The sequence below is a fragment of the Erigeron canadensis genome, chromosome 4 (genome assembly GCF_010389155.1).
Source record: "Erigeron canadensis isolate Cc75 chromosome 4, C_canadensis_v1, whole genome shotgun sequence".
NCBI classification, from domain to species: domain Eukaryota; kingdom Viridiplantae; phylum Streptophyta; class Magnoliopsida; order Asterales; family Asteraceae; genus Erigeron; species Erigeron canadensis.
Genome location: NC_057764.1, coordinates 32,776,034 through 32,837,534, shown reverse-complemented (window position 1 = coordinate 32,837,534; position 61,501 = coordinate 32,776,034). Strand labels below are relative to the sequence as shown.

At 33.9% G+C, this 61,501-nt stretch overlaps 6 protein-coding genes and 1 pseudogene across 8 annotated transcripts; 2 read left to right on the top strand and 5 right to left on the bottom strand.

The window, feature by feature from the left end:
• The first annotated feature begins 5,387 nt into the window (after positions 1–5,387).
• Positions 5,388–20,130, top strand: LOC122596627. 2 transcript variants are annotated; one of them, XM_043769237.1, is made up of 11 exons: positions 5,388–5,449; positions 8,947–10,768; positions 11,050–11,197; positions 11,562–11,996; positions 13,060–13,185; positions 17,168–17,350; positions 17,452–17,566; positions 17,646–17,744; positions 18,595–18,768; positions 19,633–19,686; positions 19,802–20,130. In XM_043769237.1, the coding sequence occupies exons 2-11, from the start codon at positions 9,187–9,189 to the stop codon at positions 19,817–19,819; spliced, it is 2,934 nt and encodes a 977-aa protein (XP_043625172.1). In that variant the 5' UTR covers positions 5,388–5,449; positions 8,947–9,186; the 3' UTR covers positions 19,820–20,130. The 2 variants fall into 2 exon arrangements, with proteins under 2 accessions (XP_043625172.1, XP_043625173.1); XM_043769238.1 differs by lacking the exons at positions 19,633–19,686; positions 19,802–20,130 and having other exon boundaries at positions 17,646–17,721; positions 18,595–18,713.
• A 920-nt stretch (positions 20,131–21,050) lies between these two features.
• On the bottom strand, positions 21,051–26,009 carry LOC122595825 (probable disease resistance protein At4g27220). 2 transcript variants are annotated; one of them, XM_043768275.1, is made up of 3 exons: positions 25,922–26,009; positions 21,816–24,793; positions 21,051–21,309 (listed from the first exon to the last, which is right to left on the bottom strand). In XM_043768275.1, the coding sequence occupies exons 2-3, from the start codon at positions 24,776–24,778 to the stop codon at positions 21,297–21,299; spliced, it is 2,976 nt and encodes a 991-aa protein (XP_043624210.1). In that variant the 5' UTR covers positions 24,779–24,793; positions 25,922–26,009; the 3' UTR covers positions 21,051–21,296. The 2 variants fall into 2 exon arrangements, with proteins under 2 accessions (XP_043624210.1, XP_043624211.1); XM_043768276.1 differs by lacking the exon at positions 21,051–21,309 and having other exon boundaries at positions 21,812–24,793.
• A 977-nt stretch (positions 26,010–26,986) lies between these two features.
• LOC122597438 lies at positions 26,987–29,232 on the bottom strand (annotated as a pseudogene).
• Positions 29,233–37,476: 8,244 nt separating this feature from the next.
• On the bottom strand, positions 37,477–40,807 carry LOC122595827. The gene is made up of 2 exons (XM_043768278.1): positions 40,723–40,807; positions 37,477–39,065 (listed from the first exon to the last, which is right to left on the bottom strand). The coding sequence occupies exon 2, from the start codon at positions 38,862–38,864 to the stop codon at positions 37,677–37,679; it is 1,188 nt and encodes a 395-aa protein (XP_043624213.1). The 5' UTR covers positions 38,865–39,065; positions 40,723–40,807; the 3' UTR covers positions 37,477–37,676.
• Positions 40,808–42,420: 1,613 nt separating this feature from the next.
• On the top strand, positions 42,421–45,936 carry LOC122596438 (ras-related protein RABD1-like). Its single transcript, XM_043769015.1, has 8 exons — positions 42,421–42,531; positions 42,666–42,738; positions 42,879–42,926; positions 43,231–43,278; positions 43,470–43,541; positions 45,220–45,375; positions 45,521–45,624; positions 45,722–45,936. The coding sequence occupies exons 1-8, from the start codon at positions 42,518–42,520 to the stop codon at positions 45,807–45,809; spliced, it is 603 nt and encodes a 200-aa protein (XP_043624950.1). The 5' UTR covers positions 42,421–42,517; the 3' UTR covers positions 45,810–45,936.
• A 178-nt stretch (positions 45,937–46,114) lies between these two features.
• On the bottom strand, positions 46,115–50,163 carry LOC122596437 (ras-related protein RABA2a). The gene is made up of 2 exons (XM_043769014.1): positions 49,884–50,163; positions 46,115–46,730 (listed from the first exon to the last, which is right to left on the bottom strand). Exons 1-2 carry the CDS (start codon positions 50,046–50,048, stop codon positions 46,248–46,250), a joined length of 648 nt encoding a protein of 215 aa, XP_043624949.1. The 5' UTR covers positions 50,049–50,163; the 3' UTR covers positions 46,115–46,247.
• Positions 50,164–53,525: 3,362 nt separating this feature from the next.
• On the bottom strand, positions 53,526–58,394 carry LOC122595488 (C-type lectin receptor-like tyrosine-protein kinase At1g52310). Its single transcript, XM_043767855.1, has 6 exons — positions 58,178–58,394; positions 57,156–57,224; positions 57,010–57,064; positions 56,143–56,589; positions 54,932–55,502; positions 53,526–54,282 (listed from the first exon to the last, which is right to left on the bottom strand). The coding sequence occupies exons 2-6, from the start codon at positions 57,219–57,221 to the stop codon at positions 53,757–53,759; spliced, it is 1,665 nt and encodes a 554-aa protein (XP_043623790.1). The 5' UTR covers positions 57,222–57,224; positions 58,178–58,394; the 3' UTR covers positions 53,526–53,756.
• Between the last annotated feature and the right edge of the window lie 3,107 nt (positions 58,395–61,501).

Below are 61,501 nucleotides of genomic sequence, written 5' to 3'. Positions count from 1 at the left end.
TCACGAGATCGTGATCCGTTCCAAGTGGGGGAGAGTTGTAACATCCTAAATTTATTAAGCCAATGAAAATTAACCTATATTATAGTTTTGACATTAAAATAGTTTCCTAGTATTTTATTTTTGAATATGAGATTGTTTTAGTTGGAACCTTAGCGGGTAAAATACCCACAAAAACTCGTTTGGGTCGTGGCACTTAGAAAAGTTGCCAGACACTTCTTTTTTTGTTGAATCACAATTCCACCACCAACCCTTTTCATTATTCATCTTTTCTTCATTCCATCTTTACCTTAATTCTAATTCTCCAAGTAATTCAAGAAATTCTTCAAAGCTTGATCATAATAATAATCTTCCTTCATCTAAGAAATTAAAAAGTGGGGTTTATGCCTAGTGGTGGTGGCTGAAATTTTGAGGAAGAAGGAGGAGAAACTAGGGCTTGAATTCATGATTTTTGTTCTTGAAACATTAAGGTAATTTTCTTATTAATCATAGTTTTAATTATTGTAGAAATTAGGGTTCTTATTATTAAATTGAATTGGGGAAATTGGGGGTTTTCTTTATATTGAGTAAATTGATATAATATGAATTAGGGTTCTTGTAAGTTAATCAAATTAGGGTTTTAATTGAGTTGCATGATAGATTTTGATGAATGGAAGTAAGAAGAAATCTGGACAGATTCTGCCCCTGAGTTTGAAACGAGTTAAACACCTTCATGACAGCATTTTCACTTGTTGAGTCCTAAAAAGAAAATGTAGGTTATTGTGTTATCAAAATTTTCCCACTGGAATGAGTTCAAAATTCAAAGTAAAACTCTAGTTATGAATTTTTGAATCCAGTGGCGCAATGCTGATCTTTCAGCAAAAATGATTCTGATGTCTGTTGTTAAAACGGGTAAAACACATTCTTGCAAGTTAACTCATGTTTTGGTCACTGAATATAAAATGTACTAAAATGTGTTAAGAAGAAGTGTCCACTAGAATGAGGTCAAAATATGGTGTAGAACTCAAGTTATGGTCATTTGAAGGCAGTAGGGTCAAAGCTGTTTAACAGCAGCAGTTTTGATTTTTAAAACGACCAGAAGTCACCTTTGAAGGACAATTCACATATTGGTCACTAAAGATAAAAGGTAGGTATATGTGTCACCTAAATTTGGCCACTGGAATCAAGTAAAAAGAGTAAGTAGAACTTGAGTTATGCTTGTTTGAAGTCTGCTTGGTCAAATATGAAAATGACGAATTGGGTATGAAAGTAAGTTTTGGTCAAATGAGCATAATATAAGAGATACATGTTTGATGAACCAACCCAAGATTAATATAAGATTGTAAATGAGGGGTTGGGTGTTGAAATGCTAGTGATTATGGCTAGATGGCCTAGTATGTGATTGATGATCCTTTATGCGTTATGATTTGTTGCTAGGTTGAAGCATACATGTTTTGTGTTCATGCGGTCTTCTTGATTTATGATTTTGGTTTTCGCGGAGGAGGTGAGTACTCTTGCATACCTTTATGTTTACGTTGGGTCAATTACCATGAGATGTGAATGTTCCAAGCATGGTAATTGATTTGGCGTGAAGCCCATGTGGGGCATTGTTTATGAGGCCTAAGAACCTCCGGGGCCTAAGAATCCCGATAGTTGATGCGAAATGAGGCCTAAGAACCTCCGGGGCCTAAGAATCCCGATAGATATGATTTGTTATGATTGTTTAGCTTATATGGATCCATATATGTGTTGATAGTGTGCAAGGTGAGCATGTAAATGTGGCATGACGGTGTCATAGGTTACATGTGAAAGTCCTTGCACTTTGCCCTCCTTCGTAGGTATAAACGTATGCAAGATTATTCACTAAGCTTTGCTTACTTTTTAGTTGTTTACCCTTTTTATAGGTTGTCCCAATTGCGGAAACAAAGCTAAATAACATAAAGATTGAAGTTGAATTTGTAAAGCTTGAAGCATACCATAAATGCGTATAATGGTAACGTTGATAGGACCCGTAGAGACCCCTTTGAACTATGGCTCATGATACATTGATTGTTTGGTATAATTATTCATTTTTGTCAAATGTAAGAAATAAGAAGTTTCGGTTACTTCTAAAGAGTCATTTTGTATTAGAAATGTGTTGGTTTGTATAAATGGATGGTATGGAGACTTTTGGAAATGTTGTGTTGGTTGATTTATGTCAAAACTAAGTTTCTAATCAGTCGTCGGAAGCTCGGTTTTGAGAAAAAGGGTCGAAAGTTGTTCAAAGTGTCAAAAGTACGAAACCTGAAGAGGACGGCCTTTGTGCAAAGGACGGCTCTTGTGAACGGCCTCTGCAGGACACAAGAACCGTGCTCCTCTGTAATTTTTTTACATTTTTTTACCGAGGCTTCGTTTGACCTTTCCGGGACCTGAAACTCATACAATAGACTTATATTAACATTCTAAGAAGGTTCAATTTGTCATTTTTCAAATTTGAGAACTTTGAGTTTTTTTGGCGAAAATTGGCTTAAATTTTCTAAGTATAAAATTGTCTAGCTTGTTTAACATGAGTTTTCAAATGATTGTATGCCTTTCGAGTTAATATGGTTTGGGGCGTTTCATTAATCCTCTCAAGCATAAGGAAGAGTTATTAGTAATAATCATCACTATCATATAATCTTCTTTCAAAGATTCAAGAGTTAGAGTTTGTGGGTTTATGGTGGTGACCGAAATTCAAGAGAAAAAGGGAAGAAATTGTGAAATTAAAACCCTAACCTATTGTCTTCCTTTGTTGAGGTAATGATTTTCCCCAATTTAGTTTTTATCTTTCTTTTGAAATTAAGGTTCATAGATGAACCAAATTGGGGGTTTTGCTAGAAAATGAATTATGGTTAATTTTTCCCAATTCCTTAGTTAACCTAGTTGTCATTGAGTTATATGATGCGTTTGATTATGAAATTGATAAGTTCAATGTGATAATTTGAGTTTGTAAGAAAAGATGAAGTTTTGCTAGTTATTGAAATGTGGATGAAAAATGGTAGGATGAACTACCTAATGTTATTGTTAAAGATGAAAGTAACTCAATGACAAAGGGTTAGGTTTTGGGTTTAGAAAAGGCTAGTGATTGAGGATGGCTAGGTTGAGCTAGTCAAGTTGTGAATGTAAGCTTATGCATTTTTACGATATGATCATAGGTTGAAGCTTGTTGTGCATTACCGTTTAGCTTTATTTTTCCAAGTTGCGGAGGAGGTAAGTATATTAATTTGCATACCTTTATGTATAGGTTGGATCAATTGACCACATCATGTTGAAGCCTTTTGTCCATGTATGGTGTTGACCACATCATGTTGAAGCCTTTTGTCCATGTATGGTGTTGACCACATAATGTTGAAGTTTATTTATCCATGTGTGGTAATTGATGCGGCATAAGCCCATGTGGGGCATAGTGTTTATGAGGCCTAAGAACCTCCGGGACCTAAGAACCCCGATAGTTGATCTATTGAGGCCTAAGAACCTCCGGGGCCTAAGAACCCCGATAGATGATCATGATTATGTTGTTTAGCTTATATGGATCCATATATGTGTTGTTAGTGTGCAAGGTGAACATGTAAATGTGACATGACGGTGTCATAGGTTAATGTAAAAGTCCTTGTACTTTGCCCATCTTCGTATTCGTAAATGTATGCAAGTATATTCACTAAGCCTTTGCTTATATTTTAGTTGTTTACCATTTTTATAAGTAGTTCCGGAAGAAGGAACTAGTGTGATTGAATTGAAAGGGTTGATTAGAGCTTGAAGTTGGTTTTGCAAGACTTGAAGGTATTAGGTCATTCTTGGATGAATGACTAACTTTTGGTTTAGAGGCTTAGAAATCCCTCTCCTCATGGCTCTTGGTACATTTTGATTTGATGGTCATACTTTTGTTAAAATTGCGTAAATGATCAGGTGTAAAGTTTTTAGTAAATTGTGAAGTTGCATTTTGGACGAAAATAGCGTCAAAATGGGTAAATGACCCAATGATGGTGTTCATGGGTTTTGAAACTAGTTGATGTTGTAATTATGTTAAAATGTGTCTATGTTGTTGTTGTCAATCTCTGGAATGTGTTTTAAGATGTTTGTTTTGAAATTTGAAGGTTATAAGTTTGATCATGTGTTGAAATGGTTTTAGGGTTGCTGAACTGATGCTCACTGTGGTGCAGTGGGGGTGGTTTTGCCCACTTTGAAGCAGTGGCAACCCACAGCCAGAATTGTTTTTCTTCCCACTGTGGCGCAGTGGGAGTGTGTCCAACCCACTGCGGCGCAGTGGGGCTTTTCAAATCTCGAGTCCGAGGTTTCCCACTGCGACGCAGTGGGGGTAAAAAAATAAAAATAAAAAATGTGTCGTGTTTTCAGTTATCGAGTCCGGGTCCTTTCACTTTTATCTCACCCTTTTGAAGAAATAAGGAACTGTTGTTTCTATTAAGGAAGTGATATCTAACTTGTGTATTACAAACAAATGATAAATCTACCATACATAAACATTATTATTTTGTATTGTATGCTGTAAAATTTATATATTATAATAAGGTAATTAAAAATAGTGATACCATTATCAATTTCCTTTCTAATAAAAGAGAATGAAAAGGTTTGAATGGTTATATGAGTTTTCAAACATAAACTTTTGACCTGTATTTCAAAAAGATGATGTAATTATCTAATAATTAGTTAACAATATTTTTAATCTAGAATTTAAAATGATACATATTTATTGATTCTAAAATCTACAACTATTACTGATCCAACATACAATATAATCATAGAATATAGAAGATTGAGATCTATTACTTTTCATGTTTAATATTTGATCAGCAGTCATGTTAAGTTTTGTAAATGTTTGTATTGATTTTAAATTTCAAAAGCATATATTACATGTTTTTTTTTTTTTTTTTTTCCTTTTTATTTTTATCAATGCAATATGTCTCATATGTTTTTGATTTTTATTATCCATTTGAATGGCTATAAATTATCCTATTAATCATAGTTAAAGTTGCTTTTAACAAGGTCTAATTTTTATTTTTGTCCTTTTTATTTGATTATTTTTCATTTTTATAAACATGATAATATTTTGCGGTTCAAAAGTTCCTAATTATTTTCATTCATAAGTGTAATGTGTAACTTTAAAATAAAACATATTTAAGTATGAAAAATTTAAATATCTTGTTAAGTTTGTCTAAATGTATATATTAATGTTTATTATTTTCATATTTAAAACTTAACTATTTTTAAATTCTTAATGCATAGATTTTTTGTTTTGATCATTATATATTACGTTGTCATAATATAGCAACACATTAATACAAGTGGAAAGCACCAGGAAACATACAATACATTAATACAAGTCAAGTCGCCTTTAAAAAACAAAAAGAGAAAAGAAAAAAAAAAAAAAATACCAACAACACATACAAGTCAAGTCCGCTCTTTACCTTCTCTTTTCAGACTGACTCAATATTTCAAGGTATATACATTAATTTGTTCATCATTAATAACTAAATTTTATGATATATATTTTATTTTGATGATCATGCTTCAGTACATAACATATCAATGTTAACATAATTTTATGCCTTAGTGTGTATCTTTTATGACCGCTTGTATATTTGTAAAGTATAAATGTATTATTATTATTATTATTATTATTATTATTATCTATACTATATTATAAAAGAAATAACCCTTTTATTTATGGAGTGTTAGAAAATATGTAATATTTTCAGTTAGGACCCTTTAAAATATTTCAGCATACACTACCCCATAACATTTACACTACCAATCATTTATTCTTTAATATATTTTCATTTAACCATTTACATCAATTATGCACACCACTCGACGCCGTCTCCACCACCAACACTCGCCCCTCACTATAACGGCATTGTCACGACCACCGCCGCATTGCGCGGGTAACGTGTAGTTATTATTATTATTATTATTATTATTATTATTATTTATATTGTTAATAATTTAGTGGATATGGTCATTATTTTGGAGTATCGAGTGTGCATGTGTATTCATTAAGTCATTGACATCTGGGATCCAAGTGGCTAGGGTCAAGGGGGTCTAGCCAGGGGTAGTGCCCTCGGTCCGATGAGGGAGTAAGGCATCACTGACTATGAAATCAGTGAGTTTAGGTGCTGGCTCACATACGTGAGTGTTCAGCTGATCAAAATTTGATTCATCAGTGACTTGGTTGATTAATTAGAGATTATAGACTTAAACTGATCGACTACAAGCTTAACTAACAGTTACCATATCACTGATAGTTATATGTGATTTTGCATATCACTTAATGGACAATTTTAAACGTGGTTTACATGACCCATGATGACTTAGTCTATAATCTCTTCAAGTTATGGAGGAAATTTATGGGGAGTTTGCGTTTAGTTGTGAACATTTTTATTTTCCATATTAGTAAACATGTTCTAATCTACTTGGTGGAGTGTATGTGAGTTATTTGTGTGTGGGGAGAGTTAAGGGTGCGTTAAGTGGGGGTCAACACTCTTTGTTTTCCATTTTTGTTTTCCAATAAAGCGTGGAAAACTGAAAACACGTTCAAATAATATTTTTCTAAAAATGCTTTCCATTAAAACAGAAAACACTGTTTTCCGCTATTCTGTTTAGTTGGGGAAAACACTCTTTGTTTTTCATTTTTGTTTTCCAATAAAACATGAAAAACAGAAAAAACGTTCAATTCACAGTTTTCCAAAAATGTTTTCCATGAAAACAGAAAACACTTTTTCCACTTTTCTATGGAAAATTAGAATCACTTTTTTTTTTAAATATTGTCTTTCACTTTTCATTTTCCATTTTTCAAATTTTGAAAGCCTCAAGTTGTTTTTCATTTTCTGGTTTTGAACACCTTTACAAAATTTTCATTTGTTTTCAAGAGATTAGAAAACTCTTTTCATTTTCTTGGAAAATTGAAAATGAAAAACTAGGAAACGTTTTTCACAATTAAACACGCCCTACTCTACTTTTAGGTTTCTAAAATTTGATAAGTGGGTAAAACTGTTTTGAGTGTTTTTGGATATTTTTTTTTGGAAAACTATAGTTTGATCTCGTTATTTGTTCCTATTTTTTCTTGGAAAACAAAAGTGGAGATAAGGGGTGTTTTCTTCAATTAAACGATCTTTCACCATTGTTGGTTTGTCTCTAGAAAAGAAAACAGAATATTTTAGATTGTAATATTTTAGATTGTATCTGTTTTCTTTTCTTAGAATCATGGTATCACTTTCCGAAAACAATAATTCAAACTCTATATGTATGGGTTTCACGATAAATTTTGGGAGAATAATCGTAAGAATCATAAATTTTTTATTTTGGCAGAAATCAAACTGCTTTCACTAAAGAGTATTTCGTGTTTGTGTACTAAAGAGTATTTCGTGTTTGTAGTACACAAACACGAAATACTCTTTAGTGAAAGCAGTTTGATTTCTGCCAAAATTAAAAATTTATGATTCTTATGATTATTCTCCCAAAATTTATCGTGAAACCCATACATATAGAGTTTGAATTATTGTTTTCGGAAAGTGATACCATGATTCTAAGAGATATCTGGTCAATTGAAGTCTATATCTCGTACTCGAGAACCATCACAATATATCTGTGCTATAAATACATGATTGGTTTAGTAAATATGATTAAATCAGTTTATACAGAGAATTTCATGTGGAGTTTAATGCTTAGCTATTAATTGTTCTTCAAGCAATTTTAGTATAAATTTGATCCACAAATGAAGGATGTCAAATTTCTCAAAAGGAGTAGATCAGCGAGGACACCCTTGACCCCGGGCGCCTTCTTGGCACCAACCATTGTCCACCTCACAAGGAATAGCTCCACACAACTCCCCCAGGGGCATGCTGGAGGCAGGGCTTGAACCCAAGACCTCCTTCTCTCACCCTCCAGTTGGCCTATGTGTTTTGCGGATGCAGGTACCAATTGAGCTTTGCTCAATTGCTTGGTTTAGTTTGATCATATAACAATTTCTGCTGTATTCGAGTAGTTTAAGAAGATCCGAGATGTAACAATGGTTTAGTTAGATCATTCAACAGTTTCTGCCAGATCTCAGTTTCATACTGTTGGACCTTCAGCCGTTTATGATCAGTTTTATGGCTTCATTTTTATATCTATAACTTCGAGAATCTTCTTCTTTTTTTTTTTTTTTTTAATATATTTTAGGTGTGTTTAAGTGTTTGTCAATTAAAATGTTAGGTTATAAAACTTAGACATAAATTGAAGGGTTGGAGGTAAAAATAGAATCAGTGTTATGTTCACTGCTATGCTGATGTGATAATGTAAAACTGAGATATGGGATAAAACTGGGTTTTGGGTTGGAGATGGTCTTCAACGTGTGCAGGATATTGGACACGGAAGGTAATTGATTGCCAGTCGAAAGAACTTCTTAGTTGGAAATTTCATTAGTTAATCACTGCTCTGAATCTAGAGGTGATTTGCACTCAAGCTATTCATAACCAACCTACTTGTGCATTGTTGGTTTTTGATATTTCAACTGGATATCCAGCAAATTGGTGTTTGATTCTCTTATAAAAAAATTCTTATCAAGTTAGAACTTTTCATTATAGGAAATGAAAGTGATTCATTTACATGAAAAATGAAATGGTGAGATATATTCTATATTATTGGTGTGTTTGTATGAATCAGTGTTTGATATTTACAAAACTACAAATCATTTCCCTAGTGGGAGCTATGAAATATTATTGTGATTTTTCGTTATATTATAATCAGTCCGTGTACAGTTTCCGTATGACATTACCCATCTGACCCCCTGCTAATAATATCCCTTCATACTGACATCCGCACAACCTTTGTTTGCAAAACATGGATAATATATATGTTGAGAACTCTTAAACAGGTGCAATGTCATATGTAGCATGTATTTGACAACCATGACACAAGAACCACCAACTGATGGTGTATCTGTTTTTCTATGTGCAGGAACTATTTAGGAAAAATCCCGATTTCCCAAACATATAATATACGTTAATAATGCAAGAGGGTATTACTTGATGATGCTTCATTGATGTACATTGGGCACACAGATGACTCAACAATAATAGATTTCTTGTTGATGTAGATTTCATAGAAGAAGAGGTTGGGGTTAGTGAGTATATACCCGATGATTAAATGAGAAATATTGTGTTTGCGTGAAGCCTGGCCCTAAGTTTACTAGGATCAATGGAGCGTTTAGCCAGGAATGGTTTGGATGGAGACGAGATGAACTTAAACAATTGCAATATCACTAGTTTGAGCTCAGAACTTTCTTTTTCCCCATATTTAGCAAAATTGTTCTTACAGGAGAACAATAGTTTGACAATGATACCTCCCTATTTCTTTCAGCATATACCAGTCCTTCAAGTACTAGATTTATCCCGTACAAGCATACAGTCTTTGCCTCCATCCATTTCGAGGTTATATTTACTTGAAAAACTTATCTTACAAGATTGTACTCTCTTAATGGAAGTACCGCCTGAAGTTGGAGCACTTAAGCGTTTGAAGCTGTTTGATCTCGAAGGAACTGAGCTTATGTATCTTCCTGAACAAGTTGGAAATTTAGAGACTTTGGAGTATTTGCGGGTATCTTTGTCAGCATGCGCAGATGACCAGAAAGATAGATATGGCATACAGTACATAATTCCTCGAATGATGATCTCCAAGCTCAGCAAGCTGAAGGAGTTAAGTATAAGTGTGGATCCAGAAGCTGAATGGTGGGAGGTTGAACTATTGGAAGCTATCATGGGAGATCTTCCTTTCTTACCAGAAATTAAAATTCTAAAGCTGTACTTTCCAACTGCTAAAGCATTGCAACAGTTCTTAAGGCTTGAAAGGTTTCGAGTGCCTATATTTTCAAGTTTATGGAATTATAGATTTATGATTGGTCACTGTGAACAGCTTCCATTTTCCGTGCAACTTGATATGGAAGAGAGTTTTCTGAAATTGGAGAAATGTGTGAAATACATGAATGGTGAAGGTTACACTAATGAAACTGCAGAGTTAATTAGAGATGCTGAAGCTTTGTACTTACGCCGTCATTGGAATGCTGAGAAGCTCTTGGTGTTTGACACAAGGAGGCTGAAATATTGTTTGTTAATGGAGTGCAATGAGTTGCAAACCCTGGTTGACCATGGGGATTTATATATACATGAAAATAGCTCAACAAGTCACAGTGAAGATGAAATACTTGGATCGCTGGAATTCTTGAGCATTCACTTCATGAAAAAGCTACAAAGGATTTCAAAGGGTCGAATTGGCAGAAATAGTCTATCATGTCTAAGGATCCTAGCCCTGCATACATGTCCCAAGTTGACTAGCATTTTTACAGGATGTTTGCTGGGTAATATGCAAAGCTTGACTGAACTTATCGTTGAAGACTGTCCTGAAGTTAAATGCCTTGTAGATTTGGGGGAGGTTAACCCTTGGAGTAATGGTCCATTTCTTGTAAGTTTGAGGAAGGTGTCACTTATAGACTTACCTGAGCTAGTAAGTATTTCTGACGGTGTTAGCATTGCACCACAACTGGATACTTTACTCATTTTTAATTGTATGAAGCTCAACTATTTATCTGACATGGAAATATCTAGTGGTACAAAGGTGATAAAAGGAGAGATTGAGTGGTGGGATGCATTAAAGCATGGTAAATTATCATGGCAGAATGTCTTTGTACCACTCAAAAGAGATGGAGGTTTGATGGATCAATTAGCAGAAGATACAAACTCGCTCAAACATTTCCTCGACCTTGAAATGATCCCATCGCATCATGGTAAATTTCATTTTGGTGAGGGTTTAATATGATATCTTTAAAGCTCTGTTTACTTTGATCGGGCATTTTTTTTTATTTATAAAACATGAAATTAAGTTGACATCTACACGTCCAACTTGTTTTATCAAGAGTCTTGAGTGTTCATTTGATTCAGTTCAAGTTCTATAATTCAGGTGTCCATACTTTCTTGATTTTTATGGTTAGAGGTGTTCAATATCTGTTTCCAGTGCTAATCTTAAAGTAACACGTAGATCAAAACTCATTAACGTATCATTACCTAGGGTGCAACTATGAGTCTATCAAGGAAGATCTGGAACATGTTGATCCAGTTCATACTGATAGTTTGCCATCTTCTAATGAAATCCAAAAAACTGAAGATACAGACTATGATAAGAAGGCTGTCAATCACCACCTTGATTCTGCTGTGAAGTAAGTCATATGTGTGTGCATTATGTTTGTTGTTACATGGTTGATCTAAATGCAGGTAAAATTGTTCATGGTTAATCTAAAAGAAGGCAAGGTAAAATGTATATATATGTACTTTGGTGATTATTTGAAAAAAGCATAGAAGTATTAATCATAATGGGAATTGTTATTTTGTTTTACTTGTTTAAGTTTATCTAAATGTTTCACTTTCACCAACTTGAAACCAAGGCGAATGTGACATGCCAATTTGTGACCCTTCTTACGACACCAAGAGGTTTTAAATTAGTTATGGTTTGACCTGACATATGATATGTGTGTAATCTGAAGATTAAAGGCAGGAACTAAAATACTACTCTTTAACCTGCAGAAGCTATTACAGATGCACAGGTTGCGAAGCAGAGAAACAAATCGAAAGATCTGATGATGACCCATCCACCTGGGAAAACTACGGAATTCATACTTGTCTCAGCCTTTCACTAGCCAGTGATTACACACGTGCAACCGAATCAGCATTAAGCATCCCCAGTTTTTCACCAGCCAGTGATTACAAAAGTGCGACCAAATTAGCATTAAGTATCCCCAATCTTTCGCTAGCCAGTGATTACACAGGTGCAACCAAATCAGCATCAAGCATCCCCTATCTTTCGCTAGCCAGTGATTACACAGGTGCAACCGAGTCAGCATTAACTATCTCCAAAAACAGTGGTCACTTATATATGACAAGAATCAGTGTTTCCTCAACTCCAGCAGAATCATCTTCTACCATCACTGATAATTCTTTTGGAGTGCACTTAACCAAGAAGTAAGTAATGACTTGTGTATCTATCAATTCTTTCAGTGGTTATAATGATCAGTTGCATTAGGTAGTTCAGTATAAAACTAAATTTTTTAATGGTTTTATTTTTTTCAAACCATAATACTCCTCTGGTTTCCTGCTTCCCATTTTTCCATCTCCCACTTTCTCACACAATACCACACCATCTCCCCTCTGGGCACACCACCATTAGACAAATACCACCATTCGCTTCTAGTGGATGTATGAAGATGACCTACCGATGCTTGAGATCCCATGCCGGTGTCGGGATTAAAGAGTAGGCGGGGGCGGAATCTCAGAGGAAACGGAGGCGGATGGGGAGGAGAGTGGCGGCGGAGTCATCGTTAGAATTGCCGGCGAAGTCTTCGTGAATGTAATTTCAGATTAGTGATTATTAATCGTCTCCAGATAAATTTTTCTTTATTGCAGTAACTTTGACTCCATGATTTTTTGTTTAAACATGATTCGGATTAGTGAAAAGTGATGTTGCCCAATAGAAACTTTGAATCAAGATGATTTTCTAATAGTCAACTGCTAGTCAATTTTATATCGTATGTGAAACCAGTGGTTTTTTTTTTGGAGAATTGGAGGATGCTTAAGATTATGTGGATTTCGAGGTTTACAAGGTCTCATTTAATGTTATGTTGATCTCTATTTCTATTCTGTCCCCTGTTCCAATTAAGATGTCTCTCTAAGCTGAGTTTAGTAGTAAACTTGCTTTTGGTTTGTCGGGACTATAAGTATTGTGATGTTTTTTTCCCGAGATATTGTGTTTGTTCCCAATTAATATTTTTTTCATAATGTACTCAAGGTGATGAATATCTTGTAACGATATGAATTATATAGAAACAAAAATAATGAAGATGATGAATGAAGTCTATTATAGTACAACTTTGCTCATCTTTGCATCCTCCAAAACGAAAACCTTTGTTCACATGTATACCTCGAAACCTTTTTATAGCTAAAGTTATTTATATGTGGTCATGTGGTTTCAGGTGCAATTTGGTGTTTTCAGGTGTACTAATTGCTGTAATGTGGTTTTATTGATCAGAAAACATAGAATCAAGTGGTCAATTAGAGTACCTGCGATTAGTAACAAGCTTGAGGATATACCTCCAGATGAATATTCCTGGAGGAAATATGGTCAGAAGCTTATTAAGGGTTCTCCACATCCCAGGTACTTTAGTTTGCTTTAAGTACTTTAAAATTTATAAGCATTTCAAATAATGGAATCCCAATTGTAAACTGGCCAAGCTTACAAATTGGTTATAACTTATTAACTCTTAGTAAAAATTTTTCTACTGAAAAATATCATAATTTATAATTTATCATATGCTTTACAAACATATACGTGACAACTAAACATATTGAGGGTTTGCCTCATAACCGGATCCTTTCATGTTAGTAGATTGCTAGGATGTCAGGGTAGACCTAGGTTTTATGTTGTGTTAGTGTTTTAACTATGTCAATGTAGTGCACCTTTTGATACCTTTTACCGTCATAAGTATTGGATACACATAATATAGGAAATTGCCATTAATATGTAAATGTGTTCAAGGCTGGAGGGCCTTCAGGGAAGACAGTTTCTTGTTCGGTTGCTGGCTCTCTTGGTATAACATCCATCTCCATATCATCATCCATCTCCATATCATCAGTTTCAGCACCAACATTAACGCTATCATCCATTTGTTCATCAATATTCAGCTCTTCAGTTTTGTCACTGCCATAATCTTCAGAACCTGGATCGTCCCGTCTAATAGTTAACACTGCCGGGAAGGACTATTCAAGATTTCTTATTATTTTCTGTTGAGCTTCACGTTGTTGCTGAGCAATTTCCCTTTCTTAATCAGCTTGCATCTTCATCTCACGCAGTTCTGTCTCTTGTTCTTCGAATGTGAGTCGTGCTTGAAGAGTGGCCAATAATGCTTTGTAGCAAAGTGGCATTGAGGAGATTTTGTAGTTCGTCCATGCTCGTGTTGCTTTCAGGTGAAATTGGTGGTGGTGATGTTGGTTGTGAAACATTGGGAGAGGTTGGTGGTGTTATTGGAAATGAAATGATGGGTGTTATTGTTCTTGGAGGTGGTGGTGTTGTTCTTGTGTACAGTCGGATGTGAGTGGGTGAAGTAGGTGGAGGTGTGGTACGAGTTGGACGATTCAGGAAGAGAGCCTTTTTAGAATCAGGAATGATTGGTCTTTGTTTATGTTTGGGAATCTTTGGAGATGGATCAATTGTTTTTCCCCCTTAATGACTCTAATTTCATCAGCAGTAAGATTGGAAGTATTAAGCAAAACAGGACCCGACTGAGAAGTCGTTGACACAACAGCTGGTTCAAGTGATTCAACAGTGTGACCAGAAGGAATCACAACTTCCCCTGGATCCGACGGTTGATTATGGGGCTTTACAATCTTCATCCTGCTCCAAGGAAAACTCCCGAAGGTCACCTCCCTGAAGACTTTCAGTGTCAAGGGAATCCACATCGGGGTAACTTAGATTGCCCGTTAACCCAATAGACGAAGTCTGAATGCCTGCGTTCAAAGTTGACATGATGTTCAATGGCAGGATTTCTAAGCAATCCTCGAGACAAGAGTAAATCTTGAATCTCTATGCTAGTTCCGGCTCCCCCACTCAGATGAGCAGCTTGAAGTGCCCTTTAATGGGTTCTAGACTCTGGTGCATGTGACAAAAAAAGGAATTTGGGACATGTACTTCCACAAAAAGTCACCCCTAATTTCCAAAGAAATCAGTGGTGAAGGACATGGCTTTGTCCCATAGATAAATGCAACTAATTCTTCTTGAGAAGAATCAGTGCGACAATCGATATTCGGTGCATGCGAGAGATGGGAGATCTCATTTTCTAACCTAGAGGTGTCAGCCCGGTGTTTTAAAGTGGTTTCATCCTTCGAAGGGCCGACCAACACTTTCTTTATGCCCCGTACCTAGCCCATACCACTTAGCCTCTTTGGTATTTTTGACTCCTCCCTCAATTCGACCTTATTCCTTTGGTATTTCAAATATATCATCAAAGAAGGATGCAGAAGAGTGAGTATTTGATTCAGACTCTGGCTCATGTTGAGTTTTTCTTTGTTTAGATGAGTAGCCTGTCTTGCGAGCCATGGATTTCATTCTGCCTTAAAATATCTTGGCAGACGGTGAAGAAGAATGTTCTGACTGAGAATTAAGGTGAGGTTGTACAGGAGATGAGATATTTTTGGGAGTGGCAATTCATTAAGTGGTGGTAAAGAAATTGATGAATCTTGGATATTCGGGTGAGGTGGTGTTTGTGGTTTTTGTTGATGTTGTTCTTTCGAAGTTCATTTATCACATTGCAGAATTTGGTGTAGATCTCGGCTAATGGCTCATCTTCCTTCTGTTTGGAAGGCATTTTTGGTTCTTGTTTGGATGGCATCTTCGAACCTTCCATATGTTCAGTGACTTCATCCCAAATGGCCTTACCAGTTTTATACAAGTCGACGTTGTTAAAGATGTCATCTACAATGGCTTGCATGAGATAAGACTTTGCAAGTTTGTCAACATTGGCCCTGTTCTTTTGGGTAACAATGTAACATTATATTGTGAGGGGGTAAGGACAGTTTCAGTGCCAAGCTGAGTAAAGACAGCTGGGCCTTCTTTGAAGGATTTCAAGATGAGTTCACCCAAGTCTTGTCGATTTATGAAATCTGTGAACCTTTGTTCCCATTGGTAAAATGATCCACGAAAGAAAACTGGTGGTCGAGCATCTGAACCCAAAGAAAGAGCATCTCTGGTAGTAGACATGATGAGATAAGCAATAATAATTCACAAGTTTGAAAACTGAGTTTGAGAGAAACTCGGATTTAGAACTTGGAATAAATTGTAACTGTTGAAGAAGAAATTTAGTTTGGTGAAACTCGGATTGAGTACTTAGAAAATTTAAAGGTTCCTCTTAATGAAAGAGAAAAAGGTAACTGATCTGAGTTTGTGAGAAATTCAGTTTTGAAACTAAACAACCACACAGAAACCAACCAGTACAAAGTACAAAATCTAACTGAGAATGTAAATCCGAGTATGTAGAAACTCGAATTTGGGACTTAACCACCACACACTCAAGCCAACTTAGAATAAAATTAATATAATATTCTATCCGAGAATGTAAGAAACTCGGATTAAACACTTGGAATTTAGAAGCATAAGAAAGACAAAAGATAACAAGGACAAAGAAATTTAAATGTGAGACACGATCTGAGTTTCAGGTGAGTAACGGTTGGTGATGTCGGAAAATATTCCTTCTGGCAGGTACGATGTACTTTTTGTCCCCTTTTACTATTTGTCTTCTAGTAAAACCGAGTTTGTAAAGACAAACTCATTTTTTGAAATGCGATCCGAGTATCACAAATTTGATGAAAAAACTTAGATCTAAGCTATGGATTCGATGTTTTTGTCAAGGAAAGTGAAGATTAAGCTATAGAAAGATGATCTAAACATATCTAAATAAGATCAACTACAAAAGAAAGTAAGAAGCAAAAAATAATGAGATTTAAGAGAGGAAGGTACGAAAAATCGAGAACAAACTCAGTTTTGAGAAAATGATTAAAACGAGATCAAATCATGAATTTCCAACGAGATGAAACAAAATCACCCATAGATGAGCTAATGGATCGCTGATACACTGATTTTGCTCTGATACCGCATGTAAAACATAGAAGTTCATGATTACATGTATATATGTAAATCGTATGTGTATATGTGTGTGTTGAGAGAGAAATATGAGTGAAAGGATGTTTGGTATCAAAGAGTGTGAAAGGTTTCACAAAATAGGGGATGAGGGGCTATTTATACATACCTACCTAGACATTTACATCTAGCCCCCTCATCAAACAAAAGTATTTAATTACATCAAAACATTACAAATCAAATACTATAAATAATATCTAATAGTGACGTTCCGTGTCCCCCCACCCATGTTGTATAATCAGTTTCTAATATAAAATAGGGATTATTATTGGGCTGAGATGAGACGAGGGCATCACAAGTTTGGGCTGAGGGCATTATAAGAACATATGGGCTTTTACAAAAAATTTAACACTAGTAGTTTTTTTTGCTGCATCAAGGGCATTACCCCCACCCACCCACCAACATTACATTACATTCTCCCGTGTAACTTAGTTGGATTTGTCATCAGGGTTTATTACAGGTGTATCAGCATTAGAGGTTGCCCAGCAAAAAAATACGTCGAAAGGAGCTTGGAAGATTTGACAATGCTCATAGTCACATATTCAAATGAACACAACCACAGTAAGGCTTACTCCGAAATGCATACTTCTACGATCACTGATAATTCTTTTGGACTGGACTCTACAAAGAAGTAAGTAATAACTTGTGTATCTATCTATGCTTTCAAAGAAATAATGTATCAACTTAAGCATGCAAATCTAACTAAACAATATGAATGTTACTTTTATGAAGAATGAGTGGCAGTGCTAGTATCCCAAGGTGGAAGCAACAAGCGGATATGATTAGATCCAGAATTTTTCCATCTATACAGATTCCACCTTCATCTAGCATCCCTTCCAAGCCAAATGTAATTATTTCAAAATTTTATTTTCCGTCTTTCCAGCCATTTCTCTCCTTTCTAAATCTTTTGTTTTCAATATAAACAGATTATAATATCAGAGGTTGCGGAAAATAGCAGCACGGATCTCCCATCACCTAAGAAGACAGCCCAAAATGTAAAAGGTAGTCTTTTGTCATTTTCTAAGGTATGATGTTATATCTAACCTCTCTTCTCTTTTCGTATGTGTATTGACATGACTACCTCATGTGATATTCATGTAATAATATAAGTCAGTTGAAGATTTCTTTTAACAAATCCGATGATCTCATTCTTAGCAAATTGAATTTGCAACGTAAGGTCTGGAACTAGACACGTTTAGTAATACTGAATTTGGAAATAGCAATTCTTGTCCCTTCTGCCAATTTACTGGTGGATATGCATTTGAAATTATCTCGCAAGTGGATTGATGGATAAGATTACAAGAATTAGTTTCCGGGCTTTCTTCATTAGGTCCTTTAGTTGGCCTTAATGAGTTGCATTTCTCAGTTCCTTTACCCGGTTTTCTAACATATTCTTTGAGTTTCTGACTCATATGATACATTCATCATCTTTCTAGTTAATTGTTCTCTATTGAAAAGAGAAATATGGGTATCGTTGTTATTGCAAAGGCTTGCTATTCATGTAGACCATATAATTCTACCGTACAAATAAGTTTTTTTAGAAGAAGGAATTTACTTGGATCTTCTTTAACCTAGTTCTCGTGAAATGAAAAAAGAAATGTGTGCAATAGAGAACATTTATGGACTGAAAACAGCAGAAGTGAAGTTTACTAAGCACTGTTTCTGGAGGGATTGTTTGAGTGACAGAACAATACTTGTATTTAGACACTCAACGGTCTGCCCAATTACAGATTTAGTATTTCTGCTTGTTTGTCAACTATTTCATGCAATTATTGCTTACAAAACTAACAGGTGGTTACATGCTTTTAATTTTGCGTAACTCCTTGTGTGATATTAACTTTCAAGGACAATTTTTATTGTGTTTTCACTTTTCAGAAAAGAAACACGGGCTTGACGGACAAAATAACTGAGCTGCATCACGTAGTTTCACCTTTTGTAAAGATGACCAATGTGCAAGATATAGATGATTCCGAAGCTTCGGATATGTCCAACTCTGATCATGAGGTGGATGATTCTGAAGCTCTGGTTATCTCCGACTCTGATCATGAGGTACATCCTCAACTTTTTTAGAAACTTACGAGAAAGTAGTTGGGATCTTGCCTCCAATCTTCAAAACAACCACAAAGCTAAATTGTACAAATTGAGATTGGAACATCAACAAATTGCACTGGAAAATATTTCAAAAGCAGAACAAGATGCTCTTCATAAAGTCCATGCATTTGTTGATGGAATTCATGCAAATCTAGGTTCTAAAGATAGTGAAAATCAAACTATTGAGGGTTAAAAAACTTCAATTGATCATTGGAAGAAACTTTATGAAGCAAATTACTCTTCAGGGCTCCAATTACATTATCAAAAACTTGATGCTCTTGAAAAAGTAAAAGTTGCTGATTCTTTCAAAGATGCATTAGAAAATAAATGCAAACTCTTGGAAGAAAAAGTTTTAAATTTGCAATCAAAATTGACTCTCTTAGAACATGATGGTTTTCTGTATAAAAAAATATGAGACTCTTCTCAATGGACGTAATTATATCATAAAAAAATTTCTAAACTTTTATGATAAAATTATAAATCGGAAGATGATTTATAAAAAAGAGGTCAAATGATCCTACCATTTTTCTAAATTAACATAGCGTTCAAGTATTATAACCCAAGAGAGGGAATTGGGAATTGGTTATTGGGTATGATAATCCTCAATATTTTGATCAAGCTACTCGTTGATGCCCAGAATTGTATGATAAAAAAAAAAAAGGATTACGGAGTTAGTCAGTTAGTCAATAAGTAAAATTCCTTGTATATAAGCCCAAACCTTTTGTATATAAGATATCAAGCACTTGCTTGTGTGCATGTGTCTTTCTGAATGTTTATCTATGAAACTTATGGATCTTGTTTGCTTTTTTGTTATACTAACAGGTTCTCGTACCCCCACACAAAATGCAAGGGGGCCCAGTAGAGCTACAGCAGCAGGTAGAAGTAGACACTTAAATTCTTGAATTTACATTTTCCCTTGTATTTCAATTTCGTATGAAGATGTTTGATCATGAAATATACAACATAATCAAAATCAATGGTATCTGTGCAGGCTTTGGAGCAGGACTAAGAAGTAAAGAGCTACGTTTGGTACTTGATGCTATATGGGCCAAACTTATCGAAAGACAAAGATAGTTCAAACAATTTACATAGACAGAGGTAGTTAATTATTTGTTTGGTAATGTTTTTTTTATAAAAAAGATTAATCTGGTAATGTGTAACTTCATCAGATGTTTTAAAGACTACAATATTGTGCATGCATTATTTCTTTTACAGTATAATAGAACATCTTGTACCATGTCATATGGCTCCACACCAGTTGATACGGTTAATATGACATCAACTAGCATTTTATGTGTCCGTATACATGTTTGTTGTGTATCATATCAGTTTGCAATGTTTCATGCAGTTCTTTTTATCAATTACATTATTGTTTTCAAGCACATCATGCATATATCACCAGTTCACTCGATTTTCTTATCATTTGTTAACAATAATAATCATATTGATGCACCATTTTAGTTTTCAAGTTACAAAAGTCCACGTTAGTTTTTTTTTTCGATATTAACAATCTTTTCCGTATAAATAATCAAACCGCACTCTGCCAACACATGGAAGGGCCATGGCAAATATGTGGCTGAGATATTGGCATGACCCATATCTTAATCCTTTCACATCCACAATTTCATGTGATCCTCGCCGGTCGGTTTCTCCTGTGTGATCGATTAAGTAGCTTTCAACTTATCAGGTAGGGGACCAATCGTATGCAAGATATGGGATATCATAGCTCAGTGCATCTAACCTGGAAGGGGAGTCCAAGGATTTGACAACTATTCATGACATTTCTAAAATTTTGAGTTTTTGTCAATCATGGTGGCCAAGCTAGCCAGAATTATTCTGATATTAAGGGTCGCTAATTGTTTAATTAGGAGAGGCCAAATGGAAAAAGACATGTAAGTTTAACCTTTGGGCTAAAAACTAACCTAAGAAGTTGTGTTGGTAAGAGGGGCTAAGCACCTTCTAGGTCGGCCTCTGCTCTCACCTTCGATTTCCATCAACTTCTTTGACACATCTATCAATCTTTTTAACTGTTCAAAGTTTTAATATCTTAATAAAGACGAGTTGAGGTTATATATTACCTTTAGGTGGAGAAAATTTTGACTATATAAAATAGCGATGCCAACAAAAACACCCCCAACTGATTGTTTAAAGATGAGCCACATTCAAGTTTCAACTTATATTTCATGTATATTGACTTTAAGCCAGTAAGAGACTAACAGTTCGTACAATTACTAACTAAATGCATTAGAACTGGTTCCAAACAGAGCCATCAACTATATAAATTTGCCGAATAAAAGAGATGCATACAAGATGTCCCAACCAAGATTATACAAGTAGTAAACTGTTGACACACACTTTTTGCTATTTATTTTATACAGTACAACAATGTAACTACAAACAAGTAAAGAGAAATGATTTTAACTCCATATAGCAGCAATCAGTTTTAAAATAGATACTAATTACATCTGCCCGGCCTTGAGAGATTGCTATGCTTGTTGTCTGAAATTGGTAATGCAAACAAACAATAGCAGGTTAGCACATTAATGATATATGGAACATTCGAAACACCTTCATATCAACTTATTGTAAAGGCTAATGGTACAGTGACGGACTGATTAAGTCCTGATCAAGTAAAGCAATAAAATATAGATTTAATCCATCTGAGACAGCTATTGGGTCAAAGCTGTATAGCAGCAACATAGGATCATAGTAAAAAGATAAAACGATTGTTTATTAAGCAAACATGATATGAATTCATAAAAATGCAATTTTCCTAACAGGAAAGCAAAACATATATAGTAGAAAACAACAACATAAATAAATTAATTAACATGAGTAATTCAAGTAAAAGAATAGTTCTTTTTGGATGATTCAAATAAATTAACGACTAGCCTAGATGTGCCAAGGATCCAGTTTAGGACTGACGGATATGAAACATAGAGTAGTACGTGATATACTTTTAAAGCTAAACAAGAATATGCTTAGATCGCCAAAAAGAAATCTACCTGAAGAAACAGCGTCTGCTAAGTTGTTCTTTGACATAAGAGTCTGGCCATTTTAATGTCTCCCACCACTCTTCCTCTACTTCAACGCTCTGAAGCTGCATTATGTTGTTGCTATCAAAAGGCAACTCTTTCAATGAAGGACAATTATGTATCCTTAAGATCTCTAAGGAAGTGCACGAACATATCTTTTGCAAACTTAGCATGTTACAAAGAATTAACGTATTTAGTTTTGGGAAAGCACATGGGCCAATATCTTTAGAGCACATAACAATCTCTTCAACCTTCCAACAATCTTCTACTTCTAGATATTGGAGCTCTAGTAGATGTTGAGCTACAACATTGCAAAATACAACGGTCATCATTGGGCATTTGGATAGAACTAGAGTCTTGAGTTTAGAGAGGCTTCCAAGTTGTACATGGCCCATTAAAAAAGTTTCCAGTTTCGGCATGTATTTTGCATCCAACCTTTCCATGTTAGGCCATAATGATAGGTCATATGTATGACTCCAGTTAACAATTGTCTTCATTTGGTTGCAACTTTGAATTAGACATCCTTGGACATTTTCCATGCTTTTAATGACATTTCTTGATAGGTAATTAATGTCATTGTGGTTGGTCAACTCAAATGCATGTACTTTGGTAAGTACTTCATTAATCACATCATCTTGGCCCATTCCATTGTGATATTTTACATACCTATCATAACGGTAAAATTCAGGAATTTCAGGGCCATGAGCCATGAAGTAACCAATGTAAACTTGAAATGAACGTGTCTCAAGATCTTTCCTTCGCTCAAGAAAGCTTCTAAGATGGTGTTCTTTGGGCACGTAGATCTTCATAGTGTCGTCTACAACTTGTATGATATCTATAACTCTGTTGTGAAAACGAAATTGGAAAGAAATCAACATTGGCAAGGTACTAACCTTTTCAACTACATCTTCAATTAAGTCATTACACCAGTCTTCCATTTCTGAATCTACGTCAATGATTAGGTCTTCAAGTCCTTGCAACTTAAAAATCACATCATTGTTATCTTTAGTTGACATGGTGAAGGATACTAGCAAACGTCTCATTTGAGTTAACCCTTCAATCTCATAAGGTAATTTAGCAACTCCAGTGCCACGAATATCAAGCACTTCAAGAGACTTCAGTTGTCCTATGAAACCAGGAAGCTCCTTTAACACGGTACAACCATTAAGATAGAGAACTTTAAGATTTGACAAATGGTTTATTGATGATGGAAGTGCAACTATCTCTGTCATGTAAAGATCTAAAACCAGAAGGCTACACATGTGTTGAAAGAATGAATCGGGAATCTTCTTATGCTTCGAATATTTTTGAACAAAAAGTGTGGAAAGTTGGGAGGAATGGGGGGCATCAGGAAATCTATCAAGTGAATTGTTAGCCAAAGAGATCCATTCCTTATCTGTCCATAAATCCACACATGCGCGCTTTGGTGCAACAACATTAACTTTCTGTGTTGCATCACTAGTCTTCACCAAACACCTATCCTTCATTTCTTCGGACAAAATATTTAATGCTGTCGCTCTGATCAATTTATGCATCCTTACGTGTTGTCCTGACTCGCCTTCCTCAAGTAAAATTACATTTTTGAGGTGACGTAGTATATTCCGCCCACCAACTTTTGTACCATAACCACTTTTAAGAAAATTTTCAGCTGCCCAACAATCCAATAGTCTCTCAGTGGAAATTTCTGTGTCCTCTGGATACAAGGCACTATAAAGAAAACACGGCTTTTGTTCAACATTTAAGTGATCACAACAAAACTTCAGCAAGTCTTTCATTGGATCATTGTTTCCCTTCTCCGGCCACCTTCTTAACATTTGTAATCCATCACTCCAACTTATCTCATTGATTTCACTCTTTTCTATTGCTTTGAAGATACGTGCTGCCATCTTTATCATCAATGGATGCCCCCCACATAAAGAGACAGCTTTGAAAGTCGTGCGTTGAAGTTGTGCCTTATTTTTGATATCATTGGGGAGAGCCAATAGCCTATCAAACATGTTCCATGATTCACTTTGAGATAACTTCTTCACTTCAATGTTGGAACATGATGGAAGCCGAACATGCCGATATTTTGTTGTCATGACTATCTTGCTACCTTTTGCACCACTAGGAATACCAATCATATCTAAATCTAGTTCTGCCTTGACATCATCCAAAAGTAGCAAATACTTTACGGCTTCTAGTTCCTCCTTTATTCTCATAGCAATTTTAGAAACATCTTTGATGCCTTCTGTTTCCACCATCAGTCTTTCTGCAATCACATGTTGCAGCATCTCTGTACTTAAATTCTCCTTGTTATTCTCCTCACCCGAAACTGTCACCCAGATTACTCTTTCATACATACTGGCAACTTTTTCATGGTTATTCAAATTTTGTAGTATCGTTGTTTTTCCTGCCCCTAACATTCCTAGCACTCTGATTGCTTTAAGATCTTCATTTGGCAGATCTTGAAGTATTTTATCCAATACGCCTTGAAGGGTAGGGATATAAGAGATATCTGGGGTAGTCATCTTTACTACTCGCTCAACAACTTTGCGAACCAAAGTATCCGCCAATTGATTACCCTCCATCCCAAGTTCACATATATCTAAGCAAATGCTTGCCAACTCTTTGCTCAACTTTGACCTGGGAATGACATGAATCCATGTTGAGCTTTCTTGTTTCTCTGTGAACCTCCTTTCAAGTTTTCGTGCAACCGTTTCCACAGCCCTCACCCTATGAAACCAGTTGTCCATGGTCCGCTTCTTTGTTGACATATATCTGGAGGTTCTATCTTTCAAGTCATCCCTCAATGCACAAAGGGTCTTCATTTTCGCCTGAAAGCATGAATAGTTCTCATTCATACTTATCGAAGCTTCCGTCATTCGTTGAATAGAATCCCATACTGTCTCACCAGTCTTTGGCAGCACAGCTGAAACTACCTCCTCGGCCATCAAACCGCTAAGAACCTATAATTTAATCAGTAAGTTGGGCTTCTGAAATATAAAAACTTATGTTCATTTTTTGGTTTACAAATGCACACCAAAAATCAACCCGCAAACCCAAAATTTCATGTGAATGACTACAAGTTACCCAAATCATCTATGTAACGCATGTTATAAATGGCATGTCCCCAAAACATGGCTCCAAATTAGACTACGATCTTCGTACTATTACTTTTATAGAAAATAGTAGGTCTTCCGTCCCAAATTAATGTCACAATATACTTTTAGATTATGCAAAAGTTTATACCAAAATATATCTTAGTTCATTGAACAGTCAGGTTAATTATCGCTTCAGAGTTCAGACCAGAGGAAATAACATACAGAGTATGAGCTAACATAGTAACATCTACAGGTCACAGACCCTACATATTGCATGACTCCAGATTTGATCCTTAATCATATATACTTACAAAATAACCTTCTATACTTTTTGGAGGTTTTTTTTTTCTTTTAAAATTCCTATGTTCTATCCGTTCTCTGCCATCATACGTTTTTAATTCCTCTTTAGGTCATTGTAAGTTGTCAATTTGCCCTATTTGCATCATTATATTACTGAACCCTTTTTTGTTTTGTGTCTTCCAGGATGATGTAAATGAAACAATTTGCCAACTTATAATTTCACCTAAACGAAATAAGAAAAATAGGATAGTCTCGAATGGACAAAACAAAAAGTACAGATGGAGTTGACAAAAAAGCTCTGCAACCCGTTTAAATTTCATAAGCTTAGAAAAAAAAAATGGTCCATGTGTCTAAATTAACTTAAGTACATAACTTCATATAATCATATACGCCTAACAAATAAGATTAGAACAAACATTTTGCTATCTTTGTTCTATAGAATAATAAACGATGAACTTGAGCTATTGAAAGACCGAAAATTAACAAGATGCTTTTAAGTCGAGTTCAAATAGTCACTCCTTAATCAAGAATTTAAGATCAACTTACTTATTTAGTGCATACTAAAATTCTTATAAAAACAAATAACAGAAGATAAACGTAATATTTTCATACAGACAGACTATAAATACTAAGGAAAATAATGAAAACTCAAATCATAATTTATCGAAATGTTTGAGTTCAAGCTGTGGATACCTGACTAAATAGGCATGCCAAAATCCATGTTTCAATCCATCTGATGAAATGTTTTTGAGGGACTTTTATTCACAAAATGCTTTTAGGTTGGTGCAAATGAAATTAGTAAAGACTATCCGACGACCAAGACTTAGCATATGAGTTGACTGACTTTTTCATCACTAGAAAGCGACACCATATATGTAGGAACCATTTATCCTTTTCATCTCTAATTGTTATTTTCTTTTTCTCTTTAACATTTCATCTTTAAATTTAGAGTAGATTACTTTTTCAATGAATGTATTCATCTAAAGTATCATTACACATAAATTCATAAATTACTTAAAATATTTTAATGTCAACTTTTCTTTGTCGTTTTGGTGGGTTGATTTTTTTTTATGTTTTCTCCCGAAGTTGTTTTTTGTTGTTTCCAAATCGCATGTTTGACTCCACAATATCATAACTATGTAACTCATATGTTTGCAGCGATTTCTTTTTAACATTCTGATGTAACTTTTAATACATTCGTACTCTAATCATAAATACACCTCTTATCACTAGACTAATGAGTAATGAGAAACTTGTGTTATTATTTTACATATTTAATGCGAGTACATATTTATCCCATTCTGTTTTAATAATTACTTATTTAACAAGAGTCTGTTTTTTCTTTTGGGTCCAGACTATCATGACCACCATCCTTTATGCATCCAGAGGTGCGGTAACAAGAGAAAATCCTAGAGGGGACAAAATTAAAAAATTCATAGACAAAATGTTAAAAACCTATAATAAAATTTCAAAAATACATGACAAAATTTAAATTTTGATAGAGGCATTGGACCCCCGTGACACCTTTTAGTACTGCCTCTATATGCATCACCATCATATTAATAACATATTCTTCCGCAACATGTTTAAAGTGGTTGTATTACGCACATACAATATATAATAAACCTCTAAGGTACCGATGAAAATGTGAAGAAAATAATGTAAAATTGTACGATACACGTAAACAACTCAAATTGGGTAATTCATGTAAAAGAATATAGTTCTTATTAGAAGATCCAAATAGAATAACTAGCCTAGATGTCTCAAGGATCCAATTCGGGTTATACCGGATATAAAATATATAAGTAGTACGTGATATAAATTTAAAGTGAAACAAGAATAGAGTAATTTAGATTGCCAAAAGGTAATCTACATGAAGAAACAACGCCTACGAATCTGTTCTTTGACATTAGAGTCTGACCATCTTAATGCCTCCAACCACTCCGTCTCCACTTCAATGCTCTGAAGCTCCATTATGTTATTGCTATCAAGAGACAACTAAGACAATTATGAATCCTTAAAAACTCTAAGGAAGTGCATTCCAACCTCGAACATACCTTTTCCAAACTTTGGCATGTTACTAAGAATTAGCGTACTTAGTTTTGGGAAAGCAGATGAAACAATAACTTGAGAACACATAACAAACTCTTCAACCCTACAACAATCTTTAACTTCTTGATGTTGGAGCTCTAGTAGATTTTGAGGTATACAATTGCAAAATACAATAGTCATCATTGGACATTTTGATAGAACCAGAGTCTTGAGTTTAGAGAGGCTTCCCAGTTGTACATGGTCCATGGAATTTTTTCCCAATTTCGGCATGTATTTTGCATCCAGCCTTTCCAAGTCAGGCCAAAACAATAGGTCACTTGTATTAGTTTAAAATTGTCTTCATCTGATTGCAACTTTGAATTAGACACCCTTTGACATTGTGCATGCTTTCAATGACATTGCTTGGCCCTTTCCATTGTGATATTTTACATACCTATCATAACGGTAAAATTCAGCAATTTTAGGGCCATTAGACATGAAGCAACCAATGTATACTTGAAATTAACATTTGTCAAGATCTTTCCTTTGCTCAAAAAAGCTTATAAGATGGTGTTCATTGGGCAAATAGATCTTCACTATGTCGTCTACAACTTGTATAATATCTATAACCCTGTTGTGAAGATGAAATTGGAAAGAAATCATCATCGACAGTGTACTAACCTTTTCAACTACATCTTCAATCAAGTCATTGCACCAGTCTTCCAATTCTGAATCTACATCAATTATTAAGTCTTCAAGTACTTGCAACTTGAAAATAATATCATTGTTATCTCTAGTTGACATGCAAGAGTACACTAACAAACGTCTCAAACGAATTAAGCGTTCCATCTACTGAGATCATTTATCAACTCCGCCGCCACAGATATCAAGCACTTCAAGAGACTTCAGTCGTCTTATAAAACTAGAATGCTCTTTTAACACCGTACAACCATTTAGATAGAGAACTTTAAGAATTGACAGATTGTATATCGACAACGGAAGTGAAATTATCTCTGTCATGTAAAGATCTAAAACCGACAAGGTTATGCATGTATTGAAAGAATGAATTGGGAATATTTTTATTCTTTAAATATTTTTGAACAAAAAGTGTGGAAAATTAAAAGAATGGGGAACATAAGGAAAGCTATCGAGTGAATTGTTAGCCAAGGAGATCCATTTCTTATCTATCCATAAATCCACACATGTGCACTTTAGTGCAACACCATCAACTTTCCATGGGGCATCACTTGTCTCCACCAAACACGTATCCTTCATTTCTTCTGGCGATATATTTAATGTTGTCCCCCTAATAAATTTGTGCATCCTTACGTGTTGTCCTGTCACGCCTTCCTCAAGTAAAATTATGCTTTTGAGGTGATGCACTATATTCCGTCCACCAACTTTTGAACCGTAACCACTTTTAAGAAAATTTTCAGCTAAAAAAAAAACATGACTTTTGTCCGACTTCAAGTGATCACAACAAAACTTGAGCAAGTCTTTCATTGGCTCATTATATACCTTTTCCAGCCACCTTCTTAAGGTTTGTAATCCATCACTCCAACTTATCTCATTGAGGCCACTCTTTTCTATTGCTTTGAAGATATGTGCTACCATATTTATCATTAACGGATGCCCCCCACATAAAGAGACGACTTTGTAAGCTGTGTGTTCACTTCAAACTATGCCCTATCTTTATTACGAGTATCATTGAGGAGAGCCACTAGCCTATGCAGTATGTTTCATGATTTACTTTAAGATAACTTCTTCACTTCAATGTTGGAACACGAGGGAAGCCGAACATCTAAAAGTTGTATAGATATCAGAAAAGTTGTAGACGACACTGTGAAGATCTAAATGCCCAATAACACCATCTTAGAAGCTTTCTTGAGCAAAGGAAAGATCTTGACAAATGTTAATTTCAAGTATACATTGGTTGCTTCATGTCTCATGGCCCTCAAGTTTCCAAATGTCATCATTATGATAGCTTTGTAAAATATCACAATGGAAGGGGCCAAGATAATATGATTAATGAATTAATTACCAAAGTACATGCATTTGAGTTGATCAACCACAATGATGTTAAACACCTATCAAGCAATGTCATTAGTTTCCAATTTCGGCATGTACTTTCCAATATAAGTCTAGATCCGAGAATTTTCTCTTTAGATTTGAGATCAAGACAAAGCCATCCAAAAATAAGGTTAACCTATATATATCCTATATATATATATACACACATGATGCTACTCGCATACCACATAATAACAATAAGCCTTAACTTATAACCATTGTAATAAAAGTTCGAACCCTCTACCTGTTTTTGTTTCGTGTACCGTATCGTACCGTGATCCATGTGACTATAGAATTGAATACTTGATGAAAATTAAATGGTAACGCAATGCACTTTGTTAAGCTTAAATAGAGGTTTTATTGATTAATTTAAACTAGAAAACTAAATGCAAACATAAACTAAAGCAAGGAAAATAGACACACAATCAATAATCAACAAAAGTATTTGGCTAGGCGAACTCTTCCGACATTGTGATGACCATGGTCAACTAGAACAAAACAATGCAAACCGGTTGACTATTTATGACTTGAAACCATTAACTTTTACTTGAGAAAATTGTGTGACTTAATTAACCAACTCAAAACAATGGAAATGAGTATTAGGGTCACAAATATTCCCCATTTTCACCATTTGACATGAAAAACGACTCAAAAGGCTTGGATCCAAATACAAGTTGATGTCCTTTTACGCATCTAACCTAAGCTAACAAGTTATATGACATTTAGGCGGTCATTTTCCCATGCAATGATAACTTATTAATTATACCAAACTAATATGGTTTTACGGTCATAAACGTCATGGTAAATAATCACCAACATATACAAGTCCATTCAATCGGTCAATCGCAATGCACCCATATATATTATGTTATCCTAATTCATTAACTAGTCAAAATTTGTCTTTTAAAGTCAATAATCTCAAAAATCACAAATAAGTAACCTTCAACCATTAATTAAAGAATGTCATCACAAAGTGGGTTTCATTTTAATGCCTAGCCAAACACCTTATTACACTACTCACAAATCGTAACAAAGAAACAAACACAAATAGCCATATTATCATATAAAATATTCATGTTGTTTAAAAATAAAATGAAATAAAGTAGAAAAATACAACTCTCAAATGCAAAATCAAAATAATAGATGAAATAGATGACAATCTTCATCTTCTTCGACCCTTATAATGTTCCAAGATCCAAAATCCCAAAAAGTGATGAATCTCAACTTTATAGATAAAAATGGTTGGTGGGTTTTGTAGAGGGGTGATAGAGATAAGGATGGTGGATGATGTTTAGATGGTGATGTGTGGATTGTGAAATGGACAATGATTTGATGATGAAAATGAGGGTTTTGTGTTGATGGTATTGTGTGTGATGGATAATTGGATAGGATGAGAGGAAAGTGTGTGAAATAAATGTGGTATCCTTCACTTCCTTTTTTCTGCCTTTCTCGATATATATATATATATATTATATATGTATGACGGATCTTCATTGGGGCAAGGAGGGGCTGTAGCCCCCTCAAGAGCTTTTCTTGTCAGGGTATGTCTACTATATTTTTGGAAAAATTCACATCTTTTTAGCTAGTATTTTTGGTTTTAAAAGGAAGTTAAAAGTATAAGGTGGAGTCAAAGCCTATTACAAGCATTTTATTTTTAATTCTCTCATAAGTCATATCATTGGGAGCATAACTTATCATATTTTCTTTCTATCATTTTTGATTACTCGTTATATTTAAGGAATATTATAAATTTTATTTTCTTCTTCTGCATTATTTTTTAATATTTTAACAGTTTTTTATATATAAACATTAGTCAACTGTATTTTTTTTATTAACTCTATTAATTTTAATTTATAAATTCACATAAACCATATATGTTATTCGACCTTTTCTTTTCTAACATTTTAACATTCAGATAAATTATATATATAGCAATATGTGTCCTTAGATGTTTTGGTAACAATCAATCAAAAATCATTAGACAGTTAATATTGACTATATAATTTTTGGCATTATGTGTACTTTATATATTAGATAATCATTTATAATTTAGCTTTCGCCCCCCTAAAGGAATTGCTCAAGTTCCGTCACTAAAGGGGGGTATGTGTGGCCCTCCTCCAGCCGCAAGAAACAATAGAGAAAGTACTCTGTATGAAATTGTTGATGTAATGTGTGGTGTTGCCCGTGTGATCTCAGCATTGAAAATGATAAATCCTTCTAATCAATCCTCTCAAAAAATTTCTTAATATATCCCCTTGTCAACACATGTAATCCACTAATTTTATTTCCTAATCTCACGATTTTTCACATGTTATAATCCTATTAATTAGGAGGATTTATAGGCTAATAACTTATCATTACCCTCTCATCATGTCAAAAATATTAAGTTTAAACTTTAAAGGGGAGGTGGGTGCGTGCCATTGGGTGGTCCATATAATTTTGACTTCACAAAAAACACAAATGTGAGCCGCTGCCGTTTTCTTTTCCTTGTTCTGGAGTAATGGTCTACGGCCCAACTAAAAGAACTAATCAAGACTGAAATGGGTTTGCCTTGGAATATTACTACGGCCCAAAAAGTGATGAGCTTAGTTGGTTGCTCTCCCTCTCCCTCTCCCGCACAGCTACTTTCTTCTTTATATATCCCCAAAAAAAGTCAACAGAGTGATTGGACAGTCAACAGAGTCAAACAACACCAAAGTCCATGATACGACTATACGAGTAGTGTGTTGCTGCAGCTTTTCCAGGAAGAAAGCAAAGAAGGAAAAAAAAAACATAGCCAACTTCTCGTCACCGCTTCACTTGATTACCATTTTAAGTCATCATTTATCCGTTTAGCTCCAAAGGCATACAATTATGTGATTAACCTACGAAAACTCTTATGTGAATATCTATATCTATAAATCTATAAATCCTTATAAAACATATTGAAATTCTATTTAAGGTAATTTAAGCACTTTTTTCAATATCTCCATATTGCCCCTAATTCACACATTACTTCTAATTATATATCTCTAAACACAATCAAACAAACACCCTACCATAATCTAACACACAGTATCTTCTTTCTCTCCTTCCTATTTACACACACGCATATCAATTCTTCCCCACTGTTTTGTATTATCATCACCGTGTAACCGCCACAACGCGCGGGCACCAACCCTCGTTAATGTAAACATATTCATTCACATATGAACCATCAAGTTATACTTATTATTACCTATAGATGTTAAACCACTTGCACCTACATTTGTGTTTTGCCATTGGTATGGTTTTAAAAATACTTTACACTCCAATATAAATCAATTTCTAGCCAAGACACATAATTACTTGACCTTAGGTTTGTCTATTAATAGTTACTAAGCTTAAATGAAAACCCCTTTATTAGCTCAAGTTTATTGAGAACTATATTGAACCTCAATCCTATGTTATTTAACTGAAAGTAATTAAAGACTTTTTGATGCTAAAATTGAGAATTTAATTCCACCTTTTGAGTCACATAAGCAAATTTTGAAGTGTTTAAAGATCTCATAACGCATTTGATATAAAGATACAGATATAATGTACGAAGTTGAAAATCAAAACCGCTCATCGTGACAACCTTGAGATTAACCATATGTAATAATGTAGGGCTGCCACAAGGTCCTCTAATTCGATACTGCCATCATTTAAGTAGCATACACGTAACTTTGGATATCTTTCTCAACTATTTTCACTAATAAGAGTATACATTTAAAAATTTTGCATTTGAAGATTAATAACTATGGATAATCAAACCTGTGGGACGTTTCTTATGTTCCATGGGTCATGCATTCTACGGAGTGAAAGCCACAAATCATAAAATATGGGCTTTCAAAGTCGATTATCACCTACGATGACGTTTAACATCTAATATAGGACAATTGACGACACTTGACCCAAATAACTTAATTGAAGATGTAGTTGAAAAGGTTAGTACCTTGCCAATGTTGATTTCGTTCCAATTTTGTTTTCACAACAGAGGTATAGATATCATACAAGTTCTAGACAAAACTGTGAAGATCTATGTGCCCAATGAGCACCATCTTAGAAGCTTTTTTGAGCAAAGGAAAGATCTTGACAAATGTTCATTACAAGTGTACATTGGTTTCTTCATGTCTCATGGCCCTGAAATTTCTGAATTTTACCGTTATGATAATTATGTAAACTATCACAATGGAAGGGGCCAAAATAATATGATTAGTGATATACTTGCAAAGTACATGCATTTGAGTTGATCAACCACAATATGATGCTAAACACTTATCAAGCAATCACCATGTAAAAAATAAATAATGGTTAACCTTTATTTAAAAAGTTCGAAAGAGTTCTTGTAACTTTGATGTTCTTAATCTAACTTTCACTGGTTTTAAAAACAGATCGAAATATTTGAATTCAAGATGTGGATATCTGACTAGATAGGCATGCCAAAATCCATGTTTTTTAATCCATCTGATGAGATTTTTTAATAAGATTTAATTAACAAAATGTTTTCAGGTTGATTGGTGCAAATGAAATGAGTAAACACTATCCGATGACCAAGACTTAGCATATGAGTTGACTGATTTTTTAATTCCTAAGATAGCGAGAGTGCGAGACCATATATCTTTGAGTTGATATATCATATATGGACTATAGAGATGGAGATTACTTCAAGGGTTCCCTAGTTTGGTTGCTTCCCTCATCGTTTTGCAACAATATACGGACATCACATGGGGCAAGGACGGAGGTAGCATTGGGGGCAGTGAGGTAACTCTCTCACTCTAATTTTAGTACAGTGTAATTTTTTCTAGAAGTAATAAAAATTAAGTAGGAACTAAATGTTACCTTCATTATCATAAACTTATCCTTTGAAAGTCATTGGTGATCGAAACATTAATTTTGAGATAAATTTTTTCATTGGGAGAATAAAAAAGTTGAGTTATTTTGATTTTTAATAAAAAGAATGAAGAAAGGTTTACGAAAAAGATTTCTCTGTTTGAGTATGTAATTGTGTAATACATTAATAGTGTAGCTGTTTGTGAAAAAAATTATATTTTTAAAATTATTATATATTAACAAACAACTAATTATGATAATCATAATAGTTATGTAGGAAAAATATATATACAATCTAATTATTTCTTAAAAAGTATATTTTTGAGGTTTCTTGCATTATGATTGAATACGTTTTCATTTAGTAAGACCTTGTTAGACACATATGGTCTTTAGTAATTAAAAGAACAAGTATTTTTTAATATGAGTGTTACACTCGGTGTAGGAACAAATTCTTTTGAGAGTCCAATTTCTATTTCCAAGCTAGAGCCCATTTTTTTTTACATTCTCGAATACGACTCTTATAATTATGACAAACAACTTTTAAAATTGCTCCCTCATAAAAGAATTCTTGGCTCCGTCTCTGCATGGGGGTTTAGGCATAGGACAAAATGAGAGACTTTATAGGGTCTTTTTTTAAGGACCTTGTTGTTTTAAATTATATATATGTAAATTATATATATACACGGTATTATATGTTATATACAGTCTACCTTTAATAATTAACTATAAGTATTCTAATTTTCAAAAAAACTATAAGTATACTAGATTGGGTGATTAAGATGTTACGTAGGCACGTATATTGGTTTTTAGGTCGTTGGATCGATTTCATCGTTCCTATTCTAGAGCATTTTTCTTTCGGCTCATTTTAGACCCAAAGTTCCTTATGGTCGGTCCTGGGACATCATAAGCACGCCTCCATCGGTTTACAAAATCAATAGGTATCAAAGAAGTGTAAAGGAGAGAGAAAATTATGTAAGGTCAAATTATGTCCAAATTAATAGTTTTTTCACTGATTAAATAAATGATTAGATAAATATAATGATAAAAAATAAAATGATGTGGAAAAAAAAAGGTATTGTGCTTAAAGATGTGTACTAAAAGTAATTATGTACCTTTTTAACGTTTCATGATTAAGATAACTAATTAAGTAATAATATATCTATACCAGTGTAACAGCATATAAAATGTTACTATAGTAAAACCTCTATAAATTAATAATGTCGGGATCGTGATATCTTATCGATTTAACGAGATATTATTATATCGATAAATTAATATTTTATTAATTTAAAGAGGTTTTACGATGCAAGTTGTGGAGAAGACATTCGTGAGCTTGAAAATTTGATTAGGAGTATGCATTATCAACACAAAATAGATATGAATCACTTGCTTATTTATCGTGATGTAAATAATGAAGGTTATGAGATTCACTTGCATTAAAGAAATTATGGTGAAATCATTCAAAATTTGGTTAATGACGAAGTTGAGGATGATTCAATAACTTTAAAGAGAAATATTGTAAACAATAACAACTCTTTACAACTTTTTGTAACAATACAAAAAAACAATGTCGTAACTCTTGAGTACAATGAGAATATTTAAAGATAAGATCAATATAGATTTGAAGTTCAACAAAAAAAAATAAGTGGCTTTTTACTAAGCAATCTTAAATTTAGAAGATTCTAATAATTATTAATTTATAGTTTCGTTAGGACTAATAAGATAAATACACTGAGACTTTAAAAAAGTTATTATCTTATTATTTTATTGATTGAGGTCCAATTTTGCATTGGTCCCAAGTTGAGACCAGAAAAATTATTAGTTTTATTGAGGTTATTAATTTATCGAGTATCAATTTATAAAGGTTCGGCTGTATATGTTATTGTAAAAAGCAAGTTACATATTTTCATCATCATTTTTGAAATTTTTTTCATGATCAACTATAAGATATTTTATCTGATAAGATTTGAAGCTAGACGTCTTGTGAGGATGCAAAACGTCTTTACTCAGGAAGACAGCTTGGTCAATGAATGGTAACCTATAAAAGGTTCTTATTAACATTCAATATAAAAGCTTCTTGTTAGCAATGCCTATGCCAAATTCATTCCTCACTTTTTTCCTAAACATTCAATATAAACGCTTCTAATTTGTATGACATCATTTGATTCAAGACGTACCGATATGTCTGTCCTTCATGTATGTTGTCATTATAAACAGTAGGAGTAGCTTGTAATCTATTGAATAATTACGTATCAATTTCTTTCTACATTTAACCTTTTGTGTCTTGCTGTTTGCTTCAATAATGCTTCACAAATCACAACTGTAGTATGAATTGTTATCTCACAACTTGTGCCAAATAGAATAGAATGCTTTATTTCAAAATTTTAAATTGAATATAGCTATAATCATGTATATTATTATTATGTCCATATCATGCAAGTACATTGATTCCTTTGCACAACTAAGCTGTCAAATACATTAGATAAAATAAAATGTCAAAGTTGCATTATACACATACAGCTGCCTGTCTGCCTCTATCATAATCCCAGCAAATTCATATCTTTCAGATAGCATCTTGGCATTACCATAAATGGCTCGACTTCTCATCAAACACTTGCTGCACGTATCGAACACCAATCGTGTCGGTGTTCAATGTCTATGGGATCACAGAGGCATGAAGGGTATCGGGTCAATAAAATATGGATTAGCCAATCTATAATTTTTATGTTTTGATGTGTTAGTAATACGGATTGGTCAACTTATAACTTCTTCGAATGTCCTACATACAATATTGCACCATCTAAGGAATAACATCCCAAATTGGTAATAGAGGACACAGCACCAAGTGGTATGCCACATACAATATTGCACCATCTAAGGAATAACATCCCAAATTTCGGCAATCCAAAATAACAGGTGCCCGGCATTCTTGCTTTTCAATACAAAGGGATGACAAACAATCGAATCAGTTCCACCATTAACATATAAGATTCCAACGCAAAGACACAGGGGAATGAAAAGGTAACATGTGAAACCATTGATCTATCAAGGCAGCAACCATTGATTCAAAACCTGCAAGAAAAGTTTGTTACAAATACTGAATAACGGTGTGCCATGATAGAAACACAACATAACACAGAATTCAGTTATATGCTTCCAGATAACAAAACGTTATACATTGATTCAATGGACAACAATGTAATCATGCCTGCTCACCCATAAGATGGGCTGTCAAACCTCGTGAATCAATAAACAATCAATTCAATATAAACTCCTAAATCATCAAGTGAACGCATTGAAGTAAACTCAAATCATTGACGAAATTGTACAGGTTATAAAAGTAAAATATGATGAGATACAGATCAGTTCCACCAAAAAAAACAAGGCAGGTGGCAACAAAAAAAAAACATACAGTACCAAAAATAGCAATCCTTATTAGATCTACGACCTTTACAAACTATAGTTTACCACAAAAATGAGTTTGGTTTGCATATGTTGATTTACTCTTCATGGTTCATGGGCTTGACCTCAGAGGTAGCATGGGCCAGCCATGTAGTTGAGGTGAACCTACTGGGCTTGGGTGTTGACTGGAAGAAAAAAGACTCAACTCCACAAACAAAGGTTGATCCCTGTTTTGCTCATCTCTTTCCATTGTCCGGAAGGAAATTGATCCCCGTTTTGTTGAATTAATCGAGTTTCTCCCACTGCTTGCCATATAATCATCAAACGGGCTATGGTTAGTGATTAGTGACAAAGTGTCATTGTATTCCCCAATAATCCTCCTTGTAGCCTCCATATCTTGCAAATTCTTCAAGGCTAGAGAGTCTGCAATCGGGAAGTAAACAAGTATACAAATCCCAACCCCGACACAACATAAAAGAGAAAGAAAAGCCAAGAATGCAAGAACTTCAAACATAGCATCTCCTGGCTTGGATAGAACAGATAAACCGAGTAACAGAACCCGTAAAGGAAAGAAACTAGAAACAAAAAATATCAATGTGTACACTCTCTTCTGCAAACCCTTATTAATCACCAAATTTAGTATTTGCCTCCCAAGCCAGAACAAATAAATTGTTAGCACGGTGGCAAAAAGACCAAGAAATATAGTACTTAATAAAGGGTAGTAGCAACGAGAAACATCATTCGGGTAAGCAGTTGTAAACTTGAAAAAGTACCCTTTTTTGTTCAAGTGTAGATCCGTCTCGAATTTTGGTCCAACTAAAGCAACGGTCATTTGAAGGGCGAAAAGAGGTAAGATACATAGAAGAATGTAAAATATTGTTTTGAAGTTCCATTTCTGGCTCAGGGGTCCCGACTCTGTTTTCTGTAATGAAGCACGAAGAAGAAAAATGAGGGTAAGGAATAGACACGGTTCTGAAAATCCTAGGTTTGACACGATGTAGCATTTGCATACAGTTTCCTGCCATCCTGAGTCAAGAATATGTAATACCCGGCCGTCGCGTCTCAAGAATTCTAGACGTATGATCTCCCCAATACCCCACAAGATCGCAAAAATGATGAAGACAGTCCGAACAACCCACGGACCACTGAAATATCCAAATTGAGTTCGATTTTGACTACGAATGTGATCTCGGAAATAAAAAGAGTACAAGATGCAGAGAATCCCGATAAGTCCCAAAACAGCTACAAGAGAGATCGTAACCACACCAAGTGCATCAGCAACTACGCTTGTCAGGGGCATTACCCAAAAAATAGATTCCACGCATGCTCTCTGCCAGCATGGATCAACAAAAGCCCCTGGTAACTTAAATTTCCAGTTACATTTATATGAAAAACTGGAATCGGTTGCAAGAAAACTATGCGTTTAGCACATGCAAGATTGCCACAATTTGGTTCAAGAGACTATATCTTATTTCTCGCAGTAGCTAGCCAACTGAGCCACCTAAAGCATGAAACAGATAAAAATTGATCAGCGAAACCACAATTTAAAGGGCAAAAGGCAGAGATATATATCAAGTGTCGGACACAGCTAAAATCTAGTCGCATAAAATAGAAAGTATTACATCGGATATCAAAGAAAGTATAAGATGCTTTATAATCTACATGGAACATGGCCATCATTCTACTAGCACAAACATAGCAGAATACAATCTTCATTTAGGAGTTAAAAAGAAGATTGGGATGCAATAGAAAAGTTATCTAGCTCTACAAATTGAAAGAATTGTCTAGTTTCTGTAGTAAAGCAACGCAAGGTAGCACCTAACCAACATCAACCAAAGAAATTCAAAAAAGAGTTACTGAAAAGGATGCTCAGCATGACAACTTAACTGGATGCATTATTTATTTTGGGTTCAGATTTCAAGAGTGAAAACCAGAAGAGAAAGGTAGCTTTAAGATATTGATAAGAAACAGATTTCTTCACTTTTTTCAATATAACATAACTATATACAGCAGGGAATGACATCTAGGACTGTACATGCATTCCACAATTTAATCTGTAAAATTTCTTTTGTTACAAATCAAATATCCACCCTATTTCAAAGAAGTTTAAAGCATGACACGATATATTTGGACAAAGACTTTACTATTGGAACATCGCTTCATATGGAAAAGATGAGATAATCAAGATAATACAACTGCATGAGTCCAGGATACCAAAAAGTTCACCATGGATATATGCTCTGAGACAAACGATAATCACTGAAACGAGATGCATTCTTAGAAATCTGTTTTTCTAAAGGTGTCACACAGTAACCAAGACCTTCTGACTTCATTAATTATGTCTCAGTGACAGCACGTTTAGCAGACAAGGTCATAACGGAAACCAATCAAACTTCCAGACTTAAACTGCAATATTAATCACCTTAGACACCTAAAACGTAATGCAGAATAGTGTGGACGATTTCGGCTTCTTGCTATGTTGTCATCAGCAAGTTAAAAACTTCCAAAATACATTACTTCTATACTAAGTTACTAACCTAACCACGTTTTCAAAATCGGTAAATCAAAATTTAATACGCCATATGTCTCGTCTACAGACTGATATCGTATCTATAGACTCTCGATAGTCTAAAGCAGCCGAAATCTCAACAAAGCTAAAGGCTTTCATTCTATATCTATATAAACTAATAACAATGTTTACGGTTTTCATTCGATATCCCCTACTTATTGTTTAGCAAAAACTAACTACAACTTTAAATCTCCTTAACTCTCACCACACAATATACATATATAAGTTTGTATATACAGCTAAACATATTATAGATTTCATATACAGACAAAATATTAAAAAAAAAAAAAAAGCATGCATGTACAATTAAACATGAAAATAATGGTTTTTTGGTTAATTAATTAAAATCATATAAATACAAAAATCACATAAATCTCAAATAAACAAAAATTTACCAGATTTCTTAAAACTAGCTAATAATTTTATGAAAAATATATTTAATAAGAGATTTAAAGTTCAGGAAACCTAGAATAATAATTAATAAATGGAAGTTAACAAACAAGCAAACGATGAATAATAATAATAATCATAATAATAATAATAATAAAAGGTGAAATAGAGGTATGAAAAAGGGGGAGAAAAAACTTACAAAATTATGGATCTGTGAAGAAAATAATGAAAAATCGAAAAACCTAATAATAATAAGAATGAGGAGAGAGAGGGGGGGAAAGAGGAGAAGGAGAGAACGTAATAAGGCATAGACAAACAACAAAGAGAAAGAAAGAAAAGAAAGAGAAACTTTGTTGCTGACAGCCTGTCTCCAGCCTTAACCCAACCAACCCAACCCTTTTTTTCTTTTCTTTTTTTTTTTCCTTTTTAGCATCAATATCAATTCTCAATTATCGACTACATTTGTACATGTATTTTCCTACATGTATAATAATTTAAATAATGATAATTCGATTATTCTATTTGTATCTATCTACACATCTATATCTGTATTTACAGCAAGTATATCTTTTCGTCTTTTTATTTTTTATTTGTATCAATGATTAGCTGTTGTATTTAAAAGTTTACATGTCAATTTAAATTTTGGAAGAGATACGCTTAGTATTTATGTTTTTTTTTTCTTTCTTTTTGCTAATTATTATTATTGAGGAGGGGTTTTCATTATTACACGACTCCTTCATATTTTTGAAAGTTAAAGGCGTCGAGCCGGCGTTCGAAATGAAAATGTTTGGTGAGTGGTGAACTTCTCACACTTAAATTAAACAGGTAAGAGGAAAAATCTCCTTAACTAGTCGTTTGAAAGCACAACACTAATTAGGATTAAAACTATGTCTTTTCAGGATTCGATCCGAAGATTTCACCATCACAAAGGGATTTTCTAACCATTGGATTAAGTCCGCTGGATCACAAATCCTTCATATAGTTTACCAAAAAATAAAGTTTCACTTTTTAGTAACATAAAAACTTATGTTTTGAACATTTCAACTAAAGGTGATTATCTCCCCTTCGTTTGAGCTTTCATGTGTCTTCTTATAGAAGATTATCGGTGTCATTTCGTAAACTAATAGACATAATTAGTATTTTCTTCTATTGAAAACATTTTCAGAAATTGTTCTACTATCATCTCCGAACTTTGTCAATAATTCGATGTTCTAGCAATATAAATGAATGTCATATATATATAATATATATATATATAATCCAAGTTTTGCCGGTACTCAACTAGCAGTGTTAGTTTTAAAGAAAAATTGGGTTAGGCAATGGCTTAGATACCCAAAGTGATAAAAGCACCCAAATATTTTAGGAATTAAAATTAGATTCATTTTAATTTAAAAGAAAATGAAAATAATAGTACTTTTTCTATGCTTATAAATTAGGCCTTATAGTTTACTTTTGTCTAAAGCCCGGAAAAAAAAAACTTAAATATCAACGTTGGATATGAAGATGGGAACATTTAAAACAAGATGATACAAAAAATTCTTTTTTAAAAGATTTTCTAACCATTCTTAAGATATTTACTTAAGAAGATTTGAACTTAAAAACTCATGTAAAATTAAATTCTGTCGAAAAATGATTTTACATGTAAAAAGTTATGATGAGAAGATAGAAAAAGTTATATTCCTATCATTCATTATATTTGATACGTATATAATGTACAATGTTGTAATATACATTCCTGACTTGTATAGTATCGCAGGACTAGGTATCATCAATTATCAAAGATTGTGTTAAAGACGTGGGAGAGCACAACATCCCTTTCGGGGTACTTTAGCTTTTTGTGTTGTTGTTTGACGTTGAAAATAATACGTAGTACTACATTACATTATATAGTCTTGTTAATCTTGGTAAGTACTCGTATAAAATAAACAAGAACACTCCAAAACTCCAATCATCCAAAATCAATTATCCACCACCGCCAACCGGAGCAAACAACAATGAGCAACGAATAGTCTCTTTCTATCTCTCCGCACCTAGCTTCTCAACTTATTATATATTCTACTACTGTTATGCTACTAGAGTAATCTTTTTAATAAAATTATTAATATCTACACACTAATCTTTTTACTTTTAATTTTTTGACAGCGATTATCTTTTCAAACTGTTGCTGATTGGTGACTCTTCCGTCGGTAAATCATGCCTTCTCCTCCGTTTCGCTGTATGTCTTTTACTTAGAGTAGTTGAATGATTTTATTTGTGATGATAGATAGATATAGGCCGGGTATATAACAATGTATGTCAGTTTAATGTAATTATCCTTAAACTAATGATTTTATATTATCTTTTTTTCTTATTTAGGATGATTCTTATGTGGATAGTTACATAAGCACCATTGGAGTTGATTTTGTAAGTCTTCTTTTCTTTTTCTTTTTCTTTTTTATCATAATTTCTTATATTTTGTTAGTATAGGTGTGGTTGTGTTTGCATAATTATTATTATCATTAGCATATAGATTTTGATATATTAGTATTACCATATATTAGTTTAATTATAGGGGTTTCTGCATTAGTAGCAGTTGTTTTCGATTATGAACCATCTTTGTATCTCGTTTATCTTAATCAAGTTGATAAGAACACCTTAGTTTTCTTTTTGAATTTATCAACTTCGTGTGATTGATAGGTGCTAAATTTAAGTAACTTTTTTGTTTCAGAAAATTCGAACGGTAGAGCTGGATGGAAAAACGATCAAGCTGCAGATTGTATGTTACATACAACAGGATTGTTTTTTATTGCACATATTCTTCCTTCAAAAAAAAAAAAAAAGCTTCAATTCTTGGTGTAAAAAAACTTATTATTAATGTTGATATTTGCTATAGATGGACAATGGATGGAAATTAGAGGTGTTACTTTTATTACTACGTTTAATTGTGATAACTTTTTGTTGCTATAGTGGGATACGGCTGGCCAGGAGCGGTTTCGTACGATAACAAGCAGTTACTACCGAGGAGCACATGGAATAATTGTAAGAATTACTCTGCCCATCTTATTATGTTGCTTATCTGTATTTACCATTTTGATAGTTATGTAGAATGCGCTAATAAATGAAAAGTGCTCTATTTTTTTCCCGGTTATAGTTTGTGTAGGTTACATAACTCCACTGTCATAAAGGTCTCATATGTTCTGTTCTATGTTGCAATAGCCAGACTTACATATTATGTCCTTCATATTTCATACAGCAAGAGAGCATTATCTGTCCCGTTCTTGTAAATTTAATGGGTTTAGTAGATACTTAAGTGATTCAGATCCCGTTGTAAACAACCTCTAAGTTCAAAAACAAAGATAAATATTTTGGGATAGTTGTGGTATCTGGCCTTTGGCCAACTAATCCACAAGTTCTGAGCCCACCGACACACTTACTCGAACTGGCATGGCTACAAACAATTGCCTGTTTATGTAGTAATACTAAGGCAGTATACGTATTTTGACTTGGAACAGTTTTATAACAAAGGAAAATGTTGGTTTTCTTGTGGCATAGAGGGAATATATTCATCTATGTCACTGTCAGGTAGGGGCTTGAGGAGTTATTAAGTAGGCTCTGCATTAAATTTTCAATACATTACTATTGAAAGCTGTGGGCAGAAACCCATGTGATACACCATTGGAAGTTTATGTCCAAAAATTCAAAAGCAACTTATCACTAAATTTTATTAACTTAAGCCTCGATTGGCCGGTCTTAACTTGTGTTCATTCGAATGTTCCAACTTGCGGGTATTTGAGCCATTTTTTGTAACTGTACCAGTGAGAATGAATCTAGTCATTTATAAAGGCCATAATAACATGCTATCATAACCTTATTTTTTATATTGCTGCATGATCAGAAACAATTATCTTCTATATGTTAAAGTTAAGTATTTACCCATCCTCCATAACATATACATGATTTTGACTTGGTAGATTCAAGGTCCTACCCAGCTTTACTTAAATATTTTTGATAGTAGTAGGCAAGAATTACAACAATGAGATCCTGGGACCCATGTAGATTTATGAATTTTTTTTTTTGTCTTTCTTCTTTTTTGGTCCTTTTGAACTGAATCATATATAGGCTTGCTAGCTTAAAAACAGGTTTCTTTTAGTTAAACCAGTTTTCTTGTCAAAAAACGGTTGAATTTGAATCGGTTCAACCGTATTTGTTTTTCTGAGAGCACCTGAGGCCTTACGTGTAGGCCAAAGGACCTTTGGTGCCCCGGAGGGCCTTGTGACTTAAAAAACTACAGTTGTATCAAACATGTTATAAGTCACCAAACCTCTATTTAAATGGATTCCACTTTTTGGCTTATTTATATTTGGACATTTATCTACTTTTGTACTAGTAAAGTAATTGTGATAATGAGTATGGACACAAAAGTTAATCATTAATGGATATTTTTGACCCAAATCCATTTCATATTTTATTTCCATATATATCTAGAGAATGCCAATAAGGTCAACCTGTTCACATTGTTTAGATATTTTGACTGATCTGTCTTCCTTTCTGTTAAGCTTACAACTTTATACAATATAATATCATGTGCAATATAGATTTTTCCATAGCATCGGTATGTTCTCTATGTTAAATATGGAGAACCTGTGTGCTTAATGATTATTTTGTGGAATCAGTATTGCGGTTGAACTATAAAGACTTTGTGTTAAAACTGTAACAGATAGTGTACGATGTCACTGAGATGGAGAGCTTCAACAATGTGAAGCAATGGCTGAGTGAAATTGATAGATATGCAAATGAGTCAGTCTGCAAACTTCTTGTTGGAAACAAATGTGATCTAGTGGAGAACAAGGTTGTCGACACACAAACAGCTAAGGTATAATAAGATGTTTTTAGTTTTTGATAACTTCCTAGCTCACATAATCAATGAAGTTAAGATGTTGTAAATTACCATTTTAACCTTTCTTAACCCATGAAAGAAGCTTCGGAAATAGATGACATATATGGAAATTTACCCACAGGCATTTGCAGATGAGCACGGGATCCCTTTCCTTGAAACAAGTGCAAAAGACTCGGTTAATGTGGAACAAGCTTTCTTGACAATGGCTGCTGAGATCAAGAAAAAGTAAGATAAACAAAGTTTAATTGGTGGATTCAGTTTATCACTTTAAATTTTAGTCGAAGATCGGGTTCCTAATATTTATGTTTGTTTGAAATTACAGAAAGGGCAACCAGCCAAGTGGAAGCAAGTCAGAGACCGTTCAAATCAAAGGGCAGCCAATTGAGCAGAAGAGCAATTGTTGCGGTTAATAGTCTCTTGTATTTCCGATTGAGGTCCAAAGTTACAGTAAAATGTGTTTCGCTTTGTAAAATGTTGCAAATGTTTAACGAACTTTGTGAACTTTCTCGTAATCATCTGGTTCTAACTTCTAAGTCAGAGTACAATCTTTGATTCTCTGTGACTTGTCATATTATCGTGGTTGTTGCCCACGATTTCCATGATTCCACATAGATTCTAAGTACTTGGTGCTGGACACAAATGATGCAAAGATAGTGGAGTACATGATATTCCTATAAGCAAATTGCAACCCACAAAGTGGAAACCACACCAAAAGTTGTAAACATGAATAGCAATAAGACATCAAAATAAATTCAACTTGAATCCATCATATACCTGGCTAAACAACACAAGTACCAAAAAAGTTCCAATTTGACAAGACAAATGAAACAAGTTTTTAACCAAAATGTTTAAGAGGAAGAACAGCAAGCCTTCTTTGTATTTGCATCTTGTGCTCCTACAACAAGGGTCTCACCCTGTTTGATGCTAGCAGGTCCTGGCTCGCCGGCTGATATAGACTTTTTACTTATAATTCGGTATATCTCACCAAGAATCGTTTGGAAGGACTTCTCAACATTTATAGCTTCTAAGGCAGATGTTTCAATGAACGAGAGACCTTCTCTCTCTGCAAAACTTTGTGCATCTTCTACAGCAACAGCCCTAAGATGTTTCAGATCCGTTTTGTTACCTATAAGCATGATCACAATATTGGCATCTGCATGATCCCTTAACTCCTTCAACCACCTGCTCACATTTTCAAAGGTTGTCGGTTTTGTAACATCATAAACCAGAAGTGCTCCCAGGGCACCCCTGTAATATGCACTAGTTATAGCTCTGTATCTCTCTTGGCCTGCTGTATCCCATATCTGAGCCTTTATCGTCCTTCCTTCAACCTAAGATGGCAGTTAATAATTCATGTAAGATAAGAAATCACAGCACCCTAAAAATTTGGACAAAAACACGTAAGATAAGAGAAAGATACTGAAGATAGACATCACATAAATATTTTTAACATGTCGACCCCAAAAACCTGGGGTAGAGATGGCATAGCGGGAACTGGGAGAGTGGGTGAGTTGGATGATGGGTCCAAACAATTTTAGGTTGAAACTATTCATAACATGGATACTATTGGATAGAAATGGACTGGACCTACAAACACTCTTATGTGTATCTTAATAAACAATAATCAGATACTTTAGAACAATAATCTAAAATTTGAATAAAGTCAGTCAGCAAGTTGTATACAGTAAGAATAGGCAATGTGGTAACATGACTTTTAACATTTCGACCCATTCAACCCTATACATAAGTAAAACACGACCGAAATAAGCCTACACATAAGCAAATGAGTCAAAATTGTCTGTCTAGCTTGGGATATGGCCTAGTGTTAAGCAGGAAGCCATAAAAAGGGATAAAAATAGTTGGTAGTCTTTGGTTATGTTTGATGGTATAACTGTATAAGTGGATCTCACCACCCATAGATTGTGACATCAAGTCCTTTTGAGTCATTGCTGTGTGACTTTGTCAACCATTTCAAAAAGAAAAAATAAAATAAAAATCAACCACAGTCGGCCATGACGTGGGGTGCTACTATTTCCACAGACCAAAATCTTTGCTCTAATATAATATGGCCTTTGGTTAGATAATATATAGAAAAAAGATAATGTAGAACAATTTTTCAATGAGAAGGAAAAAACCAGGTCGATTGTGTGCTTGTCATTCACAAAGGAGCGAGTCACGACATGGATACATTAAACTGTAAACTTACCTCGAGTTGGCGATTTCAACAAATTTGTTTGTTAACGGGTCTGTTTAGGTTATGTTGTAATTTTAACAGGTGCAATAAGATTTCCAACATGTCCAATAAAACAAACTTAACTAATGAGAAAATGGGTCGAATGGATATGTTCATACTTAACTTATTAATAAATATTTAAATCTAAAAATAAAAATAAAAAATTGGTTTCAGTCAACCGAACCAGTCTGACCAGTACGGAAAGACTACCTGCTACGCCCTGAACCAATCTATGACTTATTAATATACCTGCCCTTGTTCCCATCCTCCAAAATTAGACGGAGTAGTAATCAGGTAATCAGATAAGTAAAAGAGTCTACAATTGAGAACCACAATTGAGGTGATTTTCCTAATTCAAAAGAAACTTAGCTGTCAGCTGGTCATTAAGTACCATACTGTTAGAAGCTATACTAAGTGTCTAATGTCTAGGTCTTAGCAACCACAAATATGCAGAAAAGACAGTTACGATTGGATAACAAGCGACGTACTTTGTTAAATACAACTTTAGGTACAAAACTACTAAACATTCAAATTCAATAGTAAAGGGCTAGTACAAAAAGATGGAATGATTAAACATTTAGAACTAGTTTCTGGTAGTTCCATAAAACGAAGTGTACTATGCATGTGCATTAATGTTAATAGCCTGATGAATTTTTACATTAACTGAATGTGCTTACAAGAACTCGCATGGCTTAAAACCAAAAAAAGCTCTCACTCATTTCAGTGGTCCATACAGTTCCACTCATTGTATGAGACTAAGATTGACATAAACTACACTTGAATAGATTGCTTACAGCATGTGAAACAATCTTACAAGTAAAAGAACAGATACATCTTTTCAGGCGGAACACTGGTTAAAGATCAGATTTTGGCAGCAATCAAAAGAGAGAAGATGGTGGAGGGTGTTAATCTAATATAAAAACAACAACCTACTTTTTATTTTGTCCCTTAAAAAACAACTTAAAATTTTATGACTTATTTAACTATCATATTTTTTAATTTGTTCATTGTCAGCCTATATAAGACAAGACATAATTTAGCTTACGAGGACGTCGTCACACAACTTGGGGGATTCAATAATGACTTATGTTTTCATTCTCCACACGCTATGTAACTCAGGTTTAAAAAATTCTTACATCATTATCACCGGTTCACAAGCTAGATTAGGGCACATCCTATACAAGTGAACAGCAATTTGTCACGCTTTCCAGACTTCTGGTTAATTAAGACATAATAATGGAACTTGTCTCGTAAGGATCAATATAAAAAGTAAGAGAGACTTACTCATACATGATATAACATTATCATCAGACAATTATAGCCTTTGATTATAGCAAAATCTATAAATCTATATCTATATCTATACTATTCTATACTATATTATAAAGCAAATAGGGTTTTTGTTTAATTTTAAGTTTCAACTTTCAACAATTAATTTTCAATAGTTCATCAAAACACCGCCATTACATCGCCACCACCTCGGCCACCGCCGTCACCACTACCCAGCACCGTCACCACCCCACCACCTCCACCACCAGCACAACCGTTACACCGCTGCATCGCGCGGGTATCGTTCTAGTAATATTAATACATGGTGGTAATATCATCAAAGTAATACAATTAATTACACTATTGATCTATAGCAATCAATAAACAAAAAATTCAAAGAGAGTAATTAATTACTACTCTTGAGCAAAACTTTTTATAACTTCATAAACCTATAAAACCAAAAGAAAAACATATACAAAAATATAAAATATACAAACATCAAATTCACAAAATTCAGTAGAATTTGGACTAAGAATTAAAGCCAAACAACATATCGATATAATATAAGTAATCAAAATCAAAAAAACTTTACAAAAATGAATTTGCGGTCTATCTAACAACAAAATTCTGTATCAATACAAGCTTCGGTTGTTGTAGATTCAGTTAAATAAAAATTAGAACAAAAACTCGAATAAAATATATCTAGCTACAGAAATAGATATAGATACAGAGGTATAGATATAGAGTGAGAGTGTGCGAGAGAGTAGACTTAGGATATAGAATATAAGCTAAATGAGTTATCAATCGATTATAAACAACTTCACGTACTCAAGTTCACATAATTCTGGATCTACTAACACAATTATGTATCAATACAATGAATCAAGCAAAGGATTTAATATACATATATAGATATAGATATATATATATATATAGATATAGAGTGTGTGTGTGAGAGAGAGAGAGAGAAAAGGAGAGATACTTGGAGAGTACGAGTAGCGAATTCAACGCCGATGGTGGATTTAGATTCCAAGCAGAATTCGTTTCTGGTGAAACGAGAAAGGAGGTTTGATTTACCAACACCTGAATCCCCAATCAATACTACTTTGAATAAGTAATCGTACTCTTCATCCGCTCTTCTTGCCATCTCACTTTTCAGATCTCCGATTTTCACTCTCCCTCGCTCACTTGGATTTTTACGCTTTTGTATGAATGAAAGAAAAAGCAGTCTGATACCCCAAACAATCGAATCCAGCTCATTTGTTTATTTAATCCCATATAATACCTCTTTGTCAACTTACGCTTCCGGTCCTTGTAGAATGTAACGAATAAAAGTATAAAACCCATGTATTGGCTTCTTTTTTTTTTCTTCTTTTTCATCCTTTACAAATATAAAAAATGTAATTTAGAAAATAATTATTTTTTGAACTTAGAGGTATGTGACTTTACCGGGATATTTCCATGATCATTTTTTAAAAAAAAATTCTAACTGGCTTAAAATACGTTTCAACTACAATACATTCTATGAAAATTCATAATGTTTAGCCACTAGATCACATTGATAACGGTTTAGTTTAAGATAATTTCGATTCAATTTCAAACATGCTCAAAAATACATAAAAGTGAATGTCAGATTTATGTTGTGCTCTCAAGTTTTGATTTAAAAGAAATGAAATGAATGGAGGAGATGTAAATAGAAGAGAAGAGATCATCTCAAATCATCTCATATTTGGGAAGAAAATTTAAGGAACAAAATCAACTAAAAAATTTATCTATATCATTTCATTTCATTTCCTTTCATTCTATTAAAAAAACTCAAAGAACACAAATTGTTTTGAAATCATTTATATCTTTTTCTTTTCCCCCTTAAATAAAAACTTAAGAACTCAGCATACATGTTAAGATGAACAAGTCTTGGAAAGCTTTAACTTTTTAGTTAAGAACTCTCTTATAAAGTCTGAATTATAGTTTACATAGTTTAGAACTCATAAGTTTTGTTTGTTTAACAAAATATTTAACAGATAACAAAAAGAAGAAAAAAGGCAGGTTTAAGTTCAAGTCATTTAAAAAACTTAATTCTCAAAAGGTGACACTTTTGATAATGTAATTACTTAAATGAGCTCATTCATATGTGCTACATTAGCAATACCTAGTTAGATATTGTAAAAGTTTTCTTTGAACTATTTATTTTTTAAGGGGAAAGATTAAGTAAAACTTGCAGTACCTATCTTAGGTAATACAGAGGGAGATTATGTAAAATTTAGGGGGGGTTTATGTAAAATTCAGGGGGTTATGTATGTTTATTAAATTCAAAGGTTTAATATGTAACTTTTTTTAATGTGGCAATACCTAACCTTAAGTAAATCTGCAGCACAGATCATTTTCCTTTTTCTATTAGCCACCTTAAGCTTCTCTAAGCATATGCATATTGAGTCCCTCATCAAAGATGGACTATGTGAGAATGCTTGAAGCACACAAGTTTCCCCTTACCTAAATACACCTTAAGCTATCATATTTAAGTAGTTAACATTTTCAGTTAGTTTAAAAGTTAGAACTACTTGTTTAAACAGATTTATAAGTTTGACAAGCTGCTTTGCTCGCATGTTGCCTACAAAATCTCTATTCAATAAACAATGATTCTGACAAATAGTAGTTTTGTAATATCGGGAGATTTATAAGAAAGATGAGACTATAATTCAAATTGTTAGAACGAACAATGTGACAAATTAAGATAGTCAAGAAAAATCTAGATATTTTTCAATATTCCTGTCTAGTTAAACAATTGCTATAATTTACTAATAGAATAACCAAGTGTTGAAAACTATAAAAGTTTTTGTTTGCTTAAAAACGAGTTTAGTATCTGGAAGTGTAAGAAACTTTTACATTTTTTCTATTGTATGAATATAACTTAGATTTGGTGCATTGTAGGAAAAAACTTTATAAAACTGTTCAAATAATGTAAAAATGTATACGTGTCAAATTATATGAGCTAGCACGTGTAATGTTTCGATTGGTGCATGTCAAAATGTTACATTATTTCAACAGTTTTACAAAGTTTTTTCCTACAATACATCAAATGTAAGTTACATTCATACAATAGTAAAAGTATATAAGTTTGTTACACTTCTAAATACTAAACCCCTTAAAAAAAGTAATGGTTTACAATGTGAACAAAGAAACTATGAGAGAAAATTGTAACTTCATAGCAGCATAAAATAATACGAGTCACATGTGACAGGCAAAGTTAAATATTAAACTTAACAAAATAATAAATGGAGATTTTGTTTGTTATTCTAATCTAATTCTACTTCAATTATTATGATTTATAATGTGATATGATTGGGTTTGCCTGTAATACCAACATTACCCAATGCCATGTGCATTAATTATTTCACAAGACATACCCTGATTACCAGTATCTGTATGTTTTGCATGAAAATTATTTGTTATATACTTCTTGAAAATAAGATTATAGTAATAGAATTTGTAACACCTAGACCTATACAATTACGTAATATTAGTATACATATATTTGTGAAGGTCGCCCGGCCACACATACATTTGCGAAAGTTGGTTGGCTGCCGACCTTCCATGTGATCGTCGATGTTGTTCATGTTACTCTGCTACATGTGATGGTCGAAGATGGATGTTCAGGCTGAAGGAGTACCAATAACAGAAGATGCAAGGAATCAAGGATGGTTAGTCATATTATGTAACCTAGATTGGTTTTGTGATACTTTTATAATATTATGCAAGGAAATCGGATTAGTTTTTCAACACATTTCTAATCGATATTTAATCACACTATCTTAGATTCTTAGGTAGTTAAATTTGCCCATAAAAAAATCATCTTATATGATATGTCAGATCTGTTTGTAAACATATGTTTGTACAATGTTGGTAAATCTCACATTTTTTTGGCATTTTTCCAAACAAATGTTACATATTTACAAAGGATTCAGCTAAGTTTTTTTAAGAGAATATTATCGGTTTCCTTCCCTGAATCTTAAATTCTTATTTCTTAATTTATTGTAGACCTCGAAAAAGGATTCAGCTAAGTTTTGCCGCTCAAAATTAAAAATAAAAATAAAATTGATTCAGCTAAGAATAGGGATGAGCACGGGTCGAAACCCGGCCCGACCCGCAAAAACCCGGCCCGACCCGCGAGAGCATGAAAACGTGAACCGTGACCCGGCCCGTGAAGACACGGGTCGGGTCGGGTCGGGTTCGGGCGGGTCACGGCTTTCCTTCACACTTTTTCGGTTTTTGCCTTCACCCGACCCGGCCCGGCCCGTCCAACCCGTGAAAACACCAAAAGCTTGACCCGTGACCCGGCCCGTTAGGGCTTCGGACCGGTCGGTTCGGGCCGGTTCCGGGTCAGGCACGGGTCAACGGTTTTTTTCCTCATCCCTAGCTAAGAATATGTAATTATGGATCACCAAACTTTTTGTGTTAGCCATAGATTTGCCCATTTACAATAGTAACATCATAATCATGGGTCTTGTTAGATCCATCAAAACAACTGTAACGATAACTGCCCTAATTTATTCAAACCATCCACAAAAATCTTGATAAGGGGAAAACACAAGGTCAAAAACAGTATCAGGATTTTCGACATGCAAAATAAGACAAACAAATAATTTGGTTTTCACCAAATTTTCTCCAGTCATATTTGGCTATATGAATATTTCTTCATATATATGGTAATAATAACTGCATTCCAGCCACTAATGGTACAACAAGCTAAATGCTGCCATACATTCTTTTGAATTCTGATTTCTTAATAATATAGAAATTTGACCACATATGGAAATTAACATACCTGATTTGATAATGTATCGTGAAGAGAACTATGCTAAGCTGACAACTGCTGTAGCTGATGAACGACATGAGACATTCTAGGACGCATCGATGGTACATTTTGAGTACATGAATACACAAGGTCAACTACCTTTTGGACGACTCCAGATTCAGGTATTCTAGAAGGTGATGTGGAAGAAGATGCAGAGATCACAGGATCAAGAAGCTCTAAATAACGATGAGATTGTACAAGCGGGGTGGCCCATTCAAAAATACTTTGCCACCCCACAGCATCAGCACCTTGAGAAGCTGGTCTACGGCCACTTATTATTTCAAGTAGTAGAACCCCAAAGCTGTAAACGTCGCTCTTTGTGGTTAGCTCATTTTTGTAAACGAACTCTGGTGCTAGGTAACCGTGGGTCCCCCCGGCCATTACAGTCCTGCCCTGCATCACCTCCCATGGTACAAACTTTGATAACCCGACACCCATTAGATGCGCACCAAAATCTTCATCAAGAAGTACATTGCTTGCACGAATGTCACGGTGCACAACTTGTGGCTTTACTTTGTCATGCAGGAACCTGTTCACATTGTTTTAATCAAACCATTAGGTATATCATATTGTAATAGATATGATAATTCCAATCCATTCTTGTGAAATATGTAAACTTGTAAATTTGGGTAAACATTTATTTGTAAAGGTAAAAAAAGGAAACATGTCAAATTGGTTGGACGGGTCAAAAGTCACCTTTATCAAAGTGCTTATAACCACTTGAATTCTTTCATTTACAAGAATAGACATATATTGATACATACAGGAAACATGTCAAATTGGTTGGACGGGTCAAAAGTCACCTTCATCAAAGTGCTTACAACCTCTTGAATTGTTTCATTTACAAGAATGGACATGTATACATGTCAAATTGGTTGGACGGGTCAAAAGTCACCTTCATCAAAGTGCTTACAACCTTTTGAATTGTTTCATTTACAAGAATGGACATGTATTAAAACATTGTTCTTACAATTGTATCACATGCATTGTTGCTTATACCCTTTTTTTCTTAAAACTGACCAAAAAGTTTTATTGGGTAAACCCGGCCCATTTTGACTGAAATCAATATAAATAACTTACTCAACCCACCCGAACCAGCACTTTACACCTATATTATGCAATGAAGTCGAATAACAGATGTCTCAATTCAAAAAATAAGGATCTGCGGATGCACTTACGCAATTCCCTGTGCAAGAGTTGTGGCAACTTTCATTCGCATGGTCCAATCTAGTGTCCTGCCACCCACAGGAACATGGTGTAACCATCTATCAAGAGGCCCGTTTACCACAAACTCATACACAATGTAGCGATCACCATGATCGTAGCAGCATCCTTTTACATGCACTAAACTTGGATGGCAAAGCCTTGCTACCCTACCAATCTCTGAATAGAACTCTTTCTTCCTTTGAAAAGTAGACCGTTTCAACCTTTTCACCGCCACCCGTGATCCATCTGGCAAAAGCCCACTATATGTTCCGCCTGTCTTAGCATCGCCAAGAAGACGATTACCTTCGCTGAAGTTCTTCGTAATTGACCTCAGTTCTTCATGGGTGAAAATTTTCCATGATGGAGGAACTAATGCCAATTCTGCAGGATTAGATAATTTTCTGGATTTTTTTCGTCGTTTGCTCCGTTTGTACACAAGTAGCCATATAACCACCACAAATGTAGTGAAGAGAATTAATCCACTCACAATAGCAAGTATGATGAGATATTCCCTGTGGCAGTGCATATGACGACATCTATTTTCTGGAAAAGAAAAGATAAATAATATCTACACATCATTAACGTTTATACTACATAAGACAAATTGGCCCATTTACACGGATATTTTCATTCTCTACTGAGTCAAAGAGATAAAATAAAAAAAATCTGGCAGAAAAGGAAACCATAGGTCGAAAGCCTTTGAAAGTGTGTTACATAATGAATGCAACCTCTTTCTTTTCTTTATTCAAAAACTGATATTGTTGTTGTAATAACATAGTTTTTGTAATCATATATACCAAACTAATTATTAATCAAAAAATTAATACATTGGATAAGAAGTGGTTTGGATCATCCAAAAACTTACCCTTTATTAAAAATTAGCAGTTTCGAGGGGAATTTATAAGGGGGTGTTTGACTAAAGCTTATGATATCCAGAAGCCAAAAGAATGTAACTTTTAGGCGTTCAGCTTATTGACCCCTTTAAAGTTTATAGGCTTTTCTAAAAAGCTCATCCAAATACTCTCAAGAGCATAATGGCTTTAAGATAGTGCAGATAGGCTATTGAGCCCCTTAAAAAGGTAACACATATCACCCCCCCCCCCCCCCCCCCAACACACACCCACCCACCCACCAAACCCTTTGTTCTGGTTAAAGTTCAATAGGTTAGAGAAAGGATGCAAACCTGCAACGAGCATGCATATAGAAGGACGAGATACATTGCATCTTTCAGCCACAAGAGATTCTGTTGTGTTGGTTAACATAGTACAAAGAGATGCAGAGACATCTTTGTAATAACTGAAGCACGAAGAATTGGTGCAACTAGACTTCATATCTCTTGTGACCACTGTCAGCAGAGTTCCGTTCCAGTTATAAGTATCATCAGACCACTTCCAGTCCATTGCGCTGCTAGTGTTGGTGCTTCTGCCTCCAATCCAGCATTCTTTACTGCCTGTTACGTTACTACACATGTCTTGGACAAAGTTCAGTTCTGCTAATGATGTTAATGCCACAAGGTGGCCATGGTAACTTCCACAACTCTTTTCTGACTCATTCCAAGATTGTGAATTTCCAATATATCTAAAGCATATAGACTTCGCTGGTCCCATGACCCAACCTTCCGGACATGGTGCTGTTAACACAAAAAGGCTGAAGTTAAAATATCTTTTCTCGTCATCTATAAAAAAAATGTTCATGAGAGAAAATAGCTCCGTCGTTCATCCTAGCTTAACCTCTAACCGGACTTGAACCCAGTTTATGCTCACGCAACACACACAGACATAGCTCAAACCCACATCTGATATGCTGATATAATCTTTATTCTTTTCCCTTTATTATAACTAATACCAATATTTGTATGACGGAGATATATATTATAAGATTTTATAAGCAGTAATAAAGAAAACCATAACTAAAAATGACAATAAGTTAAAATTAATCCCACTTGAATCTATGATTGTAAAAGTTAAAGCAATAACAACATTGAAAAGCTTTAATACTTAATTACAAAGATGGCAATTGCCACAAGCATTCAAGGTAGGTAGTTACTTACTTTCATTGTGGCTTTCATTACGAGAAGCCGCAGCCAAAAAGGAATCATTTGATACCTACAACATTAAAAGAGTAGCATCCAAAAGTTCAGAAAATTTGCATATTACTTAGTATTAATATTTCAAATCACCTTCTAAAATTACTTACAGCATTTGAGCTCCCAAATCCAAGCAAGAAGCAAATAGCCAGCAAATGTAACATCTTGCCTTCCATTACCTAACAAAACCTCATTTTAATAAATGATAGCAATCACCAAGATACTTAGAATTGAAACTTTGGCTTTATTATCTAGAATACTCAAGTAGATTCTCATTTCCATTCCAAACCATTTACCTAGTTTTTGTACAATTACATCATTGGTTTATGGTCTAGGATACTCAAACCTCATGTACTTTTTCTTTTGTTGTTCCAAACCATTGAAGTATATTTTGTCCAATTTCATCAATAAAAGATAAATGTGTGCCATTTTGAGTCATAACATTGATCATTACAAGTAAAACAAAATTTTTAAGTATATACTACGTCTATACTGTTATGTCTTTGACAAGAAACACCTTAGAATGACTCTAAACTCTAAAGGGACACAAAACCATCTGTTAACCACATAATTGAAGGGAAAATAGTTCAACGGGCTATAAGAGACAAAAAGATATGCATGTGGATATACTAGGCATAACTTCAGATTTTGGCCTGAACCCTAAGTGAGGCTAAAAAAGCAACCGAAACCGAGCTCAAGCTTGACGGGCATCAAACTTTTACCTTAGTACAAGCTAAAGTAGATAACAACATTTGACCATAGGTCAAAAAAACTAAACAGAAAAATCATTAAATCCATGAATATAATGATCTAAATAATTTTCCTAATTACATTTATGAGCTCGAGCTCAGCTCGTTGAACTTAATAAAAAGGCGAGACTCGAATGAACTTGGAACACTGCTCGTTTGCGGCCCTAACCCTAAGAGTTGTAAAAAAAAACCTTATAAATTAACCTAAACATTAAAAAAAATCTATAACTATGAAATATTACGGAGTACATAACAGCATTACTAACTTAACAGTTCAACACCTCAAAACTTTTTTTTTTATATCGAAATGAATATAATGATGAATAAATTTTATCCAGGGTAATATAGTATACAAATATATTAAGCAATAAAAAAATGGGTACCTGAAATGGAAATAGGAAGATCTGTGGAATGCAAAAGGCTTAGAAAAAACGGTGCAAAATCATTATCACTGCAAGCAAGCCCCCGTTAGATTGAAATATTTTTTAGCGTAATAATTACAGGGAGAGGTCCATAAATATCTATGGTGAGAGATTGAATTGAATTGTATAACAACAATAATACAGTAAATTTATTTATTAATTAATTGAATTGATGGGGGAAAGGGATGAAAGATTGATAAGAGTGTAGTTGAGAAACATAACTACAGTAGAAAAACAGTAGGGGCCGAAAGTCAAAGTCAGTCAATCCTAACACGTCAAACACCATAGGTATGTAATGACTAGGCAGAGGGTAACACAAGGTATTAGCGGCGACGTCGCCGTTAATACTCTGACACTGACAGGCCCGCTCTGCTAATTTCTCGTTCAGACATAGGGGGTCCGCAATATTAGTAACGACGTCGCCGCTAATACCCTCTATGATGAGGTTATACATTTTCCCCTGGTGGGTTACACATCCGAAATCATTAATGACTCCTCATCTTTATCTAGCTATGTGTTTTTAGTACCTTTACTTTGTTACGAACATTCCTTTTTTTCTAAATTCATAAGTTTTAACATGGTAATCTTACCTACTTGTAATTGTCTTCTCATTTATATGAGCATTGTGCCCGTACATTGCAACAACGGTGGAGATGAAATGTAGTGATGGAAATCGAAGGAGGTGGTTGAGAAGAAGGGTGGCGGTGAAGGGTGATAAAAGATCGATATAAGTGTGTTATGATTAGAGAGAATGGGGAAAGAAGGGTATATAAGGTTTTATGTTTAAGTAATAAGAATATTAGGAAGAAAAAATATGTTTAATTTCTTAATCTTATTCTCTTTATAAGGAGGTATATAGGGGTGAGCAAAATCAAACTAAAAACCACAAAAACCACAAAAAACCAAAAAAAAAAAAAAAAACCACAAAACCGCTCCATAATGAAAACCCGAATTTATGGTTCTTATATTTAGAAAAAACAATTTAATGGTTTGGATTTTGGTTGCATATAAAAAACCAAAAAAAAAAAAAAAGAATCGCATTATATATTATCAATAAAATTAAATTAAATTTTAATATTAATTTAATTATTATATATTTATATATGTCTCAAGATAGTGTACCCTAGCCTTTCATACATATATATATATATATACATATATTGTATATGAGAAAAGTGAAGATGGTGTTGTTATGCACCCAAGTTGAATGAAATCACCCACACAAACTAATTTTTTAATATTTAATGTATAATAAATTAATAATTACCCCTTATGTTTTGTTTTTTATGTATTAAAAAAATCAACATGTGAAGAGGATTTCACCCAACTTTGGTGCATAATACCACCACCTTCACTTCCTCCATTGTATATATATATATATATATATATATTGTATACCCTGTTTTCTCAAAATCAACAAAGTAGACTTGTTCATTATCAACGGTGTTTACCCTTTTTTAGTGTTGCTTCTCCAACCCCCAGTATCACATATAGGGGTGAGCAAAATCAAACCATAAACCACAAAAAACCAAAAACCAATCCGAAAAACCGAAAATTGGTGGTCGTGACGGCGACGGTGTGATGGTTGGACGACTGTTGGTGGTGGAACGGCGGTAAGTTGTGTATATAATTGATGTAAAAGGTTAATGGACATATTTTAAATGATAAAGGACTGACAGTGTAATTTAATCATTAATGTTAAGAGGATAGTGTATATAAAAGTATTTTAAGGGGTATTAAGTGAAAATATTACATATTTTTAAGATTATCAAAAATAAAAAAGACTATTCTTTTTATAATATACTATAGATAATTCGAAACCTAATAAAATCATTCATTTTCAAGTAATCAACCACAATCAATATATCATGCATATGACATATCATACCATTTGATTAATTAAATAAATGTCATGGCGGTAGTGTATCGGCCTATCTTCCACAATTGACATTTCCTTTTGACCAAAGTATTTATTAGTTATGCAAACACTATATTGTGCCTTTGTTGACTACATCACAACTTAATAATATTAAAATTTTAGCCTATACTAGAAAATTTAATCAATAAATATAAATGCTGCTAGTTGCCTAGTTGAACAGATGTGGACTATGTTACATAAAGTCATGTCGAAAGAGAAGTGAAAACATTCAAATTTGTGGATGTCGTTGTTACAAAAGACTTTTTAAAGTAGAAAAGTACTAAGTTTATTTTAGTTACTAGCTACGATAAGGGAAGTGATAAATCTACAACATTTATTAGTTATTTACAATAAATGTATAAGTTTTATTGTACGTGTGCAACTGTATAAAACAGACATTGTTATAGCTGGCTAAAACATATTGTAGTTTTATCACTTCCCTTATAATAATACATGTATGTTGTTTAATTAACCAAAATATTATAAAACAAATCTACTTTTCAACATTCAATTTCAACAATGTACACATGATAATTCATGATGTATCATGCATCAATGCATACAACTTTTCCTCTTCTCCTTAAATCATTTTATTCCTTAATTCTTTCAAAATCTTTTATCTCATAAACCGTACATAATAAATTATAAAAGTTACATGGTTTTTCTTAAAATTTCATGCTCTTTCATTAGAGATGTCATTCGATATACTTTCGACGAATTTTTAAATCCGAGGACGGAGCCCGTACGACTAAAACATTTAGCTATGACACTCTATGACATATATCACCTCCTATGACCTATCACACTCTATTACCTATCACCTTTATCATTTTACCATCGCAACACGCGGATACTTGATCTCGTTAACCAAAAACCGAACGTTGTCACTAAAAAATCCCTTAAAACATGTTTAATTTGTAAAATGAATGTGAATTTCAACAGGTTACTTTCAACATGAATACATGATACTGTTTAATTCGACCACGTGACTTGGTTTATTGTTCGATAGTTATAAGAAATCCATTTTATATACATTTACATCGTTTTTTCCCATATATTTATTCTTTTAACTAGAAATAGTCAAAATTATACCCATGAAATGATTACAACTTTTTATTTAATGTTCAATAATGTAGGCCTAGACCTGTTCGTCCAAACGACTTCAGTGCAAAACTCTTACATACTTGTCCTTCCAAAGAAATGAAACCAATAGAGAAACTTTTTAATAGTTTATCTACATTATCAATTGATCTGTCTCTCATTATCGTCTGTTTTTAAGGTACCAAATTTGTCGTAAATAATTTAATCATCATGATTAATTCCACATGTTTTAATGTATATTTCTCTATATTTAAATAGTTATGACA

Bases quoted from the DNA above. Each gene is read 5' to 3' on its own strand.
- LOC122596627 (XM_043769237.1), top strand. From the start codon at position 9,187: ATGGAGCGTTTAGCCAGGAATGGTTTGGATGGAGACGAGATGAACTTA. The intron at 10,769-11,049 runs GTAAATTTCATT...ATCATTACCTAG, and splicing joins AATGATCCCATCGCATCATG to GGTGCAACTATGAGTCTATC. The intron at 11,198-11,561 runs GTAAGTCATATG...TTTAACCTGCAG, and splicing joins CACCTTGATTCTGCTGTGAA to AAGCTATTACAGATGCACAG.
- LOC122595825 (XM_043768275.1), bottom strand. From the start codon at position 24,778: ATGGCCGAGGAGGTAGTTTCAGCTGTGCTGCCAAAGACTGGTGAGACA.
- LOC122595827 (XM_043768278.1), bottom strand. From the start codon at position 38,864: ATGCCCCTGACAAGCGTAGTTGCTGATGCACTTGGTGTGGTTACGATC.
- LOC122596438 (XM_043769015.1), top strand. The intron at 42,739-42,878 runs GTATGTCTTTTA...TTTCTTATTTAG, and splicing joins GCCTTCTCCTCCGTTTCGCT to GATGATTCTTATGTGGATAG. The intron at 45,376-45,520 runs GTATAATAAGAT...ATTTACCCACAG, and splicing joins TCGACACACAAACAGCTAAG to GCATTTGCAGATGAGCACGG.
- LOC122596437 (XM_043769014.1), bottom strand. From the start codon at position 50,048: ATGGCAAGAAGAGCGGATGAAGAGTACGATTACTTATTCAAAGTAGTA. The intron at 46,731-49,883 runs GTATCTCTCCTT...CTGCCATCTTAG, and splicing joins TCGCTACTCGTACTCTCCAA to GTTGAAGGAAGGACGATAAA.
- LOC122595488 (XM_043767855.1), bottom strand. From the start codon at position 57,221: ATGGAAGGCAAGATGTTACATTTGCTGGCTATTTGCTTCTTGCTTGGA. The intron at 57,065-57,155 runs GTAAGTAATTTT...TTAATGTTGTAG, and splicing joins GATTTGGGAGCTCAAATGCT to GTATCAAATGATTCCTTTTT. The intron at 55,503-56,142 runs GTTTGCATCCTT...TTTCTTTTCCAG, and splicing joins TATATGCATGCTCGTTGCAG to AAAATAGATGTCGTCATATG.